This window comes from Homarus americanus, unplaced genomic scaffold (assembly GCF_018991925.1).
Source record: "Homarus americanus isolate GMGI-L3 unplaced genomic scaffold, GMGI_Hamer_2.0 scaffold51826, whole genome shotgun sequence".
Classification (NCBI taxonomy): Eukaryota; Metazoa; Arthropoda; class Malacostraca; order Decapoda; family Nephropidae; genus Homarus; species Homarus americanus.
Genome location: NW_024747794.1, coordinates 607250 through 679338, shown reverse-complemented (window position 1 = coordinate 679338; position 72089 = coordinate 607250).

Below are 72089 nucleotides of genomic sequence, written 5' to 3'. Positions count from 1 at the left end.
TATATATATATATATATTTGAAATGTGTGTGTGTGTGAACTACAGAAAAATCACGCCTTGCTCGCTTGCACCAGCCAGATAGCTGTAAAAGGCACAGCTGATGGTTGGCGGCTCGCTCAAATTCAGCTGATTTACACGCAGTTTCATGGGAGGCAATTTTACCTTTTTTTTCCGTCTCCCTCCCTCGGTCACCTGGCTGCTCATGATCTATAGCTGACCAAACTGGTGATATCAGCAAACCGGGACGTCGTTGTGGCTGGGCAGGGAAAGGTTTAAAAACCCATTCGATATCACCACGATTTTGTGTTATTACTTTCTTGGCACTCATTGTATTAGAGAACACACATTTTCTTAAGATTTATTTCACTATGAAGTCTTTCTGGCGTTCTTAAATTATTGAATAAGGATGGAGAGAGAGAGAGAGATAAAATATGCTGTTCGCCAGTACTTCATCCTCCGCAATATGATTTTAGGTTAAACACCCCCCCCACCCTACCCCCTGTAAACATGACATCGTTGAGGAGATTCCCTTTGATGTTGCTTTGTCTGACAGTCAAACATGAAATGGTTTTGCGGATTCCTGGACGGCAGAAATTTCAACATCGACGGTCGGTCTCCTGTCAATACGACATTTTGGAGTCAAATACCCGGTTCTAACAACTCTATTTTGCTGAATATGTGAGGGGGAAAAATAAGCACACGATTGCAGCCGAAAACTAGTAAAAAAAATTTATGGCCAACAACAAGCTTTTGATGACGAAGATTCGCTCAAATAGGATTCATAAGGTTGTTTTTGGGGTGTGTGTGTGTTTTAAAATACTCCCATGTTAATACATTTACGATACGAGTTAGTACCTCAACACAACACTATTTAATAATAAATACAAAACACGCTCTACCAACTTCCACAAACTATTTTTTAACATAAACCTTCTTGTTTTTCCACGTGGCTGTGAGTATGACTGAGTAATATCTTTCTTTATGACTCACACTTCTAAAAGTATTCTTCTCAACACAGTGCTATTAGTACGGTGCAGTAATAAACATGTATACCCAATCACAGCTATGTTTTGATGTTCTCTCTCTAGTGATTATTACATCTGTCTGACATGAAAGAAATTAATGGAATTAATATTGATTAAGTATAATAGATAAATGGGTAAATAGATGGAGCCTCTTGACTGAAGACAGTACTGGTGCTGCAGTAGAGAAGAGAATGACTAGAGTACAGGTGGTTAGAGAGAGAGAGAGAGAGAGAGAGAGAGAGAGAGAGAGAGAGAGAGACTACCTTCCAAGGAGGGAGGTAATAATGGTAACACTTGTGCTGTGATAAACAGAACCAATTCTCCCACCTGTGAGGTTCTACTCCAGGTAATATACCTATATACGACCCACGGCTACCAACTGCTGCTATCACGCGAGTCAGGGTTGCCAACATTAGACACAAAATTACCAGCTGGTGCTACCGACGAAGTCAGGGTTGCCAACATTATACACAAGGCTGCCAACTAAGCCTAAAACTCGACTCGGGGCTACTACAAACAAACCAACCCAGGGTGCCAACATTGCCCCCAACACTATCAAGCGATTCATACAGTGATTGAGTGAGCCTGCGTGTCTGCGTTCGTGTGGGCAGAATACGCTGCTGAAAGACAATCCGACTTCTACTTCCAAATTCAAGATTTATAAACATTCCTTCATTACTCGTTACCTTTAATTATCAGGGTCCATGTATCACGTACCCGGTTATTGCTGTATCACTAGTGAACGAGAGAACCTCGTTATTATTACACTGTTCGGGGTACTCATCTAGCGCTGACCTGGACAGGCTGGTAGATATGAAACATACACATCATCTATTACTGTTGTGCATAGGTCATAAATAATCAAGATTTAGTGAGTAAATACGTGAATAATCTAATTCACATTTCTACCACATGTATAAAAGTTTTTTTTATGTATATTCATTTATACAAAAGGCATAATACATACGCATTAGTATGTATAAACAATGATTAAATAAATGAATTAACTAATACAAACTGGCGCTTGATTTTATACGAAATTATGATCTAAATCACTCAACATTCTGAGAAAAATAGAGAAATGATAAATAAGACAATAAATGACCTTTGATAATAAATAAATAAATAAATAAATAAATAAATAAATAAATAGATACCTTAGGTTGGGTTAGGTGTTTACATACAGAACCTTTAAAGTAAAATAATACGTCGGGATCAGATAATTACACTCCGTCTGTGAGCAACAAACTCCCACCTATTGTTGCGAGGCTCTACAGTACAGCATTGGGTTGCGCTCATATGCAAAACTTTTACGAGGGATATAATTGAGGCAGGCATGTTGTATACTTTAATACCTGCACTGTCTTATACCCTCGTATTTGAAGGGCCCTGTAGCAAGAAAAGGTTTAATTTGGAAGAGGAACATTAAAACACAAGTCTTTGTCCTGGGGATGGTGTAGATACTGTAAAGGGGGGGTGGGTGTGTGTGTGTGTGTGTTAAGGTTCAGCACATACACACACTATACACACACACACACACACACACTACACAAGACGTAATTTTATATCCGGTTGGTTGCTTGTCTATGCAGTGAGTATTTACATTTTTATTTTACCATTACAGCTTGACTACTTTTTAAACATGCATTAAATTAAAGATACTTTAATGAAAAAGTCATTTAACAGACGGACCAAAGGAGAATTGTAACCTGCTACTCAGACGAATAAAACGTGAGAGAGTAAGATCTCATCCCATAAAGACTTGGACCAAGATACCATAAAGATATATAGCCTATGTAATAAGGAAGCACCCGTACCACTTGCCTATGAAACTATTTTTATTCCAGGTGGCACGTATAAAACCTAAGTAAGGAGTGCAATAAAATGTTGAAGCAAATTGAGTGGTGAAGGTTTTGTTGGTAATTTGGCCGTCATTTTCGTGGAGGAGGTTGAAATTGGAGGCGTTCACGGCTTCAGAGGAGGATAGGGAGGGTTACTCACTCCCCTCCTGACTGGTCCGGCCCTACAGTGCCTGGAAGTTAATAAAGGCTGTTAATTGGTCCCCATTCCTGATAGATCTCCTAGTTTATCCTAACATACTTATTAATATAAAAATCTAAGTCGTGATGGGTTCCAGTCACAATGGAACCTGTGCTAACCATAAAATATTGGAATTCTGCCCCAGTGTGTTTCACTTCCGATAGTTCTCACTCCGATTTGAACGTTAATGTTAAGTTGGGTGCCTGGTACAACCTGACCTGCACCCACCCTAGATACACGTTCCATAAAATTCTCTGACTATTTCCGATAACAGTACATAGGCTGCCTCACCTCACCCACGGCCTAGCGTACCTCACCTCACCCACGGCCTAGCGTACCTCACCTCACCCACGGCCTAGCGTACCTCACCTCACCCACGGCCTAGCGTACCTCACCTCACCCACAGCCTGGCGTACCTCACCTCACCCACGGCCTGGCGTACCTCACCTCACCCACGGCCTGGCGTACCTCACCTCACCTCACCCACGGCCTAGCGTACAGCGGCGCAGAATTTAATTATCTCACAATAAGAGAGTGATGATGGAAGCCTGCCAGAGAGTCGGGTAAATTAGTTCATTAACTGGACGCCAGCAGCTCAAAATCTTGGTTTTGTGGGACCTTCAGTTGCTGGGCGGTCAAGTCAGCCTGGAGAGTTCATCGGTGCTCTCTTAGCCTCTGTTCATAATTGAGATATACTTGGTGTTCTGTTAAGCTCCGTTTGTAAAGGCGTGTTGATGTGAGGTGCTGTAAAGGCGTATTGATTGTGAGGTGCTGTAAAGGCGTGTTGATTGTGAGGTGCTGTAAAGGCGTGTTGATTGTGAGGTGCTGTAAAGGCGTGTTGATTGTGAAGTGCTGTAAAGACGAGTTGATTATGAGGTGCTGTAAAGGCGTGTTTATTGTGAGGTGCCGTAAAGGCGTGTTGATTATGAGGTGCCTTAAATTCGTAGTAAAAACGATGTGAGAATAGGTCCAGTTGGCAGAAAATACTTTACATTGTTAGGCCTCTATGATTCCTGGTACAGTAATGTATCTATAATTTTGGTACTGCAGCGTTGAGTATGTCAATTAGGACAGATGTGAGGGTGTTAAGTTTGACAGGTAATAAGGACAGATAATGTGAGTTAATGACAGCAGACTTAAAAAGGCACACACCTGTCTTATTTACATTCACTATAGGTTTCGATTGGTTCAGGACTTAGTTGTATAGAAATTTATTTACCCATGTGAGGGATAGATAGAGGAGTATAACTATAGAGTAACTGTAAGAAGTAGAGTGCTCTTACTGCCCCTGAACTCTTAAAGAAGCCGAGGAGAGAGAGAGAGAGAGAGAGAGAGAGAGAGAGAGAGAGAGAGAGAGAGAGAGAGAGAGAGAGAGAGAGAGAGAGAGAGAGAGAGAGAGAGAGAGAGAGAGAGAGAGAGAGAGAGAGAGAGAGAGAGAGAGAGAGAGAGAGAGAGACCCCCCTCTTGTAATGAGTAAAACGAGATTAACAATATTTTTCCTACTTTGAAGACGACAAAAGGTTGAAGTACACACACGAGAAAGATTATTCCAGTGAAAATACAATAAAACTTGGTGTGTGTGTGTGTGTGTGTTCTTATCAAACAAAATCAGGGCGTGTTTGCTGTCTTGCATTTGTGTAGTTGTATTTACGTTTGAGAGGGGGGAGGGGAGAGACTTTGATCTTGGTTCGTTAGCCTCCAAAAAAAAGAAGAGTCCTTCTACTATGAGTGAAATAATAGTCTTGTGTATCAAATGAACATCGTACTTCATTCAGCGAGAGAGTGAGAGTTTTACATTCGTATACAGTATGTATGTATGTATGTATGTATGTATGTATTGTATGTTTACGGAAGTATACATCATGCCCTAGAGACAGGTATAAGGATAGATATGTAAACACTATTGAATTAAAGACCTTACTTGTGAGTCCATGTACGAGTGTGTGTTTTTTTCTTGTGCGTTTCTGTCTGTGTACGTCTTCACTGCATGTGTGTGTGTAGGTGTGCAAATGAGTGTTCTCGCGCGTGGACATATAAGCATGCAAAAATACCAACTTTTAATCATCGGAAGACTTTGTGAATGTAAAGAAAATTGAGTTTTCTTTCAATTATAAACATGAAAGTTACGGAGAAAATTACGTCTTGGCTTCTATCACAAAGTCAAGAGTCTCTCGTAAATTAAATTTCCCTTCAAAATAATATTCAGGAATGTGTACAAATTTTATTCCATAATTTGCATCGGCCGAGAGTGCTCTGGAAGCTGTAGGTTTAAGAATTTATTTAGTCATATTAATGTTTTAATTAAGTACTGTACTACGATTAGCACCATTGTGGGCAGCTAAAAGTGACTTTATTATATAGGTATAATAAAGAACCTTTTTTGTGTGTACTATAGCACTTAACTTTACCTGATCTATATAACCTAACAAAATATTTACCGTCAATGCACAAAATATCGAAACTAAATATGATATACAAAAACCATTGATAGATACAGATAAGTTTTTACTTACTCTTTTCTAGTCATGAACATCAGGCTCTCAATATGTATCTTTACGAGAGGGTCCAATGGTTTTCATAATGAACAACGTGACTCCCGTTGTCTCGGTAGGGTTGTCAAAATCCTTCGTTGCGTCTTACATAAAGTAGAGATACTTTTTGGAGCGAGTTACATCAAGTTATTACACGCTTTCTCTAGTTTGTTTACCACTGTTCTTATCATTCTGAGCTCCCCCCCCCCCCAATAAGATTACATTATTTCATACTATTATACACCGACTCTTCTTACTTCTGTAGATACCTCTATCTTCCAGTTGTTCAGATAATTTAATTTGGAACTTTGACTCACCGCCGTCACTAAAGGGAGGGAGGGAGGGAGGGAGGGAGGGAGGGAGGGGGGGAAGTAGATGGGTGAGAAGGTCTACGTGTTGTGAGAGAAAGTAAGTGGTTTGGTCAAAGAGGAGGGTCAAGCCATAAATCTAGCTCCATAGGCTCGTCAATAAGGCCCCCAGACGGTGGCCAAGTGGCACCCTTAGTACAGTGCCCCATTGGAAACCTTTTGGCGCGGCTGCTGAGTTGGCTTACTGTGAAAGATCCTGGGGGAGCGGATTCTCAAAAAAGTTTCCTACAACGAAATTTTCCTAGAAAGTGGAGACGATTGAACACTTCTAATTGGATGAATTAAACTAAGGCTTATATAATTAACTTAATATTCTCACAAAATGGCGTGGATATTACACTGGGACTTCCTCTTAACTCGATAAGTTCCATTAAGATAGAAAACAGACAGAGAATCTTTGAGAATCTTGACCGTAGTTACTAAATATAATACGATTTAATTTTTATACAAACAATATTTTAATTTAATATAATTAACTAAAAGTTATCATTGTCTCCTCTGATTAACTAGTTACTTTTTCTTAATAATTTGTCATATATTTAGATACTGTACATGAGCGTTAAGATCTTGGTCTGGATCAGTCGACATCTGTTCGCCTTTAAGAGATGAACATGGTTGTTGGTGTTGTAATTTTGTTATTGGTGCAGGTGTGTCATAATGCTGTACTATTATTGTGAGAGTGTGGGGTGTGGCGTGTCCGTCTCTCTATCCTTCACTGGATGGTGACGAGCGGGGCTCTATGCATGTGTAAAGCTTCTGTGATACATGAATTCATAGGAAAATTTAGTTCCATGAATATATAAAACTCACGGGGACTACAACCAGTCACACACCCAACGAGAATTAGGAGAATACAATTTCCTTGACGGCAAACTTTTGTGTGTAGGATGCCAACCCCTCACCTGTCGTAACCTTCACTGTGCATAGTGTTACTTGTGGTACAGGTAGTATACCCTCATGATGCCTAAGGCTACACTGCGACAGACACACAGTAGGTGGGTATAGTACTATCTGGGTATGTTGTGTTTCATGAGATATACCCTTCAGTGACGTCAAGTTTGTAGAGATATGGAAAACAGAAAAAAAACACAATTTGTCTTAGTTATTTAGTTCTGTGTGCACATCTCTCCTTACTGACTTGCCTCTCCTGTCTTTATCCGTGTGAGGGAGTTGTTTTCAAGTAATTTCTAAGGTTAATATGAGAACAAATATATACCTACAATACCGTTTAATAGGGACAAATCATGGAGGATAATTCCATCAGACACTAGGAAGACCAGAGTCAGGTAACCTTCTAATAAAACCAACAAGTTATGAGAGTTTGTCTTGGGATAAAAAAAAAATAATTGTTTCAACTTTTCGTCTTTTTAATAATTCCACAAATAACTCAAAGGTCAGCCGTGAACTATTGCTGCATCAGGGGTTGTTACTGGTTCAGAGTGTGTTATTAAATGTAATTGTTATTTCATATGGTTATTGTTGTTATCACTCAGGTTATTATAATAGTGGTTATCATTAGTGTTATCTGACGTTATTATTATATTATTGTCATTATTATTGTTTTTAATGTCATTGTTATTATTTTCATTATAATTATCATTGGTATTAGTATTATTATATCATCATCATCTGTAGGATTATTAAAAGTAGTATATTTTGTTATATTATTAGTATTATCATCATCATTACATCATTATAATTATGCTAAGCCTTACCACGTATATTCTGATATTTTTTTCACTTGAACTAGAGGCGTGTGATTGTCTCTAAATAGCACGACCTACAGTAATTGGGTACCTTGCTATTTCATGACGGTGCTGGCCTGCCATCACACAAGTTTTACCTGACTCACTTGACTGACAGTATTTCTTTAGTGAAGGATTTTGATTTTAATACAAATGGATGTCACGTGATACAGGTTGTCTAATGTAGTGAAAAACGATAAATGAATGAATAGAAGAGGAAATAGGAATGAATGCGTGATGAATGGTGAAATAAACAAAAAAACGAATAAAGGAATGAAAAAAGGTTAAAGAAAAGAATAAATAAATGAAGAAATTTAAATAAAAAACAAAAATAAATTAATAAATAAATGAATGTGGTTGAATGTGGGTGCGCCAAGTCCGTAGACTTGCTAGTGAATGAATAGTTCATCAAATACTAAAAGCAGAAGAAAATTATAATAATAATAATAATTGCATAAATACTCAAAAGATTAAAAATAAAAACAAATATTACTAAGAAAAATGAAAATTGTGGTCAGCTCAGGTGTGTTCAACAGGTACACAGAGTCCAACCAAGAAATCACAAATGCTGAAATTTGCGTCATTATTCGCGGGTTTCTAGTGTGATTATGTGGGCAGTAATATGGGTGTGGAGGAGGGAAAGCGGTGGGGGAGGGTGGAGATGATATGGATGCGGGGGGAAGAAAGTGACGGGGGAGGTAATGGGGTGGGGGGTGTTATTGACTGTCGACAGCTGACTCAATCCTCCTCCCACACACCCTCCTCCGTGTGACTTCCTTGGCCGGGGTGTGTGTCGCTATGGGGCGCTGTTGGACACCTCGTTCCAGGACATATTGAAGGTACGGACGTCTCTGGCTGTGGGCGCTCCTCGTTTCGGGACACATTGAAGGAAGGGACGTCCGTCTTACCGGAGGAGACCGTTGTGGGATACTGTGGGTATGAGGGCGCTTTGCTGTGGGATATTAAAGATATGGGACACCTCACTGTGGGCTCTTATCATTGTGGGACACTACAGGGTGATATTATAAAGGGTAGTGGAAGGGAAATGGATGTAAGGAGGGAGGGGGAGGTGAGAAAGCAACGATAGCAAGAAAAATGGAATAGGAATAGAGGGAAGGAAAACGGGTTAAAGGAGGATAATTAGAGGAATGTAGGAGGAAGAAGGTCTCTCTCTCTCTCTCTCTCTCTCTCTCTCTCTCTCTCTCTCTCTTTTCATATATTATTACTACCAGTAGCTATATAATAAAGTCTAAGTATATATGAGTGGCAGGGTAGTCGGTTCTCCTCACATATCATCATCATACAGTCGCTGCAGTGAATTAACTAAGAGCAAACTGTGATAAAATAAAGACGAAAAAATTGGGAGCGATCTGGCCCGTGTGGATTGCGTAAATTATGATGATGGCAAATACGGGAGGCACTCACGAGTATACTGTGAGGGCGTAACGGGAAAATGAACGCAGTGAGTTCTCCTTGAGAGAGAGAGAGAGAGAGAGAGAGAGAGATTTTTAAAGGATAAATAGGTAGACGAATGAATACATAGACGATTAAGTAAATAGTGGGATAAATAAATAGATGGATAAATAGCTAGCGAGGTAACGTCAGCAGGTACAGTAGATAGATAGATAGATAGATAGACAGATAGATAAAAATATAGCTAAGAAGATAACAATAGATTAAAGTAACTTAATTGCTATCTAAAGGAAAAAAAGATAAAATTTACCCTCAGACGACCCATGAAAATCACAAGTAATGAAAAATATAAATATCTGTCTGTCTGCCTGTATATCTCGGCTGAAGAACTGTAGTGTTACCTGATCACTAATTATCACACAGTACTACATTTACATACTAGCGTTAGCGAATATACGTGATTTTACCCTCTTAATCGATTTCTTGGCGATGCAGTGCAATGTTTACCCCCAGAGAGAAGTTTCATAAGTTTGTGAATTAAACAAAAATGATGTTAAAGGTTAAGTATCGATGGAAATTTGATAGGAAAGGAGGGAAGAGGGAAAACAAGGATAAACAAGATGGGAAACACAGATAATGAAATAGGAGAAGCATGAAAGAAGAGGGAAATATAAGATGGTAAAAGGAATAGGATCATATAGGAGGGAAAGGTGAAAAATAAAAGATAAAAAGGAAAGAAGGAAGAGAGAGAGGGAAAGAAGATAATAATTTAATAGAAAATAAAGAAAAGCAAATGAAAAGACAAAGGAATAAAGCATTGGAGAACAAGGAATTGAAAATAAAATGAAAAGCAACAAAGGCAGATAAAAAGAAGAGGAAAAAATCAAGATTATATAAACTCTTGCAAGAAACATCGGAAGAAAGAAGGAAGAAGAAGAAGAAGAAGAAAGAAGGAAGAAAGGAGGAAGAAGATACATACAGCCAACGGGATAAAGTTATCGCCACCAACAAGACCGCAAACATTACCAAATATCAAAGAGTTTCTGCAGGTAACTTTTCCGGCAGGTAGAAAAATGCGAACACCAAATATTTGTGTGTTTTTTTTTTTAGGGGTGGGGGAGGCGAGTGAGGGAGGGAGGGTGGGGTTGAGGGAGGGTGGGGGGAGAGTGAGGGAGGGGGCGTTGAGGGAGGGTGGGGGTTGAGGAGGAGGATGGGGGAGGAGGAGGGGGGGGGATGAGTGAGGGAAGGAAGGGTGGGAGAGTGAGGGAGGGTAGTGAGGGTTGAGAGTGAGGGAGGGTGGGGGGAGAGTGAGGGAAGGAAGGGTGGGAGAGTGAGGGAGGCAAGGGTAGCGAGGTGGGAGATGGTGGGTGGATGGCCAGCCAACCACGCGCGAAATATGGCGATTTGTACCTTTATTTCGTTGTTGTGGAAAGCTTTTTACCGTGAAGTAAAATGTATATGTTTTCAACCTCGTGTTTTAAGCTAATTTATCCTTCCTATTTTACTTCTTTCTTTTCTTCCTTCCCTCTCGCTTTCCATCTCTGTTATTTTGATAAAGATAACGACAATGATAATATGAGTAATGGCAGTTGTATTAATAATAATAATACTAATAAGTTAGCAATATCTTATTCTTCGTTAAATAATACATACAATTGTTGAAAGGACAATACTTCTCGCTTCTTGGCAACATCTCCAAGAGCCTTTCAACAATATCGGCAAGTGTAGAGAGCACGTGTAAGATTTCAAAGTACAGTTAGACCCACGCTCTGATAGATGGTCTGTCGTAATGAATAGATATGTAACACACACACACACACACACACACACACACAGGAAAATCACCGTTTTTCCATAATCGTGTATTTCTTGTTACTTAAGCCAACCCACAACACTGCACCAACTCTTTCCAGTTTATTTGTCCTGAAAAGTTAGCATAGGAAATACCGCCGCTTCTGTTACTGTGTGTAATGGTAGTGGCCGCCAGCACACTGTATCGCTGCACGTTTGTTTTATTGGTGGCGACGATGGTGGGATTTTGTTATTATATTTTTAGTTTATTCTTTATTTTTGGGGGTTTAATTAGTTATTTTTTATTTTTTATTATTATTATTATTATTATTATTATTATTATTATTATTATTGTTATTGTTATTATTATTGTTATTGTTATTATTATTATTATTATTATCATCATCATCTCCCCTTTATCACCACCTCTTCTATCCCTTCTACCTCTCTCCTTATCCCTCTCATCCAGCCACCTTCCCTCCCCCTCCCCTGCATTCTCCACAATCAGCAAAATATTGCCCAGACCCGAGAGTCAGATTCCCCTCCTCAGCCTTCACGAGTGTCGCGATAAAACCCAAAAGGCCAAGAGGGTCAAAAATCCATTGCCACCTTATGCCTTTCCTATGCAAAGCTCGACTTTTACGGCTTTAAGGAAGAAGAGTCATGCAGTAACTTCCTGTGCAAGTGACGGCACGTGGAGGAGGAGGAGGAGGAGAAAAAGGAGGAGGAGAAAAAGGAGGAGGAGGAGGAGGAGAGGAGGAGGAGGAGAGGAGGAGGAGGAGGGAGGGGAGGAGGGAGGAGGAGGAGGAGGGAGGAGGAGGAGGAGGGAGGAGGGAGGAGGAGGAGGAGGAGGAGGAGGAGGAGGGAGGAGGAGGAGGAGAGGAGGAGGGAGGAGGAGGAGGAGGAGGAGGAGGAGGAGGAGTGGAGGAGGAGGAGGAGGAGGAGGAGGAGGAGGAGGAGGGAGGAGGGAGGAGGAGGAGGAGGAGGAGGAGGAGGAGGAGGAGGAGGAGGAGGAGGAGGAGGAGGAGGAGGAGAGGGGAGAGGTAAGGTAAGTGAGGGGAGGAGTGAAAACAATCAACTGGAAAGGTATTGAAAATGACCTTGTCGATGCATTATGGAAAGTGAACACTTTACTCGGGGCTGTGATGCTTCCTTGTGTTCTGACCGACGTTTACTGAGAAAAAACATCGCAAAGGAGAATATTAGCTTGGACTCTCTCTCTCTCTCATATTCTTTCTTGCTCGCTTCTTAAAACAGCCGTTCATAACCATTTCAACTTAAGAAGTGTAATTCAATCACGGTAATAGACCTCATCTGCCAGGCTAACGAACTAGACATCAAAGTTGCCGAACAAGAGAAGGGGGAAGATAAAGGGGGGGGTGAAGGATGGGAAAGGAGGAGGGAGAAAGGTGAAAGAGGAGGCGAAGGGTAGGAAGAGAAAGGGGAGGGGGAAGAGGAATATCAAATAATAACAAAGAGATGACCACAGGTGTGACCGTTTGGTGATTGATCATACGCCTGGCAAAGTGTTTAATGTGATGTATTTAAAAAACTCTTTCAAACGGAAGTATTATCGTACAGCCCAATAGGCATAGCGGGAACTGAACCGCACTGCACATATATAAAAGACCAAATACATAACACTGCAAACCTAACCTAACCTCACCTAACCTAACCTCACCTTAAACACTCAAGGTGATATAGACTGGGGGTTAATCTTCGGGTGATCGTAATTGTCGAGACATTCAAACAGAGGAAAAGTTCTTATATTTTTCTCCTCATAGTTCGAGTCCATTCCATATTTTGGCGGACATGTTTTATACTTTTCTTAAATTAATCGTGTCTTAGTTTTAGTGTACAACTCGTTTAACAAATAATCTCGCCTAAATAACGTACATACGCCTGAGGCAGAGTTTAAACTTCTCTGTTAAATTATGTAAAAAAAAAAAAAAGTGCCCGGTTCATGTATTTTTTTGTCGTGAAAATGTTTGATAAAATACGTAAAAGTTGGTATTGTTTCTTTGAGAAGTAATTTTTATTTGGATGTGTCCTTTGAAGTAGACCTTGCAAGAGAGAATAATAACGCAGGAAACATATTTGGAGGGTTATATGATTACCTTAGAATAAAGTTTCAAACAGAATCAAAAGTAGATAACTTTATTGTACTCGAGTCCATAAAAGCATAAAAGAAAATGACTGTAGCTTACAAGGGAAGGTCCCGGTTCGATTCCTTACTAGATTGGAGAATTGGGTTTTTGTCCTTGCATACTCTGCTCGCTAACCCTTGAAAATTTACTAAGAATCAGAGGGTCATTTCTTATCTAGCCACGATGTGTGTGTGTGTGAGAGAAACTAAATTTATTACAAAGAGAAAATGAAGATCAGGAGAAAAAAAAGTATATAGTCTTTTAAGAGAGAGGAAAATGTGGTGCCGCTGGCGATTACAGGAGAAACATAGTGGAAGGAAAAACATGAATTAGAGAGAGAGAGAGAGAGAGAGAGAGATCAAACTTGAGTTTATACACACTCAAACAGATCACAACACCGTTTTCAAATTCAGTCGACAATACACACAAAAATATAAATATAAATACACTTGAAATAGTTACAAACGTATTCTAATACATACTGAAGAAAGAAAAATGAAGTACACACACACACACACACACACACACACACACACACACACACACACACACACACACACACACAGGAATACGCAGAAACTCTGAGAAAGTAACAAATAGTAATTCGACCCAGGGAGGAGGTGAGATGGGCCGCGTCCACATTGTGAGTGACAGGACTGACAGTAGCTTCTTGCAACATGAACACAACTCACAGCCCCAGAAGCGGAGATACTGTAGGAGGAGGAGCTATCCGTGACAGTTGGAAAGTGAGGGTGGTCAGTGGATGTTACAGAAGGTGTGTCAGTGGATATACTGTAGCTTGAACCCATTACAGCTACAGTGAAAGTAAAAAGAACATTGTAGTTAGAAGCAGTAGCAATGACAACAAAAACCACCGCAACAATGCTAGCAATAACAACGGTAAAGGCATCAACGGGAGCAAAGATATTGATAATAACAAGAACAGCAATAACGGTAAAAATAACGAGGGAACAACACCAATGATAGTTGCAACCAGAGCAGCAAAAGTATTAGCGATGATGATCACTACAGCAGCAGGCAGCCAACAACATTAACAACAACAGCAATATCAACACAGCCAGTAACATTAACAACAACAGCAATATCAACACAGCCAGTAACATTAACAGCAACAGCAATATCAACATTTAGCAACATTAACAGCAACAGCAATATCAACACAGCCAACAGCAACAGCAGAAGCAGGTAGTCTCTGGGGCGGCTTCTCGTGCAAGTTGTGATTGTTTTCGATGTTGTGGTGTGTACCTTGGCGGACAGTGCGGGAGGAACATTGTCGGAGGCTAAGACAAATGTTAAGTCCAAACATGTACCTCCGAACTTCCCTTCCCTTCAAACTTCCCTTCCCTTCAAACTTGCCCTCCCTCCTTGCCCTCCCTCCTTGCCCACCCTCCTTGCCCACCCTCCTTGCCCTCCTTCCCTTCCACCGTTGACCATCGCGCCACTGAGGCACTTGGGAATGTTGTGGGTGTAATATATCTTTATCTATTTACCTCTGACTAATGGATTGCAACGTTAGATAAGAGTGTATGTTTTACGTTACGACTTCCATGATGTAAGATAAGTCTGGGATTGAGTGGGAGCTGGATTAGTAAGATAAAAAAAGGGAAATTTAACGATAAAAATACATGAAACAACTTTAAACAATTAGAAAGGTAATGCAAAAGTTTGTTACGTTTCTGTAAGTGTAAATTTTTTCGCCGAGCTCTTACAAATTTTATTAGTACATATTTATCAGACATTTGTATAAAAACAGTTTTAACGTTGGTCACTGGTAGTACTGTCATGAGCTAATTCTCTCTTTCTATATGTCCTGTTATTTTTTGTGTGGAATAACAATATTAACAATATACAAGGTATATTGCTGAGAATTGTGTAAATGTGATTTTGTGTGTGTGTGTGTGTGTGTGTGTGTGTGTGTGTGTGTCCTACCCTAGAGTAAACATGATCAACTAACTACTGTACATGTTTTGCTTCAGCCAGTATGGGAAAAACTATCTTAGGAAGAAAGAGAGACAGGAAGACCAAGAGAAGAATCCTTAGTTATATGCGTCATTACGTTAAGACTTGCTCTTGCATTTCGAAGTTTTCCGATTGTGTATTTTGATTATTTTGTTTTGTGGCGTACGTAAGAGTCCTGGGTAATTCTGAAGAACCTCAACACACTACCCGGCTGGTCCACTGCAACATACTACCCGGCTGGTCCACTACAACACACTACCCGGCTGGTCCACCTTGCACACCACTGGCTGGTTCAACATACCCGCTGGTCCATCATAACACACCTCATTATCCAACTGCAACATACCACCCGGCTGGTCCACTCTGCAACACACCACCCGGCTGGTCCACTGCAACACACTACCCGGCTGGTCCACTGCAACACACTACCCGGCTGGTCCACTGCAACATACTACCCGGCTGGTCCACTACAACACACTACCCGGCTGGTCCACTGCAACACACTACCCGGCTGGTCCACTGCAACACACTACCTGTCCTACATAACATGGTCTGGGAGAGATGGAAATGCATGTGGAAAATACTGTCTCTCGAGAAACTTATAACACATTTTTCTGTGTCCGTAACCACTGCTGGGGCTGCCATATAGCTCACACGTCATCTTGTTTGTCCCCTTCTGAGTTGAGAATATCCATTAATATCTGTATTAATATGACGAAGGTATGTTGGTGAGGTTTAACACAAGTGCAGCGTGGGGGTAAAAAAAAAGTAGATAGATGGAGTGAATATACAAGTAATATGTGAATGATTAATGATTCATACAGTTGTTGGAATGGGATTGGTCATGTAGCGTTTTGTGTGAGGTCGTGTATTGGCTTGATGTGGGAGAGATCTCGAACAACAATTGGTGGAGGAGCAATCTCAGGTGGCAGAAGATAGCAGTGGTGTGGATGGTGCAGCAGCTTTGTCCTAAACTTACTGGTGAGAACAAGATGATAATCGATGATGGCTTTGAGGGCCAGTGTACCGAGTGCCTTTTGTTATATGGATTTTAGTGTACGCTGTGACACTGTTGGCCAGGGAGACTAGGAGAGTACTTCACTGGTGTTGTGAGAATGTAAACACTGAGGCCGAGCGTTTCCACAGACCATTGACTGCTGGTAGAGTGCTGTAAACTCTTCAGTATTGTTGTGATTCGTTTTGTAATTCAGTTGTCATTTTTGAATCAGTCTCAGTTTGATCATCTATCTTTTCAGTTTTCTCGAAAGGAATTTGTTTGTTGGTTTATCCCAGTGGGGAGAAGAGTGGAAGGGAAGATGGGGAGGGGCAACAGGATGATCCAGGTAACTACAGAGCGACAAATTAAAACGTTTTCAAGACTTGTGTGTGTGTGTGTGTGTGCCAACAATGTAGTGAACTTGATTGTATGTGTACGAGTATGCATGTGTGTATATCTGTGTATGCGTGTGTCTGTGTATATTTCTGTGTATATATTTTTGTTTGTGTATATCTGTGTGTGTGTGTGTGTGTGTGTATATATATGTATATGTGTGTATCTCTATATGTGTGTAAATGTCCGTTTGTATATCAGTGCGTTTGTCTGTGTGTATATATCTGTGTGTGTGTGTGTGTGTGTATATATATGTGTGTGTACTGTATATATCAGTGTGTATGTCTGTGTGTGTGTGTGTGTGTATGTGTGTGTGTGTACTGTATATATCTCTGTGTGTGTCGTATTTGCGTGAGTTGTTAACGTTTATTATTACGAATGAGAAACTACGTTACGTGCATAAGCATGTTTCAGTGTATATATGTGCTCACGTAAGTGCGTGTGCTCAAGGATGCAAGCTTGCGTGCGTTACGTCGTGATATATAAGAAAGTCAACGAGGTACCGGGCTACGTTAAAGAGATGCAATTGTTCCGGTCAATAACGCAGAAGCATTTGCTCTCGCATGCCGGACCTTTTTTTGTTTCATAAAAGGTAATTTTAGTGTTGTGCTCCTGTGGAAGTTATCACACAACAATTTCAGGAATATTTCCCCGTTGAGCACTAAAATGCAAGTGCCATCTAAAACACATTACAGCCTGAACAATGACTAGCACAGCGTATCTAGTTTCGTGCTTCGGTGTTATACTTTAATGTCGTGTGCCATTTGCTTAGACTCTGATGAAATGTTTTACTGGTTGACAATCTGGGCACACTTCCCTCTCCCCATTTTTTTTTAATCAGGCAGCACCTAGTTGTAAGCCATTCCTCACCTGTTGAAAAAACTCGTTCGTTTGTATATGCGTGTGTGTGTGCGCGTGTGTGTGTGTGTGTGTGTGCGTGTGTGTGCGTGTGTGTGTGTGTGTGTGTGTGTGTGTGTGTGTGTGTGTAGAGGACAGGGTTAGGGGAGGGAGCTGAGCAGGCACCAGGGACCAGACCTTTTGCACATTAAGCTCTGCGCTGCAAGATAATCTCCCCACTACAGCCAGCCTGCCAGGTAAATTATTCATTATCCCAACATTTTCCATCATTGTGTCTTAAAATACTCTATCATGGGGCGTAATCGACGCTCTTTTAACCCCGCCAGTAGACCATATCCACAAGGTCACAACGCTAACTGGCGCCTTGGTCTCTTACGATAAGTTCTGGAATAAGTGAAACATTATGAACTAGAACCGTAGACTTTACCGCCCTTTCTCCTCCTCTTCCTCCACTACTTCTTATCCTTCTTTTTCCCACTAACGCTTAGATTTCACTACAGGATCCGTGTTTCCATTATAGTTTCCGAAGATATCACAAATTTAACGACCCTTCCGTTGAAGCAAGTGGGAACGGACGCTGACTATAAATTGCCTCCCAAAAAGGGGTTGGGGGTTGGAAGGGGTAAAATCCACCCAGAACCCTCCAGGAAGAATGAAAGAATGATATCCAGTATGTGGGAGAGGTTATGGTGCTCCTGGGAACAATAACCTCCCCCACGAGCATGTTGCCGGGCCAAGGTACGCCGACGGTGGTTAAAACACTGCAACAAGCACCCCCGCGTGTTTCTTGGCCCCCCTCTTAACTTCCTGTTTATTCCATGAGTTTTACCTCGGGGTTCTCCTCTCTTCCTCGTTTTCTCTTGCCACTTGTGTGTATTTTTCTAGTAAGAGACTGAAGTGGGTAGGAGGAAAGAGGCGGGGAGGTGGGAGGAACGTGGAAGAGACTGGCTTCGAGGGATGGAGGAGGGGGAAAGGTGTGTGTGTGTGAGGGGAGGTGGGGTAGGAGGGAAGAGGTGAGTTGGGTGTTTGGGAGTAGCGAAGGGGGTAAGGGAGAGATGAAGAGGGGGTGGGGGGGGTGTATGGTTGGTAGAGGTGAGGTAAGCAAGTGGGAAAGGTAGTGATGAGAGGTAAAGATGAGGCAGGTGATGTGGGAAAGGTAAGGAGTGATGGCAGGTAAAGATGAGGTGGGTGTGTGGGAGAAGAGGGAGCTGCAGGTTATGACAACTGTGGAGTGGTTGCAAGGTAAAGGAAAGAGACAAAACTAAAAATAACGAAGAAACTTCTAAAAAACAGCATGCAATACTATAATAATAAAAAGGTAAGGTAAGATGAAATATGCAAATAATAATAATAATGATAATAATAAATTATAATAATGAATAATAATAATAAATAATAATAATAAAGAAGAAGAAAGAAGTTGATGAATGCCACGTAAAATTAGTAACATGTTTTACCAACTAATTAACTAAAGATTTAATGTCAGAACTTAGGCTATAGCTTATTCATGGCGTTTAATTAAACATCAAGTTGAGTATAAAGTTTAATGTGTTAAAGAGTTCTTTAAATGTTTCTCTCACTGTTACCATGGAACTTAACTCTGATAACTGACTCTACAGTAGCCTACCTTGGAAGAAAATTATATTACGGTTTCTTGTGACGGTTGTTTAAGAAAATCCATTCACAGGAGTAGTTGATGGCTGAACACACACATTATTTACTCTCCTCGTCAGCACTCAACCAGGTTCCCACTGTGTGATTGTCATGTCATATTAGTGGCACTGACACATCCCTATATTGCAATACTGCAGGTGTCATGTACATAAATGATACTCGTAAGTAAATCTACTGACGTTCCTATGCTTTGTGCTGATTCGTATGCAAATTGACTGCCAGTAGTCCTGACAAGCGCAATATCACCAGTGAAAATTTACTTTCCCAGGTACTTAGTTGTTGGTAATGTGAGAGCAGCAGTATTTACCCAGAGGTTGATGGGGCTGTCACTGTTTCGATGACTTGGCAAGGAGATAACTGAATACTTATGATGCTCTTATCGTAGACGTAACTTACTAAAGGACCACGAAACATGCATACCCAGGCATCTCGAGAGGACCGAGTGCCTACTGAGAGAGAGAGAGAGAGAGAGAGAGAGAGAGAGAGAGAGCGAGCACCAACCTCATGTAGTGCTGCTGTGGAGTCAGTGGAAGCACCGCAAGATAGGAGCACCCATGTATACGTCTACCACCATCACCCCCGACATCCACTCTACTTAAAAGACTACCATCCGAGTATCTTTCTCGCTGCCTCTTCAGGGTGGGAGGGGAGAGGAGTGGGTAGGGGGAGTGAGCGTCTTCACCCTTACTATCATCTCATACATCTCTACTAATTTGAATAAGGAACAAAATTATGTAAGAGGAACGAATGTTATATTGGCGCTCGTTCTCCCCTCACCACTATTACGGGGGTCAACCATCAAATGTCCACCACGACCTTATATCTGGTCTTATTGCTGTGGGTAGTTGGGGGCCGTCACACACACACACACACACACACACACACACATATATTCGATGTTCTAGGTGTTCACAAAAAGTTTAATTAATTATTATTTTTTTGAGTTATATATATGTGATCACTGATAGAAGTTATGTCCCCTTTCTGGTACATCTGACAATGGTATGTTAAGGTCTCTTCGTGCGGCCTTTATCTTATCCTACATCTAAACACTATTCTTATTACCCCCTGTAACTCTCTGTTCGTGTCGTATCATAATCACTCTTTTTATGAGTTGAAGAGCTCGTGAGAAGTGGCCTATTGTCCGCTATCGTCGTTTTATGCAACATTTAGTGAGTGTTTACCGAGCAGGTCATACCATTAAGATTTCGTGTTGAACTATACTTGAACCATATATCTTTGGAATCGCCTCAGGATTAGCCCTCCTCAGTTTATTTCACCTGATAATAATTAAATACCCAATTGAGCCTGGTGGTTAGGTTATATTAGGTTAAAGGTTAAATGTGGTTAGATTGAGGTGAGGTTAAAGTTATGGTGGTTAATCTTAAGATGAAATAAGTTGGGGGTTAATGTTCAGGTTATCCAATTCTTCCTCTACCGTAAATAACTTGGTTCACTGCGCCTAATGCACCACCTCTCGTCTCGAACCAACTACCACAGACCTCGATTAACTACCGGAAGGCAGCATTACTCAGGAATTCGGACATATTTTACCGAGTCTTTGTGGGTCATTTGCTAATCTAAAACAGGACACAAGTGCCGTACATGACACGATTATGACGCCTGGCCACCACATTCAGGAGAGACGGACAGAGGTTGGCGGGGTGCCATCTTGACGTAATGGGTGGCACACAATCACACGTTATGTTCATGATGTGTTACGGAATTATCACGAGCGTCGCAAAGGTATATTAAACAGCTCTGGAAATTAACAGTGACGCCACCAACTGAACGTTTTGCTGCATTTCTTTGATGGGTTTATATATTTTTGTATTTACAGGATGACCCAGTACACGGCCAAAAAGCTACGTTTCCTCGAGCCCAGGTATAAGAAAGCTAGGAAGTAAAACAGTCATGCAAGGAGATTATCCCTATATTTTATACTTCAACTTGCTAAAAATTGCACTGTTTATCTTGACTGATTACTTTAGTTGGCGGAGTTTAACTGAGCCAACCCTTCGATTGACCTATTAAACGAGTTGCAGCAAGGGGGGGGGGGGGTTTACGTACCTGCACCAGCTGTAACAAAGACATAGGTTTAGGTCGGGTCTTCCGTCCTTGTTCTTTCCTTCGCACGAAACCTGATTTACTTCAAGACGACATCCAATCAAAATAAACCAAAGGTTCTCCAACCCTGAATATTGTCATTAACATACACAACTCACTTTTGAAATGAGAAATGGCACAGCAATGACGGTGGGTTGAGGAGCTAAACCAGATAACTTTATCACCTTTAAGGCCACGAGTTCTTCCAGTGGCTGCGTTTCCTCTTACTTGGTAAAATGTTGTCCCTGAGCCTCTGTTGCCTGTATTAGTAGGGTATTTTTACCTTAACATGGGGAGTGTAATACTACCCCCCTTCCTTACCTATTATTTTTCAGTATCAACATGATGCCGTGGGTGGTGCATTGTGGCCTTAAATGAGGAGCGAAGGGGGGAGAGGAGGAGAGGGAGAAGGAAGGTTGGTCCGCCATTACCTCCAAGTATCAACAAAGAGCGGACAGTGTGTTTACATGTGTGACGTCACAGAGGGTTAGGTCCTCTGGGAACCGTGCGGGGTAAATGTGCGAGCCAACATGGAGGAAGCCAGGGGCGAGGGTGGAGCACTAGAGTTATGTAGCATTATGAAGGGCACGCTGCTATAGTGTACGCTCAGCTGGACCTGTAGAGGGATACGTCCCTTAAGAGGCAATATTCAAAGTTTTATCATGAGTAGAATTATGTAACGTTATGTCTTGTTGTATAACTTAATTTAATATTAGGTAATATATTTTACTCGTGTTGAAGTCTGTAATTTTATGCGGGGAGTGTGGAGTGTTAGGCGGAGGGAGTATAGTGTATTGTGGGGCTCAAGAACAGAGTACACTCGCATCTCTTCATGGCAGGAGGTGGCGGTGGTCCAGGAGGGAGGGACGTAAACTCACAAGCACGATTACACCATGACCCAGTATATATTATTTTAAAAGAAACATTAAGAAATTCGGAACACAAATGTTTAAAAGTAATTACTAAATTGTATTTTAGTTAGTGATCGTCCTGAAGAAATTTAGAAAATATATATTTTTTTTTTCGTTTTCCTTAATGATTGTCAGTAGTAGATTGTAAAGGTAATAGGTATTGTTACAGATCTTTGTTTCATGTAGCTGAAAATAATGAACAAACAAACGTCATTATTCACACGTGGTCGCCGCCAGAGGCCCTCGTGTTGTGTTGTTACAGCTTACACTCGTCAGTATCTCAGCTCTTAAGTTTTTTATGGCTTCTAGCAGCTGCAGCAGCCTGTGTACACCTGCTGTGAACAACAGACCTGGGCAGGGGAGTCGATGCCTTTCTCCCACACCTTATAACCTGTGTTCCGTGCCTGGCTGGCTGTGTGTGTGTGTACTATGAAGAACCTTGATGTAGGGGCCAGCAATTACCTTGTAGCTGAGTGGTCAAGGGTTGTTTCCAGTGCAGTTGGCGAGTTGTCCGACCTCCTTGATAAGTTATGGAGTGGTGGTTGTGTTGGCGACATTTAATGCACCTGGAACAAATTTATTTTTAAGGTGTGTAAATGACTGTCCATCCTCGATCACTGAAGCGACTGTCTGTCTGTCTGTCTGTTTGTCTGTCTGTCTGTTCCTAAGCCTACAGTATACGTATAAACTATTATGTGACAATAGATTATACACAGACCTATCATTTGATGCATTAAATAGGATTATAATCTAATCTTTCATGATTATTTAATGTCTTACAAAATTCAAATACAAACGGAAGAAAAAAAAAACATTCATGATAAAAGGTTTTAAACTCTGTGATGGACGTCTCTCTCCCCACCAACAGGAATCAGAATCCATTTATCCAGCTGAATGGGATCTCGAATGATATGTCAACAAATAAATTAAAATTGGCCCCATTCTGATATGCCTCATCTATTGGAGGGAATTTCAGGCTCGAGGAATCTTAGAGAATAGTTACAAAAAAGAGCAAAAATTTGAAAGTATTTTTATTGAGGAGATGTTTGATGGATTTTTATAACTTAGTTGCAGATAGTTGTAATGAATGTTTGGATGAGGAGTCAAAGGCAATTATTTCAAGGTTCAGAGTTCATATTTTATAGTTTTTAGAAAGCTTGATACTAATTATCTTATTTAGGACGACGAGGAAAAGAAAATAAGCAAAAACTGGATTTGTGAACTTTTAGTAACATTCAGAATAGAGAGAAACGCGAAAATACTCGGTATTTTCTTGCACATATGTCAAGCTCATTTACTGCTTGTGGTTCAGGCGCCCATGTGTCCCAGAGGTTCTGTGTTTACCTCATTATACTACATATCATTTCTTAGATCTGATGAAAACTTGGAATCACATAAAGATCAAGTATATTTGTCATGCAAAATTGTGAAGGTCACAAAAGATATAGTCAGTATAATGACTCTAGTATCGAGCGCCTACCCCCGACACACTGGTAAAATTAATATTGTATTGAAATAAATAACAATAAAGAAAGTAAAGAAACTTCACAGTCCATTGATATTTTGTATTTGTAGTTTGTAGAGTTTTGCTGAACTACTTCATGTCCTTAAAGAAGTGGTTCAGGTCAACTGGTAAAGTCATTTGTCCAGCAGCAACACTCCTCGGGCCTCCCACACGCACAGCTTGTTGCTCCCACAACCCCAATAACTATTTCAGTTTGAATATTGAGCTTGTGACAGCAACGCGGCGTGTGGGAGGCCTGAGGAGTGTTGCTGCTGGACAAATGACTTTACCAGTTGACCTGAACCACTTCTTTAAGGACATGAAGTAGTTCAGTGGCACCACACTCGTGTAACACTAGGGAGACATGGGTTCGATCCCAGACTTAATACTGTGTGTATAAATGTTCATGATTACTCTTCTCAATGTGTGTGTGTGTGTGTGTGTGAATGCGTTCGTGCGTGCGTTTTAAGCTATTCGTCGTCGTTAAGGAGAAGTGGATATAATTCTTATAGCCCTTAATAATTCTCAAAATAACAAAGCAGTAGTTAAAGTGAACTAAGATTATTACACATAAACACAGACAGAACTATGTAGACACACACGGTTACTTAATTAACTCATCCTGCAATTATTAATTACTTTTATCAGTTCATGAAGTAAAAAAACGCTCTGTTATTATCATGACCTTCTGAGACCAACCACCGGCACCAGGAAGAATAACCCATAAATCATTCAACTCCGATCATTAAGGACAAAGGTGTGTGATTTTAGGGCATTATTTAACAAACTCTCTTTGATAATAATGTTCCGCGCAGCAGAACGAGGGAGGAATGACTGCCTCACTCACTGTGTTGCTAGGGGGGCGCTGTACTATACTGAGCTAGACAACTAAACCTTAATCCATTCATGTCTAAATACGTTATTATTTTGTAACTTGTTTGTTGATTATTTTGTTATCTTCATCGTCGTATTCTTCGTTATTATCGTCGTCGTTGTTATGGTTTACGTCGCTGTTATCTTCATTTTGTTCGTCTCGTTAAATTTTTAGTTTTACCATCAGTAGGTTTAAACGGGGGAATTATTTCTCCTCGGATTACTTTTACTCCTTCACAATAAGCCGCCACTGCTGCCTCTCCCTCATCGCGAACTTGGGAGGGAGGGAGAGAGAGAGAGAGAGAGAGAGAGAGAGAGAGAGAGAGAGCCCCATCACTTTTTAATTTTTCCTCAAATTCCGTCAGTGCATTCATAATATCAAACGATGAATATGATCACAGAGAAATATAGCTACGGCTGTCAAATATATACTGGCATTGCAGTTGAAATTAAATTGAAGCCTTTTAATCGGGGAAAAACGATGCAACGGTGCAGTAAAATTCAATTAACAGTATTCCTTATAGCAGGTTATTCCCTATGTGCTAAAACAGGATTAAGATGTTTGAAATAATTGGACTGTATACAAAATGAACAAATACAGTCTTCTGGCGCATATCTCTATACATGATCTTGTTAATGACTAAATTTTCAAGTAGGACGTAGGTTATCAGGTAAAGTCTCTCTTAACCTCGTGACAGTCTTGTGTTTAATGATATTATTTTAGTTATTCATTACAAGAGTGAGGTGGAGAACACAAGTCATGTTTGCTGTATGTGAAACTTCTTAGAAAATGATTAGTAGAAATAAACAGTGTTACTTTGAGAGGTTAATTGATTGTTTTAACATAATTGTTTTTTATTGGTAAGAAAAGACAATATTTAACTATTAGAATATTAGAAAAAATAAACCAATAAATAGTAAAAAGATCAAGAAAAATATAATATAATATAAATATAAATCAGAGTCTACATTAAGGTGTAGATATTATCCGAACTAAAGATGAAACTTAAGAATCTCCATAAGATATTCACGGAAGTTGGCTTGTTGGCTCAGTGTTGTGGAGATCCGGTAGTTCACAGCCTCAAGTTCCTCCCGACTCGGTTTATGATATTTACTGAAAATTTACCCATCTAGATATACAAAGCGCTTCATACTTTTAAAATGTTAGTCCCTTCCCTCAATTGTCTTATCCTAATAACGTACCGTATTTTTATCATTCTTATCTTCCATATTACTTCTTTATGTTAAGTTTGTGCTACGTGTAACCAGTAACCAGCCTCCCGTAGGATATACAGGATGTTGACAAAGTCCCTTGATGTTTGTGCTGACAGCGTCCCTTCAGGAAGTTACACAGCCTGAACACTGGCTGATCTGTACCCCACCATTTTCTGTATATAGTTCTCGTTTTGTCCGCTGTTGTGAAATATTCCATAGATTTACAAGGGGAGGTGTGGATGAACGCATTATGGACGACAGTTTTTATTTCGTTGACATTTACTTAAGGAAGAGATTTACCTTCACCAACGTTATCAGTCAGGCTTCAGAAACTGGTGTTCGTCTGAGCCTATGCTTCCTCTACTGAACACTAACCAAAGACAAAGGAGAGGATGGACATCAAGGGACATAGTAAATGCCCTATAGAGTGTAATAGACTCGCCTCCTCGTTTCCTTAACATAATTAACCACCCCAACAAAGCCCTTTCTCTCGCCGTCAGTTTTCCGTGGAGTGGACAGCCCCTCAGCCCTCGTTAGTGAGAGAGTAATAGAATTAAGACCTTCCTCATTTAAGCTATTTTGATGGTTCATTACCAACTAGATGTGTGAATGATGGTGCAGGTAGGAGTCAAGGTAACACATAAACTGTGGTATTAACCCGCCTTATGGAGTGCTGTGACTAGGGACGAAGCCTTACGTTTCTGGATAACATGTTTGTATATCATGTTTATGCAGGACTATAAAACATTTAACATAGAAGACATATATAACCTGGTGCCAACTGAACTATGCCACACTTATTTACACTAAGCTTTGCCCTCAGTTAGTCACTATTATAAACGCATTTTCTGATCGACCGGCCAATATACTGACTCATCGACCGACCTTCCAACCGACCGACCTTCCAACCGAACCCATGTTTCCTGCCCTCTGTCCGGACGTGTCAGAACCTTCGTTAATAAACCAGTAGATGATCAATATGTTTGTGCCTCTTGACACACTCCCCGGGCTGCTGGCGACTGACTTATCTTCCTCTTTAATGTGTCTTAATAACTCTGTAATTGATGCTAATGAATTTAATGGATATAAGTGATGTTAATATTGTCATTGAAAGAAAAAACAACGGGTCTCATTAAGGTGATTCATTATAATATGACTTAATTGTTTTAATTTGATCCAGTATAATAAGTCTCGATACTTGATCATAATAGTGTTCCTCGACAAACACGTAATCATGGTAATTCTAAGGCTACTAAAACATGTTAATAACTGGACTGGTATTGTAAGGTTGCCACACAGTCTTGTCCTACATCCAACACTTTGGAAATATTTGATGAAACATTTGTGAAAGAAGAGATAATTGTATGCTCGAAAATGTCTTATTATTTATACATTTATAATCGCATTGTTCATCATTTTATATATTTTATATTTTTAAGAGACTCGTTCCACAATGCTAAGCAGTTTAGATTGTGTATTTGGTAATTTTAGTCGTATCAGTTTTGGTTCTCCCTGTTGTTAGAATTTACTATAAATTTATTTTTATATCCATTATTTTTTGAACACAATTCGTACAAGGAATAGAGAGAATACTCAATGAAATTCACAGTAAGAAACAAGACCAACCGATGTATTAAAAAATAATCATCACATTGTTTTCTTGTCAACTGGTAAACTCACGTCACCTTATATTCCCTTAACTAAGATTTTCCCCACGGGAGATAGAGGTATATATTCGTAAATACACTTACCAAATAGGCAAAACTCTCCCAGATATAACACAACACTCCCTAGACATCAGACAATACATTAACACGTTAGGTACTGACTTAAAGGAAGGTATATAACATTAAGCTCCTCTACCAACTCGGGTCATCATCATACAGCAGCACGTTGACTCTGTATATAACTCATTACCTCACTATCATATAAGCTCATAACACACACACACACACACACACACACACACACAAGCTTATCAAACATCACCAGTCTGCTCAAACAGCATATACAATCATAGCGGAATATATTGTTTCACAGATTAGCATGTGGTAATTTCTCTACACACATACACACACCTACAGTAAAAATTGCCACGAGATAAAAGATTCACAATAAAATACAGAAAGGTACAGCGAAGGGAAGGTTGTGCGAGGCAGCAGTGGTTGACGCAGTGGTACCAGCAGTAGCGCCACTCAACAAGTTATCCGTAGTAAAGGAAGTTATCAGAATCACTCACCGGCTGGCATAATGTTATCAAAGTGACACGTTAGCATAAGGGAGTGAGGGGATTAATTTTCTTTCTTATCTACCTTTTTTTTCCTGTTTTGGCTTTTTGACTCTCCTCTTTCTTCTTCTTCTACTCTTCCTTTCCTCCCCGTTATCCTTTATTCCGCTAATTAGTATTTCTTCCATGACCATCTCTCTCTCCTCTCTCTCACACACACACACCCACCTGTACACCTCTTCACCACTGTTCTTCCATACATGCTTTATCACTCAATTTCCTTATCCCCTCCATACCCTCTTTTCCCTCCTACCCGATCCTTACACGTTTAACCTCCCTCTTGCCAGCCTTCCTCTCTTCCTCCTCCTCTTCTTATCCTCCTGCTCCTGGCGTTGTACTGGAGTGTAAGGAGGAAGGAGGAGTGGTCAGGGGTCACACAGGATACCATAAGACGTATAAAGTCCTGCTCTTAATAAAAGTTGAGATCCAGTTTCGATAAATAAGTTTGGTGGTGAGATACGTTTCGCTCCAGCCGCCGGTCATGTCAGCATCGGGGGAATGTATTCATTTTTTTTATTTTTTAACCGTGTGTTAGTATCTAGAAAAATAATAATATTTACATAGTTTGCTGCACCCCTTTGATGATTTACTGTGGTTTTGTCTTTCTATAAAATTGGGAATATTTTTGTTAGGTTTTGGGTATGAAGAAAATAATCCTAAAGACCCGGATGTTCGCCACAGCTTTTGAGAGGATATAGTCTCTAGCAAGTCTACGGACTTGGCGCACCCACATTCAACCACAACACATCTACCTGTTTAATATTTTGTACTCTTAACACAAGCTGGTATATATTTTATAATATTTAATAAATAATGTACACGCCGGGATGTGTTTTGCTTATGCTAGTGAATGATATATACTGTACACCTGACTTGCATCTTGCCAGGTTGGATAATGGATGCGTGCAGTGGTGTACGCTCCCGATACTCTTCATGGAGAATATACTGTATATACGATGGTGCATAATATTTGTTTTTCAGATCACGTGAATATTAGGCACCCTAGTTTATTTTATCCGTTGATTAAACGCACTAACGCTACCTGAGAGGGGGTAGGTAATGTTGCGTTACTTAAGGTGAACTAAACTAGTGCCAATTATTCATGTTATCCAATTTTTATAGTAGCTAAAATGCATAAATATACTGTAATTGGAATACACTTTTTTCAAATTTTAGTGATTTATATAATCTAAACACACTACTACACTGTATTATACTACTTATTAACAAGTAACGACCAGGTGATAGTACACACTTGACCTCTCTTTTTACTTTGACTTCTCTATGCTCCGAGGGTTTGTTCCCTGATTAACCTGGATATTTAATAAACAAATATTTTATTAACCTTAAAGAGAGTGAAGTAAATTTTGAGGTTAATTTAGGTTAGATTAGGGTAGTGGGGCTTGGAAGCTATTAGGTTACATTATGTTAAGTTAGCTAAGTGTGATTTTAAACCGTTGAGGTTAAATTAGCGTAACTTAGGTTAGTGACTTTGAAACATTGAGACTAACACCTTCTTAACTTACTCTCAAAGGCAATACTGTGGGAATAATTAATTTTATAAGTGGACTGTGGGTTAATTTTTTTCTTCTTAGGATGGTGTCCACGGTGCCGTAAGTAATTAGCCTACCTGGAGACCAAACACAATTAGTGGAGTGTACCTGGAATATTAGATGTAAATACCTTTAAGGTGTAGAGACAGACAGACAGACAGAGAGAGAGAATAGTACTTACCCGGGATTACTTTGTGACTGAGAGTAAACTGGGATTAAAGGCTGAGATTTAAACTGAGCTTGAACTGAAGTTAAGAACATCATGGGGATGAAGGTGACATAGGCATGAGCTGAGACTGAGCTGAGAGTGAAGTGCGACTGGGAATAAGACTGAGGGAGTGAATGAAGTTTCTCTGAGGTGTGAAGGAAACTGAGACCCAAGAGGTGGATGAGAGGAAGTTTCTCCACTTCCTCCCTCCTCAGCGGCTCATCTAAAGTGGTTTATTTTGGACGATCTCCCGAGCTCGTGTACACAGACACCTCCACCTCAGTTGTATACAAACTCAAGGTAACAAAAAAATTCTAAGAGGCTTTAAAGTGCGCCTCCTGTCGTCGTCAGTTTTAGGTGTAAAAACCACGAGAAAAAATCTACAGTAAATGGAACACCTTCAATGGAACGCCTTCCAAGTAACGTTTTTCATAATTTTCATGAAATTTTTTGTTATATTTAGTTCAATGTTGGGGTGTTATTAACGTATTAAAATCTATTGTATTTTATATGATAAAGAAAATGTATATGTTAGCATTATATAAACTACTGGTATATATATATATATATATATATATATATATATATATATATATATATATATATATATATATATATATATTGCTTGAGCTTTCGTTTTTTTTTAACTAAAATTTTAAAATAGATTTCATTTTGTTGTGACTTGCATCAAGAGCCCGTGATAGATTTGAGTATGTGAGAACGAGGCTCTCGGCATTTATCCTCAACCACCTCTAATCCGTTTTACCTAATCTCGCCGTAAGTGTGTGTGTGTGTGTGTGTGTGTGCTGCAGTTAGTTGTCTCACTTCACCACTTTTGTCCTGCTAGTGTCTCCTTCCCATTTATCTTTAGTGTGAACTTATAACTTTATTATAAACTCTTGTCTGTATTTGTCTTTATTTTCTTAACTTTATGACTTTATTATAAGTTCTCTTAATTCTCTTTTATTAGCTTTGTCGTCTCTTATCTGTATTCATTCGATTTGTTAAACTTGGTACCACTTCTATCTCTCTCTCCAAAACACACACACACCTGTATACTATCCTCTCTCTCTCTCTCTCTCTCTCTCTCTCCTACCCCTCTTACTCCTTCCTCCTTCCCTCCCACATTCCCTCTAGTGCCAGCTCCTCCTCTCCTTTCCATCTCTCATCTTACCTGCTACCGTCATCACTCACTGTCTACGGTCTTATCAACTTATCGGTCGTTTATTGCCCATCACTTGTCGGTACCGTGTGGCGGCCCTCTACTGTTTGGGGCAGGGAGGGGGGGGTTAAGGGATGAAGGATAGGGATACGTGTTGTGAATAGGAGAGGATTGGTTGACTAATTGCACTGGTGTTAACGACGACATGGCTAGGAGGGTGCGGTGATCTGTAACGACTGATGGATAGAGGGATATGTGTGCACGTATTTTCACACACACACACACACACACACACACACACACACACACACACACACACACATTGATATAGGGTGCGGCATAGTCGTGATAGTTCAAATCGTCACCAAAATTAAAAGTTCTACAATATCGGAGTGTTGGTGTAGTGTTCACATGCTTTTACCTGACACGTACAATAATGTGTAATTATTCTAATGTATGAAAAAAATCAAAACTCTTCTGCCTCACCCTGTAGTGGGGGAAAAAATCGTAGCTATTGTAAAAACGGAAACTGCTGTGAAGATCGTTTCTTTACTGGTAGATAAAGTCGCAATATTGATCACTTTTTTAATACACCTTTCCGGAATATCCACACTGAATTCATGATTATTCCCGAGATCTTAACCTACCATTTGCCAAAGAACCTCTGAGAGCAATAACTTGAAAAATAACGCTGCCACAAAGGACAAGGTGGAAGCTTTTGACGACATCCCTTAATTGCTCTTCTCCAGCAATGTATTAGTTGGGGGACACGATACTGAGCCTTAGAGTGTCTGGGCCTTAAGGGCGAGTGTCTTTTGCCACTCCACTAGCCTCCTGATATACGATGTCCACTCAGGCGAACCGTAGGGGGCATAACCAAGCAATTTGTTACTGTAGTTGTGCTCTACGAATATTTGGACCGTGTTGGCGACGCGAAAATGCCCAGAAAACATCTTTGACACTGTCGGGAGGCGGCTGTAGGCAAGGGAGTTGTCTGGGCAGTGAGCAGACACCCAGGTACAGGTTTATTCTCCTCCCGATGACTTTTATTTCGTTCATAAAGGCGGAAAGCGAAGAATAGACGCCTATGAGAAGCTCGGGTATAGGGGGAAGTAAAGCTGTTTTATAAGCGAGTGAAAACCGGGTTAACAGATGTAGATCCAACGAGCTTTACGAGCACCGACCGCCATTTGGTGTTGGTTCTCCTGGCCGTATTCTCAGATAACCGCTGCTCTTATCTTGCCTTACAAACTTTACACAGTCTTTTGTATAGTTCGTAAAAACACACAACTGCTGATGATGGCTGTTTCCTCGAGAGTTTATTGTGTAAGAACGTTAAACCGAGATAAAGGACTCGTTGGTATAAGAACTTTATTTTTATTATTCAAAGCGAAGAGAAACAGAGAGAGACAAAACGATAAAGTGGTGTAAACTAATTAGCGACCGCAAGCAACTTTATCCAAACTTAAGATGTGGCGTGGAGGCTACAAGGGGGAGGGTGGGATGGATAATGTAACAGCAGCAGGTATAAGGAGGAGTTTGAGGATAAGTCAGAGTTATTACCAACCTTGTATCTCATAACTTACAATTACTGCAGAATGGGAGGAGCGGAGAGGATTGTTTATGTGGGTAATCTAAACACGTATTAAATATCTCGAAGAAGAAAATCCCAATATAGTTTATTATACAAGTCTCTCTCTCTCTCTCTCTCTCTCTCTCTCTCTCTCGGTCATATGAGAAAACAGATGTAAATACGGTGAAGTTGATGCGTTATATGCAGTGAAGACCGAGATATGAAGAGTAGAGGGTGGTGGTGGTGGTTGTTGCTGGCGCATACTGAAGTTTATGGAAAGGAGAGAGAGGGTTTCCACTCATAAGGTGAGGAGAGCTGTATAACAAAGAGGTGGGATTGCTCGGTTATATGGCTTAAGACGTGTTAGTGGTGATTTACATGGGGAGAAGATGAGTGGATGGAGGGGTGTTTTGATGTGTGAGTGGAGGAGGGGTATGGAGGAGTGAGAGGAGGAGTGAGAGAACGAAGGAGGAGGAGGAGGAGGAGGAAGAAGAAGAGTAATGGGAGGAAGAGAGGAAGGAGAATAAAGTAATGGAGGAAGGAAAGGAGAATTGGAAGAGGGGAAGGAGAGGAAGAGTGAGAGGTAGGGAGGAAGGAGAAGAGGAGTCGGAGGGGAGGTAGAAGAAAGAGGAGGAGATAGAACATACGGAGAGGGAGAAAAAAAGTAATAGGAAAGGAAGATCGAGAAAAAAAAATAACGAGGTTGTCTGGAAGAAACCAAAAGTGGAGAGAGAGAGAGAGAGAGAGAGAGAGAGAGAGAGAGAGCTCTATTAACATCATGAGGTACAGTATATACCTATCACTTGGCGCACCCACATTCAACCACAACAACTAAACTGAGGAACATTATTATAGTAGTGATGATGACGCTAAGAAAGAATGGAACTTGTAGTGTGTACTGACGAGAGACTTTAGAGGTATAAAGGCGCGAGTCCATGAGTTGAACAGAGGCGCAAATACTGACCTGAGTTAAGGGATCTAGATGGTGAGTGAATTTAAAACGAATCTCTCTCTCTCTCTCTCTCTTTCTCTCTCTCTCTCTCTCTCTCTCTCTCTCTCTCTCTCACACAGACCGAGACAGGCAGAAAAATCGCTGAGACACAGACAGACAGACATAGAAACATATCACAATGAGTTAGATTGTTAAGGGTCACATCCTACACCTTACTTGAGAGATTTACAGAAAAAGGAGAGAAAAATCACGAAGGATGGTAATTAATACGACTGAAAACTTTGGTGAAATACAACACTGCAATGTTTATATAAGCCAGAGGTGGGCGTTAATTAAAGGGGAGCAATATCTTAGTGTAAGTGTCTACCCAGGGACTTTTTTTTTCTTTTATTTTTGCTTTTTTTTTTTAGTGTTGAGCTTCCATTTGTTAGCTGTCGATTATTTTTTTATTTGGTCTTTTTCTCCTGGTTTCATTGTCTATTCCTCCGTTGTTTACACTATATTTTTCTCTGTTGTCTCTCGTCGTTTACTTGATATTCTTTTCTCTCTTTTTTAGTCTATTATGTCATTTTTTCTTTTTCTCGTTTCTTTTCTTTTCCTGGTCGTTCTATCATCTTCAAGTTCTGATGTTTCTCCTAGATGAGGTTCTCGTTTGTCTTTATTTTCTCTGATAGACAACTGTTTCTACATATTCTCTTTACCACGCAGTTTTTCTTACATGTGGCCGCTGATCAACACACCTGTACCTATGATTGTACCTGTAATATCACTTCTACTGTAACTTTCGTCTCTCACACCAGCTACTGTACAGTACACACCGTGGGTTACAACTGCTGATGTGGGTAAACTGTGTGTGTCACCTCGCTTGGTGTGGTACAGCTGTCACTCAGTGTCATACTCTTCATAAGCCTCGGCTACGGGGATATTGCTTCCCTCTGCCCACCTCCTCCTCCTCTCTCAGGACTGTTCATTATATTTACCAAACGTGAAGCGTGAAATTGAACTCTTGTGCGATAAACGTATTCTGTAAACACAGTGAGAGGGAACCCAGGCTGCGAAATTAGATTCTTTAGAGTATACCATTAAGAAAACAGCAACAAAGAAAGTGGCAATTGAAACTTCTTACTAAGAGGTGTCACCGCTCTCATGGTGAGGTCTGGGTGAAATATTTTATAAAAATAAGTACAGGAAACTTTAGCGCCAACTATTTATTCCAGAAACAACAAGACGACGGGAACTCGATTCACCTTTCTCGCTCAGTTGCTCTTCTGTCGTCCAGAAATGGGACCTGTATTTGGTTTTCTTTTTTATTCTTTTTCCTTTTTTTCGAATATTGGTAAAAAGTATTTTTTTTTGTATGTCGACAAAGATCTCCCTACTTTTGTTTATTATTTTCCGATATTGGTACATAATGGCCATATTCTTGTTTATTATCTTTGTATGGCGGTAAAAAAAAATCAAGATTCGTCTTTAGTTTTTTTTATATCAGTAAAAAAGTCCCTAATATAGTCTGTTGCACACACACACACATACATATATATATATATATATATATATATATATATATATATATATATATATATATATATATATATATATATATATATATATATATATATATATATATATATATCATGTAGATCCACAATGGAAACGTGGACAAGATAAATCTCAATAAAACCACAAAGGATAAGGGGAAAAATAGAGCACCTTGGCTTTCGTCTTTATTCAAGACATCTTCAGAGGCTAAGGTGCTCCATTGTTTCCCTTTTCCCTTAGTTTTATCATTTTATATATATATATATATATATATATATATATATATATATATATATATATATATATATATATATATATATATATATATATATATATATATATATATAAAGTACCTAGCCTTGTATATGTACAAAAAAAATCCCTGTACTTGATTTCTCTTTATATCGAGGAAAAAAAGCCTATTTAAGTTAGCATCTTTTATATACTGGCAAGAAATTCCCTTGTCCTTAGCCGTCATCTTAGTATGAAACAATAATACACACAGCAGACGTAAGCATAGTGACGCTTGTGCCACACTACTCCGGTGGTCGTATGTGTACCTCGTGTTTTGTAGCGGAGGAAAATAATTCATCAGTGTTCAGAAGTGTCTGTATGACGTACACTGGTAGAGGAGGAGACACGCAGGGAGAAGAGACCCACTTGTCTTGAGGCACCAGGAATAAAACATGAGGAATGAGAGAGAAGACAACGAAAAAGATATTGGTGATGAGGAGTTGGCGGTGAAGGAAGAGGAGTTGGCGGTGAAGGAAGAGGAGTTGGCGGTGAAGGAAGAGGAGTTGGCGGTGAAGGAAGAGGAGTTGGCGGTGAAGGAAGAAGCGGGGTTGGTGATGAAGTTGGGAGACAAAAGGGAGGAAGGAGGTTGATGATGGATGAAGGGTAGATATGACACCGAGGAACAAACACGGAAGAAAGGGAGACGGAGTAGACGAATAAAGAGGAGTAAGGAAACACAGGAACTAACATGAGAGAAAGGAGTAAATGTGGAACGGATGTATAACATTGGATGTATGGTGGTGTATAACAGGTGGATGTATGGTGGTGTACAACAGGTGGATGCTCAGTCAGGCAACAGTAAAACACACTCCGAGAATAAAATTGCCTTTAAATTAACAGAAAAAGATTCCCTTCAGCAGTAGACCTGATTCCCTTCAACAGTTGACCAGATTCCCTCCAACAGTTGACCAGATTCCCTCCAACAGTACCGTGTAATAATAAAAGTATTTTCTTGATTGATAATTGAATATAATCTGTCTATAAACGGATTAGCCTTCATAATAAACGGATTAGCCGTTACAATAAGCGGCCCCTCTTTAACTGTGAATGGATTACCATCAACAATAAACGGACTAGCGGTAATAATATACGGATTCACTTTGGCAATAAACGGATTTACTTCAATGATAAACGGACCAACAGTAAAACTAAACGGGACTCTTTGTTTAAACACGAGATTCGTTCTTGTTGTTTATTTGTACAAAAATGTAACGAAAGAATAATTTGTACCTCTTCTATTTACTTTATTTATTATTATTTAATTAATGATTTTTTATCAATTTTTACTTCCGAAAAACTGAGCAAATTTATTGTTCTAATTTTCTTCATTTGAATAAGCGATTTTTTTCCTCTTTTTAAACGTGTACTTATACTGTATTTATACTGTACTTATACTGTATTTATACTGTATTTCTCCGTGTTAGCAACTTTTTTTTCCTTTGTTTACGTTCTGCAAAATTTTCCCAGCGAATTTAAAAAAAAAATTCGATTTTTTTTCCTCGCAAATAAGTAGATTTTATTAACAAATTACCATCTGTGATTGAGTGATTCATTTTACGAATTTATATCGACGAATAATTATATATTTTTCGTTTATTGTTATTTTTTTGTGAATTTCTTCTTGAAAACTAAAACCTTTTACCTTAATTAAGAGAAAAAATTAGCAACAAAAACAGATAGCCGAAGGAACAGCCAGTTTAGCTTAAAATAAACAGACAGATTGATTGACAGATCAGACAATTGACAGAACCAAAAGAGAAAGGAAGCATTTTTTTTACTACAGAGAGAAAGCCAGAAGAAACTCAACCTTTTCACTTCACGTTCCCTGAATCTACTTAACATCTCACACAATTTAGCTGAGCCTATCGACTCAGCCCAAACTGATGGACATTGAGTCTACCATTATTCGTGTGTACGTGCCTCCCCGTGTGTGTGTCCGTCCGTTTTTATACGCTAGTCCTTGTTATCCATCCACCTCCTTACGCATGTTTTACTCATTCCGTTCGTGTTTTCAGTAATCGGTGTTTACAAACTTGTACATTGCCTCTCTTATTTCCATCATCATTTTCTATTCGTCCATTTGCATTTCTCTTCGTCCCTCCACAAACTGATCACCCACAGAGCCTGGTTAGAGGACGAGTCAGGTCAGTGAACGCACTCGATGACCTGTGAACTTAACATACAGGTCACCAGCTTAAAAACAGGTTGCACATCAGGTGTTTACTGGGGATTAAAATCAGCTCTTATTACGTCCACACGCGTTTATTTGCTCTCTCTCTCTCTCTCTCTCTCTCTCTCTCTCTCTCTCTCTCTCTCTCTCTCTCTACTTATCGTTGGTTCCGTTTATTGTTTCTCCTTTATTCCTCTTCGTTATTCAGTTGTTGATGGTGTTAGGGAATAAATATCTTTGTTAGGGATTATTAACGCCATTCTTGGGCTCTTGTAGGTATACCGGTAATGTTTTTTCAGGGAAATTTAATATGTCAGTGAGGAGAAAGTGGGGATATTAATACTTTACTAGGTAAGTTAATATATTGCACTGGTGAATTATTGTTTTACTAGGGAATTCATTATATTTTAGGGGCGATATTATTTCATACTAGGGAATTAAATATATTTCATGGGGAAATTATTGTTTTACTGGGGTATTTATTATATTTTAGGTGGGATATTAGTTACTACTAGGGAGTTTGATATATATTTACGGGGGAATTTTTTCTTACTGGGGAATTTAATATATTTTAAGGGGAATATTAGGTGTTACAGGGAATTTTTGTTTTAAGGGGGGAATTAGGCTTTCAAATATACTTATGGTGTTCTGCAGGGCGAGTAAATGTTGACTCACTTATATGCTGTTGATCTGAAGCCCCGGGAGTGGTTGAGTGTGTGAGAGGGAGAGAAGAGAAGGAAAAAGGAAGATAAAAGGAGGAGATTGGGGAGTGAGAGAATATGAGAAGGAAAGAAGAAAATATTGGAAAAGGGGGAAAAGGGGAGGACGAAGAGAGAGAGAGAGAGAGGGAAGAGATGGATTAGGAAACGGAGAGAAAACAGAAGGGAGGGAACAGAGTTGGTGAGGGGAACGAGAGATGAAGAAGAAAGGGAAATGAGTTGAGAAAGGTAGAAGAACTGGGAGAGAAGAGGAAGACGAAACAGGTGAAAGGAGGAATAAAAGAGGTAGTTTGTAAAATAAGAAGACAAAGGGGATTGGGAAGAAGGAGAGAGAAGGGAGAGAATCAAGTGGTAGGGTGGAGTTGGAGGGAAAGAGTTTGTTGTGTGTGGTACTCATCGGTGTTGGTTATATGTAATGAAGTGTCACTGCTGCCAGTTGGGACATGGCCAGAGGTGTGTGTGTGTTTACATATACTTCAGTAACTACAATTGCATTCCAAAATAAACATGTTGAACGTGTTGGCCGGGCATCATTACCACCAGCGCTTCCTCCTCCGCCGCCACTACCACACCACAGGCACCACCAAACACAACACAACACAACACGCATTTAATCTTCGCTTGTAAATCCCAGCTGGGAATGGAAGTTCAGCCATCCCTTGTTTAGACTCCATTATATTTCAAGGCACAAAATTCTTGCGCGATATTCAAGGTGTCATCATGAATCTGTTATTGCTCCATATTTCTCCAGATAAATATGGAGGCGAACGTGGCCACGGATAATGACATATAATCCTTGCCATAAATTAGGGCAGGGCAAGTATTATCAGCAATGAGGGACTGGCAGCATACCCGGACGGTGTGTGGAGGCGGCTGTGACCCCCTGATACACACTCACCACCCGATTTATGACGTAGAGGTCAAGAAGGTGTGGCCTGCCGCTTTTATGTGGGGGGGGGGGGTGATTTAGTGTGGGAGGCGGTGTCAATATTTACAGAAGAAAAATTAAATACGTACTGTATTTGAATGGTGTACTTACACACACACACACACACACAAAGTAGACATTCACAGTCTTGTACAGTATATGTATGTAAACGGGAGTGCCCAGTATGAGCCAATAGGCCCGCTGCAGTTTCTTCCATTCTTATGTTCTTATGTTAAATTATAATGGAAATTATGCAAGTCAGACTGGGAAAGCATTGCAACTTAGAATAAAACAACACAAGTATAATATCAGCACAGCATCTGAAAGCAGTGCACTTTTCGTTCATATAAGCAACAATAATCATCCCATGTTTTGGGAAAACAGTATAGAAGTGTTTAAATCAACATGTCACAGAACTTCTGGTTAAGCAAGTTTGGTTAGGGAAATTAATTCAATAAACCTTATTGATGGTCAATACAAAACTGACATGTTACACAAATTTATTTGTCAGAGACCCAAGGTTAAAAAAAATTGAAAGCGTTTGAGGTAGATAAGTCGGTCTCATATTTTTGACCTGACTTGACCTGACTTCTTACGTCGCCCATTTCTATAAACTCTTCTTTCGTGTGCGGTAGAGGTGGTGTGTGTGTTAGTAGATCACATATTTTTGATCTGACCTGATGTTATGTGATGTCACCCTTTGAATATAAGCCTCTCCCAGTCCCTGTAAATTCAGTTACCTCTGAAGATGTCTTGAATAAAGACGAAAGCTAAGGTGCTCCACAGATAAACCGGGATCAGTCAGGGTGAGTTTGTCGGGGTGTTGAGCCTAGCCTGAGAGTAACTCGGGGCTGGTCATCTGCCACGCCCACCACTGACCTCTCTGTGTGGGCTGCCTCGTATATATATATATATATATATATATATATATTGGGTATATATTATGCTGAAGTTGTACTTGATGTGAATTTTTATAAAAGCATTTAATTTAATTATTTTCTTATCATAAGTCTCGATGGTCAGTGTGTTATTTGTGTATCCTGTTTATCTCTCAGTTGCAGGACGAGAGAGAGAGAGGGAGGAGGAGGAGGAGGAGGAGGAGGAACTGAGAGAATGGGTAAGCGTTTGGTGAGTGCGACAGGTAAGAGGTTACGCTCCTGGAAGCCGCCTCCCTAGTAAGCATATTAGAGTGAACTTTCCTTTGAATTTCTATTTGAGTGTTTGGCAACAGTGTTCTCTGGCAGCTATCTCCCCCAGCACCGTCCTGTAAGCCCGCCTTGTGAAGGACCTCGGAATGTCTGAATAATAAAGAAAAAGAGCGTTTCAAAACGAATTTTCGGAGCATCGTATATCTCCGGGTCATTAAAAATACATACGACCTTAAGGCGTGTGACTCCAAAATTCGACTTTATATGAACGAGATCTTGAAATATAATGAAAGTCATGTTTTAAAATTTATTTATTTTACTAGTAGGGACGAGAGAAGTCTACGCCACGGCCAAGTGTGAACATCCGGACGCAGGTGACACGTAGGCGCCTGCTAAGAATAAGTAAACAACAGCAACAACTCAGAAACAAGCTTCGTGAATGAAAACATTTACGGTAGACCTGCCAGCACCAGGACGTGTGACGCACGCTACCAACACGAATGCAACAACTGATAAAATAATAAGATAATTGTAAACAGTAAACAAAATAATTTTAAGCAGTAAACAAAGTTATATTTTTGTCTCTCTTCTGCTTAAGTAATGACGTCTCGTTGAAGATTTAAAGAGTTTTACTGTGAGAGAGGATGGACTCGGTTCCCAAAAGTCTCTCCGTGCTTGATCTCACCAGCTAAGTGTTAACTTGATCCGCCTGACTTTAATTTCGAGCCAACTTACTAAGAATATGTAATAAAGATATAAAAGGAATTTAAGTATAAACGTTTAGTATTCCAGGAACAAGTCTTTACCGCCTTAAGTGGCACTGTAGCAGCTCCTGTTATCTTTCTTTTGAGTATTAGGGTCATCATGTTATCTTAAGTCTGGGTGTAGTGTTATATTAGGATTGGGGATATTGTGGGTCATATTGAGGGATGTTATCTTGCCCGTGAGTTGTGATGTTATCTTTCCTGCAAGGTATGGCATTATCTTAAGCGTTATGTTTTGTTTTCGTAAGTGTAGGATGTTATCTTGAACGTCGAGTAGAAAAGACTGATAATTTTGTTCTGATAATTACCCTAATATTCTTATCTTAATTTATCGATATCATGATAACAGTACAGTTCTTGGATCTAGTGAAAGGGGATATCTATTACGCAAGTGACTATAGACATTCCAAGACTGATATAATGTTCTAGATATAATTATTATAATATGGGGAAATAATTGGAATATGAAAATTGGCATAAACGTTAGAATTATATAGAGTACAGTACCCGCTGTCTGTATTATGGAAAACTAAGTCTGGCTATAAAAATAGATATTAATTGGTACATCACGGAGTTGTATTCGATATTTTGTGAGAATATTTTTTCTAATGGTTTGCGATAAATACATAACAGGAATATTGGACGAACACAACGTGATTATTATAGACCGATAAATACACGTGATAAATCTCTGGTCTAAGTCGACGTACTTCACATGCTGATTTAACTTTTAAGTGCGTTATGTCTTGACTTTCACGGTCTTTGGTGTGTGGTGACGGGAGTTAGTGTGGCCTGAGTGTGCATACTAGTGCGAGGATGATCCTGTCTTCACTGTAATTCGGTTCATGATGTATGTGTGGCCATACTGCAAGAATCACCTGAGTTTAGTTAAGGTGAACAGCCAGTACTACTCCTATTGACTCGCTTCTCAGACTCAGGTTGTGAGGACGAACTAGAGCTCAGTGCTGGATTTAGCTGTACACTCACTTGGTCTCCCCCAGAGCACCTCCTGCAGCGTGACAGAGGTCTCCCATCACGCTGGACCGACTGTGGGTGGTCTTGAAAATGGAGAGTTATATCCCACACATAGCCCCGACGACCAAGATAAATTTATTTAATTATATAGTTTGTCTGTTACACCAATTAAGCTGCCGTAATTACGAGTAAATTTCAAACTATTTTGTTTTTCCCCCCAAACTATCTTAGTTTTTAAATATATTAAAAACTTTTAATGTTCAATGTTATTTTTATGTGCGTACCCAGTGTTACCTCGGCTTGTTTTCTTCAGCGTGTGTTATATATTGTGTCTGTTATCGTGTGTAGTTTTATGTTTCACGACGCTAACGTTGTTTACAAAACATTTGCATGTGCATTTTTATATGACTTACCTGAGCGAGGAACGGCGCCTGCATTATACAGAAGCCACCGTACCCCTCCCATGCCCCCACTTCCCACCCACCCGGCCAGCACGGGACCCGCCACCCAGACGCAGTTTAGTTAAATTTTGGAAATTGGCGGAGCTGGTGCTGAGAATTCTCCGTCCCCGGCCATAATGTTGAGATTACTTCTAGGCCAAGTTAGTATAAAACATCTCTCCCTTGATTATCTTCACAGAACTTACGGGGAGACGGTCTGAAGGTTTAGAAGATAATGCTATTAGTTCCGATGAATTCTGGCCTAATACTTTGTTGATTCAATTGTTTTTGTCAGTTGGGTTCAAGAAAAATGGCTCTGTTAATAAGACTCTTGGAAAGTGTTAATTCACTTTCTTGAAGGGAAAGTTGGCAACTACGGTGAATTGAAGCTTGTATGACTTAGAACTGATTTTACTCTCTCTCTCTCTCTCTCTCTCTCTCTCTCTATATATATATATATATATATATATATATATATATATATATATATATATATATATATATATATATATATATCTGAAATATTTGTCAGCCCGTTCCGTCACGTAGCTGTGAATTACTTGACACATTTTTTTTTAAACAATGAAGACAGGCGCTGGAGTGTGGTGGCAACATCAAATACCGGTGTGTTTAGACGTGCAGTAGAGAGGAGACACAGAAGCGTGGACAACTTTACCTCACGTCTCTCAAATTATTTTATACGTCTAAAATTTTTAAATATCTTAAATGAAAAGGTTTTGAAAAAATTGTATACTGTACCATGTTTAGGCTGTACATTCTAAGGCGAGTCTATATATATATATATATATATATATATATATATATATATATATATATATATATATATATATATATATATATATATATATATATATATATATACTGTAAACACGATGTGCATGCCGATCTGTGGTGTTAAGGTCAGTATGCTGCCTCGCAAACAGGTGGACCCGGGTTCGATCCCGGGCAGGGTGAAGTAAGGGCAAGCTTCTTTACGTCATTTGCCTCTTGTCTACCCAGCAGCAGGAAGGTCTGTCTGTCTGGATGAGTGCCCTGATTTCCTCCACTCTGAGGTGTACTGTGTATTTGACTCGGCTGTAATTCTCGGAGCAGTTGTTATAATATATAAATCGCTATCCTTACCTTTTCCCTCAGCTATTGCGAGGTATTGTGAGCACGCACGCACGCACGCACGGGTAGAAACGCGCGCGCAGGGAGAGGTGGATAGAGTGTGTGTGTGTGTGTGTGTGTGTGTGTGTGTGTGTGTGTGTGTGTGCTCGCACGCGCGCATAATTTTTACTTCACTCATCCTCTACTACTAAGCACTGTGTATCCCGTCTGACTTTCGCATGACCTCTAGTTCTACCAGGCCAAGGTCAGTTATGTCAGGAAAGTGAGCGTGAACGATCTTGTCCACACGAGAACATTAAACAGTTACACGAGAGACTGGACACAGACACTCTACCGTCACTATGAGAGGGAGAGCAGTAATTAACCTCTCTCAGAGCTTACTGCACCTCGCTGCCTCTCGATGCTGGGTCGGTGGTGAGAATTTCACATTACTTAAGAAGACAATATGTAGGTGTGTTTATTGGTGGTTGTGACCCAGAATCATAACCAGAAAATAATAATAATAGTGGTAATAATAATAATTCATCTAATATATATAGTAGAGGAAAGAGGAGTGCTAGCGGGGCCAAGTGAACAGTGACCAAACCTGATACCATTCCATTATTAATATATGAGGAGTGAAAGTTGCATCACACACACACACACTCTCTCTCTCTCTCTCTCTCTCAGGGCCATGGTTATAAGAATTAATTCCCTCTGCTTTTGGTCTCCGTTTCTTTACCCGATTCTAACTCTTTTTTAAAGTCCTCTCTCAAGCTAATCAGCGGAGGCAGGAAGATGTTCGCTTGACTAAAAATAGAAATTAGATTAAAATTAATTAAAAGAAGTGTATGAAAGAGGGAGGAGACGAAGACCCAGACAAGTTGCCAAGATATGGAGAGAGAGAGAGAGAGAGAGAGAGAGAGAGAGACTAGGATGAAAATCAGCTATGTGACTGACGTTGTGTTGATTGACTGAGTGGTGAGACTGGTGACTGTAAGTGACGTCTAGACTTAGTTACGTGATGGCTTTCAATGAGTAACTGGGAGACTGTTTATACGTAACGTGGAAACTGTCTGTGAGAAGAGACACCGGGTAGAGAGAGACAACGAGAGACGTGTAGCTGTGATAACATTCGCATGGTATTGTGAATGATTGAGACTAATGGTTCTTAATTAACCTGGAATTCTCACAGTAAGAGCGGGAGTCAGGAGGTCGAATTCCCATGAATTTATATAGTTTGGATATCAATTGAAAGATAAAATCTCTTGCTGTGTCATAATTCCCGGGTTTTTATTAATCTTCAATACCAGTTTATGTGAGAAAATAACTATATATAACGGTCGCTATAATCAATGTCTTAAAAATAGGAAAACGAGTTATCAGATTTTTTCACGGTGACAATAACAAATTTAACACTTAGTTGGCGAAAAATGTGGAAATATTGTACTAGAAAATATACACAATGCTTTTGTTGCTACTGTAAAGAATAGTATTTCTACCTTCTACACCTTAAGTACTTACGTTAATAATGATACTAATACCTCTATTTCTACTACTGATAACAATAACATTATGATAATACTATAACTGTTACTATTACCACCAATATGTAATATTAATAATTATTACATTAACAAACCAATATATTTCTAATGAACACAATAACGGTAATTCTAAAATGAAGAATAGGGTCAATAATAATAATAATGGGAGCATAAATAAGTAGGACTCATGGAGGAACAAACACGATAAATTTGGTTTATGGACTCCCAGACGCCTCGGGTGCTGAAAATGCGACGAATTATTATAATAATCTCAAAAGACTTGACTTCCTTATGTAGATAGATTACAAGATCTTTGGAGATGATATATACAAGCCAGACACGCCCTGACCTACTGCCCCTCAGCTGCCCGGGGTAGAAGGGGGGTAGGGGAGGGCGAAAATATCCATCCAACCTATATTTGAAGCTACCCTGTGTGTTCGAGTTAATGATGATTTTCGGTAACTTGTTCCACTCATCCACTACTCTATTTCCAAACCAGTGTTTACCTATCTCGCGCCTAGATCTAAATTTGTCTAATTTAAAACCATTGTTACGAGTTCGCTACTGGTTGGATAGTTGCGTGTGTCTTACGGGACATAGACCAAGAAGAAGGATATTACATTAAGAACTCCTTATTGTAGGAAGAGTAAGATAATTTTATTATGTATTCTGTATGAAGTGTACAACACTTAGAATTAGTAACAACTATATATTTTTCAACGGATCAAACAGCTGAGTGTACACAACGCTCGCCTTTTGTTGTCAGGTTTGCTGGATCATGCCAGGGGTACCCTCAGGCCGCTTAGTTTTAAATGGGTACTTAACTTTATAACTGTTAAAGTGAAGGCACTTAAAAGAGCTAGTCACAACTACTTAGTCTTCAGTGTGCTGTATCTACACTGCATGTGTGACTCTCACTTCGCAACACATTAAAAAGTCTCATAATTTAGTGTGTTTTCATCGCATTAAGAACATTCTTATATTATTTTGTCTCTGATGTATTAAAATCAAACTTAAGAACAACAAACATTCAGTTGTCAATTTGTAAACGTGATTATTATATATGATAACTTTATAGCAGTCAATAACTTGTCTAGAATCATTGTTGTAGTTTTAATGTGTTTTACCTTGTAATAAAGTTCACGTTAGAAAAATACAAAATTTTAAACATTATGAAGAGTCTCAGTAAACGTTAGTAGGCTGAATGTAACATTAAATACGTATTTTCAGAATATTCAACAAGCACATGGTTCACATATCTGAGTTAGTAATTGTAATAAAGATAAAACGTATTCATAATAGTGAAGCAGCGCATTTAGGTTAGTGCAGTAGAGGAGGAGGGCAGCTCAGACGCATATCTTCCTGCTAGTGTTATTGCTCCTCATTTGTTTAATTGTTACGGGCAAACTTGTGAAACAGTGTCCCTGGCGCAACACCTAATGACAAGCTCCTGTTCCTGTTTCTACTAACTGCATTGTACGGTTCATTGTTATTAATTATCGTTATCCTGTAAATACGTTTCCCCTTATTACGGTCCTTGCAGTTGTATGTCTCGCCAATTAGTCATGTAATCGGTTTGGTGGGAATTTTAAGGCGTATCTTTATTGACGGGAGTAAAGGTGGTGGTGTTGCCAGACGTAGACTGATCAATTTACTCAGTGGGCAGAGGTACAGGACAGGGGGAGAGGGGGCTGTGGGCAGAGGTACAGGACGGGGAGAGGGGGCTGTGGGCAGAGGTACAGGACGGGGGGAGAGGAGGCTGCTAAATATATAATGGTTTGATACAGTGATGCCTTGGGCGTGATGTTATGATAGTGTTGCCAGAAGTATAATGACTTGGTGCTACCTTGCCAGATGTATAATAATTGATACAGAGTTACCAGAACAATTTTAACCTGATAATGTTGGCAGACGTATAATTACTACAGATACCGGTGCCTGAGGTATGATGATCTGATAAAGATTGGTTTGAATTATAGTAATCTGGTATAATAATGATGATGCAGTGTTGCCAGAGGTACAGTGGCCTGTTACACGAGCGTCAGAAGAGAATTGACCTGATAGTATTGCCAGATATATAATGTCACCATAGACAAAATGACCTGATGCAAGGTTGCCGGTGATACAATAACCTGAAAAGTGAATTCTAGAGTTGCAATGACCACACACAATTGTGCCACGGGAATAACGACCCAAATCACGGTTGACAGAGGAACAATAATCAGATATTATTTTGCCATAGGTGTAATTAATGTAATAATTCTGCCAGAGATATAGTTGACCTAATACATTTTTGCCAGTGTATATTGACGTGATGCAGTGATGCCAGATACGTGATAACCTGGCAGTGCTGGTAGAGACGTAGTTACTTGTGTCTGTAACTTTGTTCCTGTTATATTCAAGTAACTTCGGAGTCTGAATGGTGGTACAGAAGCTTTATTATAGTCCCGAATATCCCGCTGCCACCAAACACACCTTGAATAAGCCAGTAGGGAAGAGGCTGGGGTGGACCATAGTTGACAGCTGGGCACTTGTTGCTGAGCATCTAATTCTAAGCCACCAGAGGCCCTCGGATATTACTCTTCTCGCTGCTTTCAACACGTGACTATAGAACATGACTAAAACAACAACATTACCTGACACGACTAGACAACAGGTCTGGGTTCTGTGTGTTGATTACGTGTTAGGAAAGTTATTGCGGGAAATTCCACTTGATTGGGAGGATCCCCAGAGAGGTGCAGTAATAAATAACTTGTGTTCAGACGAGAAGAAACATTTTATACAATTTTTTCATCGTGAAACCTTATGAAGTATAAAGAGCTGTGTACATTGTTGATTATGTTTCAGCATCAAGTTAATTTTGTCTTAGGTTAAACTGTTGTAAAGGCGTTTTAAAGGTGATCGTGTAGTATCGTTTTAACAAATATGCAAAATACGTTGTATGTATAGTAATAAAGTAAAGCCTGAAGTGTCATATGTAAGTAACGAAGGTGTGAGTAATGGGGCGAAGTCTTCATAACATACATGATTATTGTAGAGACGACCCCAGCATAACGTTTACAAAGGGTTAAATTACATGACCATTAGCACAGGTTGAGAGAACTGCCGAGAGGTACTCTTACAGGTGTTGTGATCAGAGCAGCTGTGGTTTAAGCTAGAATGTGCTCATGAACTTGGCCAACGAAACTGATTCAGAATTACAGAACAGTACATATATTATCTTCTACTGTGAACTTGTGTATTGCTTCAGTAGGTTTTACCTTAGGTCTTTTTCTCTTTCTCTCTAGTCAATTTTTTTTCAGGTGTATTAAGGTAGTTGTATCTTAAATGAAACTTTCTTTAACTGATAATCGCGACATATTGGCGGATTGATAATATGATAGAGATCGTGAGAGCTACAAGGAGTATTGCCTGTATCCAAGGTACACATGCTGTTGTCGAGAGTACAGGCTGCTGTTGTCTGAATACAGGCTGGAGTTTTCAGGGCAGACTGGTGGCCTAGTACAGACTTATTATTGTGGCAGTATGGAATAATGATGATGGAAGAGAAACCGTTAACAACACTAGTCCTCTTTCTAGGGATTCTATATCCATTCTGCAGTACGGTGACTAGAACTGAACTGCGTAATCCAAGTGAGGTCTCACAAGCGCACGATATAGTTTTAGGATAACCTCGCTGGTCTTATAACTGAAACTCTTTTGTATGAACCCAAGCACTTTGTTAGCCTTGTTTCGAGCAATACGTATTGTTGGGTTGGTTTAAGATTCCTACTTATCATTACTTCTAAATCTTTCTCACAGTCGGATATCTCTATAACAACGTTATTCATCTGATATCTGGTTTCTCTGTTTACATCTGCTAGGCTAAGTATTTTGCATTTGTCTACATTAAATTTCATCTGAAATTTTCAGACATGCGAAAAATTTGATTAGATCTTCCTGTAGTTTTGTGGAGTTCTGGTCAGATTTAATTACATTCCCTATTTTAGTGTTATCAAATTTACTTTGTTGCTGTTTACGGCGATATCAATGTCGTTTATGTATATAATAAATAGTAATGGTTCAAGCACTGAGCCTTGGGGTACTTCACTAGTGACGTTACCCCAATCGGATTTAGTGCCGTTAATGATTACTCACGGTTTCCTGTCCGTTAACCAGGCCCTAATCCATTTTAGGATATTTCCTCCAATTCCACGAGCCTCCAATTTTCGTATTAGTCTTTCGTGGGGGACTGTCGAAGGCTTTGCTAAAGTCGAGGAATACCACATCATATTCGTGTCCGTCATCCACTGATTCGAAAACAGTTGAAAAGATTTTTAATAGATTTGTCAGACATGAACAGAGGTGATTTCTAATAGAGCTTGAAATTATTGCTTCCAGCAAATAGCCTACAATTGCTGTTAAACTGACTGGACGGTAGTTAGAGGATAGTGATCTATCTCCCTTCTTGAAAATTGGTATCACATTTGCTATCCTCAAGAATTCTGGTATTAGACCCGTTTTTAACGGCATGCTAAACAAATTTTCTAAGGGCATACTAAGCTCTTCCTTACATTCATTTAATACTCTCTCAAATATCTCCTCGGGACCTGGTGACTTATAAACTTTAGTTTGTAAATTCGCTTACTAACATCGTTACTAGTCATTACTATCTCGCTTAATCGATTTTCTTCATTATCTCTGTATATAGTCGGTGGCTCGGGTATCATGTTAAAATTTTCGGTGGTGAAAACTGATGAAAAAACATCTGTTCAGATTATTGCTCACTTCTCCGTCGTTATCAGTTACCTCGCCGTTATCCGATTGTATTGTTCCAATCTTGTCTCGTGTTTTAGTTTGATATATTTGGAAGAATCCATTTGGGTTTGACTTAGCTTCCCTTGTTAGTGTCAATGAATGTGTAAATGCAGGTGTGGGTGTCCAGATACTGATCACCTGTGTGTACATAAAGGTTGGTGATATCCGTACACATGCTAGTGGTGTTAGGAGGACTACTGTATACTATCGAGCAAAACAAACATATGGTACTAAAATACTGAGTGACTGTGAGAAAAAAAACACGAAAAATATTCGTGTCAGGACTCGGACAGTAGTGTCCAAAAATACAGGCAGGGGATCAAAATACTGGAGGTTGACGGCAGGCGGTGGTGGTAGCAGCTATATTAGCGGGTACAGAGTAGAGCTGGAGGGTGCAAGGGGTGTGTGAGAGAACTTTGCCATAATAACATCCGACAGAGTGAGAAAACTTTGCCATAGTAACACCCGACAGAGTGAGAGAACTTTCTCACAGAAACACCCGACAGAGTGAGAGAATTTTGCAATAGTAACACCCGACAGAGTGAGAGAACTTTGCCACAGCACACCCGACAGAGTGAGAACTTTGTCACAGCCCAAAAGGTTCAAAATCCAGCGACTCAGCAGAGTGAAAGAGAAAAGCATGAGGCTGGGTGTTGCCCCCTGAGCAGTGGTGCCGGAGGGGCCGTCACTCGCAGATGCATGTTTGCCAGAGAGAGAGAGAGAGAGAGAGAGAGAGAGAGAGAGAGAGAGAGAGAGAGACCATTTTTTTAGCTTTTTTACATTAGTGTTATTTAATTTTGTCAAGTGTAGGTAGCTTTGACATATAGAAAGACACAAGGCTGTTTCTTTATAGACTTATGTAAAGCCCCACCAGACAGACACACTATATATATATAGATAGATAGATAGATAGATAGATAGATAGATAGATGGGGGTGGGGGATCCATCTCAGGTAACCCGAGGCTGTTTCATTACCTTATGTACGATACTCTAATGAAAACCCCCGCCAGTGAAAGACTTGCCTTCAAAGGCCTCGACGCTCGCTACCACTGGTTTGATCACCCACCTGCCAAATGCGATAAGCGATAAGATATACATGCTAATAAATATTAATAACTTATATATAGATAAAGCTTTTAAGCAAAATGTTAAAAGACTGAACTGTTTACATATACTCACTCCATCATTAGTGTTGTAGATGCAATGTTTTGACGACTAATAGTTAGGGAGGGAAGAGGATAGGACGAAGAGAGAGGAGGTGACAGTAAAATGGGAGGCAGGCATGAGGAATGGGAAGGAAGGAAGGAAGGAAGGAAGTATTAAACGTCGTTCCCTGTTTAGGTAAAAAGAAAGACGTTCATTTAATTCCTTTGTGCGATAATCCAAAAAGATTCTCGTCGTTGTTTGACTTGTGTTCATTTCCTGAGTCGGTAGCAGATGTATCCCCAGCGGACGACTGGTAAAACACACCTCTCTCCGTGCTGGACCAAGCACAAAGTTGAACCCCTGTGTGGGTGGGTCTTTTTTCCGTTAACGTTTTCGTCGGTGTGTTTTCATTTCAGCCGCTGCCTAAAGCTCGCCCAGAGCCCACCCGTAGGAGCTGCTACGTTTTATACTACGTTTTATTTTTACTGTGACGGACTTTCTGTAGCTCCTCTCGTTATATCGGGGGATGTGCTTATATATATATATATATATATATATATATATATATATATATATATATATATATATATATATATATATATATATTGTATATCGTCATAACTTCTCTGAAGCGACAGTCATCGCTCCCACGTGTCTTGAAATGCAAATTGGTATTAACATCTTACACTGTATATATATATATATATATATATATATATATATATATATATATATATATATATATATATATATATATATATATATATATATATATATATATATACACATTATTTTTATGGAAATACATATAATTTGGGGTAATACAAAATGTTCGGAAGTTTCATCACAGTATGGTCTCTCGGGCACCAGGTGAGAGACACTTATTATGTTGTTAGTTATAATGTTAGTTTCAAAACAATGGTTCATAGGAATCTTAAAATGATTCTTATATATTTCTAATTTGATCTTGTCTGTCTTTGTGCTTAAGTCAGTTAGTGACCTGAGTGTTTATATCAGACACGTAAAGTGTATTTGAATTTTTAACACGGAGGCGAAAATTTACCTCCTTTCCGAATTACCCTCAAATGTCGGAGTGTGTGTGCGCGCGCGCGTGCTTGTGCATGTACGTACGTACGTGTGTGTGTGTTTGCATCACTACAAAGCACACAACTAAGTCATACGCGCACACATTTTTATCATGACCTCTGACAGGTGGGATGTATGCGTCGGTTTGTACAAGAAAAAATTACACAGTTTTGTTTGAGTTTGACGGAGGCGGAGAACAGAAGCTCCGGGTCAGAAAAAAAAAACTTTGACCTTTGTCGAGGAAATATTTCAAAAGCGGATGTACAGAGTTTTATGAGTGTTGTCAGGTGGCTGGGGTCAGGAGATTGTTCAGGTGTCAGTCAGGGATGAGGTCATGGTATTTTAGACGGGTAAGTTAAGGGGGTCAAGGTTACAGCTACATTTGGAAGGACTTCAACATATTACTGACAACTGTTTCCATATTTCATAATTTATTTTTTAATATGTACTTTGTTTCGTATTGTTTTTATATTATTTTTTGTTTTCATACTTTTCTAAGTTTCTTAATTATTTGAGTTTTAGTGGTGTCTGTTGTTTGTATTTTGTAATGAATTAATTTTTCATTGTTTACTTTCTGTCTCACTGTTATTACCTTCGAAACTTTTCAATCACCCTCCTAAGTTACAGCTAAGTAATTTATTTGTGATTTTTTTTTGTCAACACCCGGAAAGACAAACAGCATAAATGAATTACAAAACACTTCTCTTCCCTCCGAGGTGGGGGTAATATATTTTGAACATTTTCATTGTAAAAAAAGTACTTTATACGAAAGCACATAGAAAACGTTGCAATGTTGGATATTTCCCCATTAAACATGTCAGATCGTGCCCATAAAAAGAGAAAAACAACAGTAACGCTGCACTCACCCTCGCCGGCCCATCTGAATAAAGAAACACTTTCCTAATCGAAGCGAAACTGATTCAAACTAGTCTCATTTGCATACACTGAGACATTTCCTCCACGCACCACTTAAAACCATGATATTTTTGCTACTCGCGGAGGCAAAGTGGACCGTTCTGCATTTGAATTACGAATTTGCAAGTGCCAAAACTAAGCAGAGAGCAGCGGGGGCCAACGAATGAGGCAGGGGGGCTGGGGAGGGTCAGGGGGGGTTGCAGAGGGTCGAGAAGTACCACTCGGATATGAAACGGCTTCGTGGGGCCATAAATGAGTAACAACACGCGGCCGTAAATCTTCGTCTGAAAGCTGTGAAATTTATGGACCCACCACACCCACAGCAAACACGTTTCTCTTCAAGATACAATAGTCGGCGCGGGTTCACTGTGATGTCTTCATGACGGTAGGGGTGTACTGTGATGACCTCATGACGGTAGGGGTGTACTGTGATGACCTCATGACGGTAGGGGTTCACTGTGATGACCTCATGACGGTAGGGGTTCACTGTGATGACATCATGACGGTAGGGGTTCACTGTGATGACCTCATGACGGTAGGGGTTCACTGTGATGACATCATGACGGTAGGGGTTCACTGTGATGACATCATGACGGTAGGGGTTCACTGTGATGACCTCATGACGGTAGGGGTTCACTGTGATGACCTCATGATGTGGTTTCACTCAGTAATCAGCGACAGAGGAACTTCCTGTATTACCCCTACATAAAGTGGGCCATGGTAACAGGAGACACTTCCACACCCGATGAAAGATTATTTTTTGTATTCACAATATCAGGGATTAACATTATAATCCTGATATGAGGCAAGAGACTTGGGATAATCATGTGAGATTAACTTTATAAGATGTCATTAAGGCTTGCTTGTTTCATTGTGTCATAAGGGATATTTTAACACTATATAAACCTAACAAAGGAATTAGTCTCCTGGGGATATGCCTTTCGTTGGTTAAGTGTACTTGGTAAAGACGAGAGCTTATATCCATCACTCATACTTCTTGACTCGGAATTAAATTTTGACGGTAACTTTAAAATGTTCCAATTCTTTATAGTTTGAGACAAGTTCGTTGATACGGTGAAAGCTAGAACCACAATGAGAATCGTTCAGTTGAGATCAGTTACTAAGACTGCCAGAGAGACCAGAGGCAGTGAATTCTTGTGATTTTTTTTCCCCGCCTGGCAGAGGACCACACACCCAGGAAGCAACCCGGTGGCTCTGTGCAAAAAGTCTGTGATCGGGGGGCCACCAGTCACGACTCTGCATACTGATCAGTGTTTCATCTCCTGTTGCCGTCAGTCATTATTCTCTTCTGGCCACAATAGCGGTAGATTGACCCTTCAGTAACACGTAACTCCACCTATGTTTAACTTCCCTGCTGTGTTGTGTTGTGTATTTCTGTCTGTCTCGCCAACACATTGTCTGCTTCACCAACACTGTCTACCTCACCAACACACTATTATATAAACTATCGTTCGCCATCCAGGCTTCCGTTTACTATTAGAAGTTCCTAATCATTATGTTTACGTCTCACGCATGATCACTTGTGCAAATTTAGTGCCCCCAAAAAGTAATAATTAACTCACCTGTACTTGTCATCCTGCCACCCCTGAAAATATAACACCGAATTCCTCGCTACTATTTAAAAATATTCTGTTTATTCTTATTTGAACTTTATCACAATATTAAGAAAAAACTGGTGTTATTATTTTTATATTATTATTTTTGAGTATATAAAGTAATGTTTAGGTATATTGTTATATGTATGTATGATATTATTTGTTCCATGCTTCTCTTTCATGTATACCCGAGCCAAAGCAACAGTTGTAGCCAGACGGGAGTTTTCTCTTATAGCCAACGCGAACAGTCCCACAGGTGCCATCACTCACACACGGCTCCCACACCCACCACTGCTAACGCCACCACCACTACTCCCACCACCACCACTACTACCACCACCACTACTCCTACCACCACCACCACCACCACTACCACCACCACTACTACCACTACTGCTAACACCATTACCACCATCACACTCACTACCATCACCACCTCTACCATCACTACAAGCACTATCACTACCATCACCACCACACCCACCACTACTCTATGGGTTCAGTACCATACACTGGAAGATGGTAGCAAGAGCCATGAATTAGTAGTAATGGTCATCAGACGGGGGCACTGTATCATGTATTAAGGGGTAGTAGTAAGTACCTTTAACTGGCAGGAAGTACTTAGAATTGGTCGTAAGTACCAAGGTGTTCTGGTATGAAGCATCTTGAGCGGGTACCAACTTTCATAGGGTTATGGTAAGCAAGCATCAAGAGGCCAGGTGAGGTAGAGTGGTGGCAGGTGAGGTAGAGTGGTGGCAGGTGAGGTAGAGTGGTGGCAGGTGAGGTAGAGTGGTGGCAGGTGAGGTAGAGCAGGTGAGGTAGAGCAGCGGTCAGTAACTTAAGCTGGTCGCAGGTGGCATGGGTTGGTCGCAGGTACCTCAGCAGAAACAATACAATAGGTGTGTGTGGGGAAGGGGGCAGCGAGGCGGTAAGTAGGTGCTCGGGGGTTTTCATGCAAGAAACCCATTATAGGTAATTTGAAAATAAGTTCTACATGCGAGGTGTTGCAGCAGAGTTATACCCTCTAAGTATGGCGCTCTGTATGATGGCATTACATATTTTCGTTACATATGTAGACGGAACACACACATACATTATAACACTTATTACAGTATGTACATTGGAACATTTTCACACGAGGAATCGTAATATATCCGATCTAATTTCTCTCATGAAATATATTTATACTGACAGTATTTTTCACAAAACATATTAAGAAGGTTAAAATATTGTGGTTGTATATGATTAACGGGCTGAGAAAGAATGATATATTTTACATTGCCTATTTTTAAAGATATATTTTTACTGTATAAATCACAAACATATTTATTCCTCCGAGGAGTGTTAGACAAGGAGACTAAATTATGGCTTAAAGTATTATTATTATTTTTTTAGGTCTGATTATCTTCAATTTTATCTAGTGTTAAGGTTGTCTAGATAGTCATGAGTTTGTTGAGATTCTGTAAAATTTGTGTTGTAGCTCAAGCTGACTCGTTAGGTGCATTCTTACTGTACAGTATCCAGTTACTTACGAAAAGAATGTCAATCGAGCGATCATTTGAGAATCTAAACCTAGACAGCCCCCCTGTCAACTCTTCTCTTCTCTACCATTATCTGGCAAAATTCACGAGTCTTATAATTAAAGGCTATTGAATTACAGCTCGGATCACTTTCCCCTGTAATGCATCCCTCAGGCCAACCTATCCCCAACTCTCTGAAAACATCTCAAGTTGGCAGCGTCCGACCGGTGTTTAGTGGTGAGAGGGAGGCAAGCATGTATTGTTGTGTAGACTGCTGGGTAATGTTGGTGCTGGGTAGTATTGGGGGCTGAGTAGTGTTGGTGCTGGGTAGTGTTGGGGGCTGAGTAGTGTTGCTGCTGGGTAGTGTTGCTGCTCAGGGTAAGACTAGTGATGATGGGATAAGACTGTTTGTGGAAAGATAAACAGAAGTGTACTCAACGGGATCAATTCATATATGATAAACAGATCAATTGACACAAGTCTCTGTTTTAACTACAACTGTCGCATTTTAATCTCAAGCAAAAGTTGTGGACAGTTGTAATTGATTTTTATTTTTTTAAGATTTTTGTTATATCTCAATTGTTTGTAGTTTATCATCATTAATGGAATAATTTAAAAGGAAATCATTTCGACCTAACCTAATCTAAACAAACATCTCGGGTAGAATTAATGTTTAATCAATAGGCGAAATATGCTGAGGTGTCTTATCTTCAGGTGATCTACAAAATAAAAAAGACTTAAGTTATCCCGAGTGCTTATGGAAAAAAAAGTCATATATTCAGAACTATTTTTTCCTCTTAAAGATAATGTTATGACCTTCCGAAAATAATTGTTTAATTCTCGGAAGTGGAAAACAGAAAAAAGTGGGAGTGTGAGAAAACGGTGTGTGGTAATACGCCCTGAATTATTATCACCATGAACGTTGGTCATTAACATACGTAATGCAAACCTCTTTCCGCAACATTAAAAACAACCCTTGAGGCTAGGTCGGTATAGCCACTTTTATGATAACTGGCTGATGTTATTGTTTCCCGGTGCAGGTAGGCATTACCCAGGTCATTAACACTAACGTCTGCAGCGATATCAGCGGCGTGTACACCTGTCCTCTAGTAAATAGTGTCTTCTTATTACCATTACCGTATTATTGTTCCGGTCTTTCTCTCGCGTCTCTGTTTACGAGTCATTTCTCACATCTTGTTGGCAATATTCAAATTAAACTCTCCAAACAGAATTGTAGATGAGGTGAATTATTATCTAATTTATTATTTATTCCGAAAGGTAAGGGGAAGAAATAGAAGGTGTGCACTTAATATAATGGAATGCCTCGTTGCCATTATAGTATATATAAAAAGTAGTTTCCTGAGCCGTGATGCTGATGCCAAGGGTCGGAGAGAATGTGTGCGTGCGTGCGAGTGCGTTTAAAACTTGACTCGTGTGACCCACAAGTTTTACCTGTATGCATCCATGCGTTAATGCGTGAGGGTGCATACCTGTTGTGTACCTGCTATGCACGGTACAATGTAAAACATGCATTCATATATATATAGTGTTTACTTATCCGTAGGCCATACTTAACAAATATATTCAGTGTTTATTCATGCGTCAGATCATTTACATGTCCGTTCGCCACATCATGTTTGTGTTTGACTCAGTGGGATAGAACCACGAGAGAGAGTTAGCCTGTGTGATCATGTGGCTGGTTATACGTGTGTTCATGCGTTAGGTCCGCCCATGCGTTAGGTCCGCCCATGCGTCGCTCCTGGCCACCTGGGCATGTGTGTACCCATTCGTCACTCCCCAGCCATTCCTGCTGGAACTTCGTCTGGCAGAAAAAATAAGTCATTTTTTTCTCCACCAACATGTATTCTGCTGTTGCTATTACGACTTGTCTGTGTGCGTGCCTGTGTGTGTGCGTGCCTGTGTGTGTGTGTGCGTGCGTGTGCGTGCGTGTGTGCGCGCGCGCGCGCGTGTGTGTGTGTGTGTGTGTGTGTGTGTGTGTGTGAATTAATGATAAAAGCTCTATTTATTAATAAGTTAATGGTGTTAATTGCGTCATGGTAAGAGCTTCAAGGCAGTTATTCAGCCAAAACCTCTTCAGAAAAGCCTTGACTCATGTTCATAGTCAGACCCTTCACTGGTTCTCATTTTTGTTAACCCTGTGCGCTCTCAGATAGATTGCTGCCGCCATCTGTGGGCTGGCTGTGCTGTTGAAACACTTCACCTCCTCGATTTGGTTCAGAAAAAGCCATCAAAACAATCAACAATAATGACATTACCAGAACATTTCCAGCATTTCTTACAGATCTCTCTAGCTGTGATGAACAACACTATAATGCCGCAGCCATGTATCATTCATAAGCCCCCGTGGGCATTTGGGAGAACCCTTGAATTTTTATTTTTCAAAACCTTACCTTTGTCTACTAAGACATTTATAGCCCTGACTAGACTCGCTGTAACTGAGTTTTTCTTATGTCATATCACCTCCATCAGCTTATGTTATTCCCTTTCAAATGTCTTCAGCTGGCAAGGGGAACACCTCGGTGAATCAATTTGACAATGGCATTTGTCTGAAAATTTTCCAGCGTTTTTTTTTATGCGTAAGAAAAAAGCAAATAAATAGTAAGTCTTTTTTTATGAGTCATAAGTTAACCAGAGGTAAAAGTCTTATTAATTAGTAACTTAACAGTAGAGGCCATATTTATGGGTAAATAAATAACAAACTGTACTAAACCTCACGCTTAGTAGGTTAAAGGTCAATTATGTAAACATCCTAAGGGCCGCTTGTTAGACCTGAAGACAACCCTAGTCTATCCTTCTTTGAATAAATACCAAACCATACCTTTGGGTAAGTGCAGTGCTGGCCACAACGCTCCCAAGTGTACCGAACATTTAGTCTTCAATAATATGTTGTATCCACAGTCGACACCTCCCTAATGCTGCGTCAGGCACATGAAACTTACAGTAATTTTTCATATATTTATACATAAATATAAGAAGATAAAACCTTTCCTACCAGGTAGTAGGCAGCTATCCAACAGGGAGGTACTACCTACCACCTGGGAAGATATTGGAAGCATAATGTGTTGTCTAATGGTAGACCCTGCTGCCATATGGCCTCACAGAGATTGTGATCAAGTCCCAGGTTGAAGATCTGACTTTCTGCCTCATTTACACACATTTGCGGAGTCTCAATTGGTTCTTTTACTTCACAACACAACAAACATATATAGTGTCTCACTATTGATCTTCTTCTTTTTTATTTATGGTCCATTTTATTATTATTATTATTATTATTATTATTATTATTATTATTATTATTATTATTATTATTATATTTTCGCCCCCAGGCCCTGATGTGGGTTATAGACCTGCGCCCTGGTTGGCTAATCCCGTAAAAAAAAAATCAATGATCGAAGTTCATGTACAGTAATCCTATTAATTAATGAGAAGGAATCCAATCATAGTCAAATGATCTCGAAACTTTTACACATTTTCCATCTACTCTCGCCGTGAGCTGGGAACTTACCAGCACGAATTCACGTTGGTTGCTATCAGCTTTCCCAGAGAGTATAAATTCTCATTTTGGAAACAATGCCTTTATCTGAAACTTAAATAACTCGCAGCTTTGTGGGCGTAATGAAATTTGACAAGGCCAGAATGGAGGGGTCTTAACCAGAATGAGGGAGAGATATTACTGTTAGGTTGGCTTGGCGCACGTGAGAGAGAGGGAGGGAGAGGGATGAAGGAAGGGTGGCAGGAACAGGGAGGAAGTGAGGGAGGAAGGATAAAGGAAGGAAGAGAGGATGAAGTAAGGAAGGGAGCAGGGTGAGGAATAGAGGGAGAGGGGGATAGGGTGAGATAGATGAAGGATAGGAAGGGAGGGAGGATGAAGGATAGGAAGGGAGGGAGGGAGGGAGGAAGAATGATGGAAAGTGGGGGAGGAAGGAAGGAAGGAAGGGTGAGGGAAAGAGGGAGGGAGGGAGGAAGGGAGTGGTAGACGAGGGGGAAGGATGATGTGGTAGGTGAATGAGTGGTAGGTAAGGTGAGGTAACAGGTGATAAAGAATGTGATGAGAGAGAGAGAGAGAGAGAGAGAGAGAGAGAGCAGTATTATGGTGGCTGTACTGAACAATACTTCATTGTTCATTACTACTGTGGAACCTATTGTCTGTACTGTACGGTATATGTGTAGATTTCATTCGAGATCAAACACTTATACTTAACACAATTACACCTGGAATGTATTAGGGGGAGATAAGGCCAAGAATTGTAGTACATAATTCCCTCGTTACACCTGTTGAGAAGAGTGGATTATACTTAAGCTTTATCTCTGTTGATTAATTCTACCACATTTTACACTAATTATGAAAACAGACATGTAAACAACAATGACTGACTTTTAAAAAAAATTTGATCCTCTGTCAAAAAAAATTATCTTGTGTACTATTGTAAAAATTCCGAAGACATTAGTTTAGAGTAACACACAGCAATAAATATCTACTTACTTACACAAAAATAGTTTCTAATTATATATGAACACATACACACAAAATGGAAGACTGAAAGACCACACTTAATGTACGGTTATGTCTTAACACAGTAAATTTAAACTGAGATTTCATTTCAGGTTGACGGGGAGGGGAACGAGTGTTTGAACTGTCGTGGGTGTACAATTAGGCTGGGGTCTAGGGGCCACATAGGGTTCTATAAACTAAGGGGTACAGTATGATAAGACAACAAGTTTTCCGTTCTGGTAAATTATGACTAGAAATTGGGGGAGGCGAACACCCTTCTCCATGACCTCCTTCCGTGCAGCCTCACCCAAGCAGGACCAAATATATTCCGTATATCCTAATCCTCATAAATCTCCTCACACTTGTTATATTACACCCTCCTCTCCTTCACCCCTCATCACACACTCGCTCCACGTCTTCCTCACTCTTTACCGCTCTCCCTCACCCTTCGCCTCTCTCCCTCACCCTTCGCCTCTCTCCCTCACACTCTCCTTCACTCCGTCTCCAGCACACTCCCTTACTCTGTTTCCTTCACTCTTGCTTCGCCGCCCTCATACATTCGCGACTCCATGCATACTATCACTCTGAAATTATTTATTTAGCCAGAAAACCTACAAATATAAATAGTACAGTGACGTGACATTTGTACATGGCTGAACCTTTTAACAGCTGGGGATTTCTTGAAATGGTACCTGTAAAATACATTAATAGCATGGTAAATATTGTACGAGCTTATGTACAGTCATCAAAAAGCCACGGGGTCGATGTGATTCGAGGCTCTCCGACCAACGTTACTCGACCTGTTTCTGAACGGTTGGTAGTTCTACATCCACGACCTTTGAGCATGAATGAGGATATATATATGCTTTCGAGTGATGTGAATCTTCCGAGGCTTCAGGTTATAAGTTACATAACTCGGAGTGGATGTCGTAAATGAACACCAACGCCACACCAGTCATCAACGGGATCTTGCATCGCAGGATTGAGGTGTTATTATTGCCCTTCACAACAAGAGTATACGTAACGCTGAGATAACATGACGAACTGGGGTGAGCGAACCCGCACAGTATCACGATGGGTTAGGCGCCATGAAACAACTGGTGACACACACACTGATTTGAAGTCGTATGTCGGTGTTAAACCAATGCAATTTACATATCCGTAATATGGCAGATCCCATGCTGACCGATATATTGTATATTGCTGTAGCTGTTCGCTCTAATATTAAGTACTCTTCATAAATGAGACATATCGTGAACAACATGAGAAAGCATATTGTGCATCTCAATATAAATGAAACCCCATTACTACAGCGATGTAATGGGGAAATGTCCGTTGTGAGGTCTGTCTCAGTCTCAATTAAGAAGTTACGAAACACTTTCATTATTGTACAGGGCATTTCGGTGTTATTGAATCATTAGTCAGTGGTTTGTTTACTTATGCCCTGTTTCTACCCAACACGAGACATACGTGTACATATCTCGCTGTTGGTGATATGGCCAGCAGGCGTACCAACTTATGATGGTTCACTGGGGATCATATCAAAGCATTTTGTCTGGAGTTTCAAATTGTAGCGACGGAAAATACAACGATACTTTTTCGGGGGGCTGTTCATGACCCTCAAGTAGCTGCTAGATGTTGCCTAAATTGTCGAGGAAGTTTTGTTTACAGCTGTACACGAGGCATAGTGAGGTAACTCCAAACAATGAGTCTCCGAGTTGTTTTTGTCTTTCTGATAAGATGAACTGTGTTGTATTTGTAATGAGGAAAGATAACTAGTTCAGAGGTAACGTTAAATATAGGGTGCTTGATACAACTTTAAGCCTTAGTAAAGAATAGAACAGGATGAATAGTTTGGACGTGACATTTACTCATTTACACCATTTTAGACCTTATAAATATTTAGATAATAAGTTTGTTTTTAGATATGATTTAAAGGTTTGGTATATACGTTATCCTCTGATGGTTGTTGTAATTCCTCTCCAAGGTATAGTATTGAGGAGTGGCTTCAGAGTTCTTCACTACTGGGACGCCACTTGGAATATTTTATTTGGATAACGCCAGACGATTTTGTTCAGCAGAGAGAGAGCCCGCCCCCACCCCCCATTCCCCCCATTATATGTCGTCTCTTGTTTGCCAGAAATAGAAGGTAATTATTATCAATTAAGGAAGTAAGAGATTTAAAACAAAACAAAAGATTTTCCCCAGAAGTAAAGGACACCATCTGACCTCACTAGCTTTAGTTATGGAAATATGGAGTATGATTTTTCTTCTTCAAATGTGACATAATTTGTAGAGTTCTGTTTGTGAAGTAACTTGTGATTTTGTTTTGTAATGCCCGATGAACTTTATACTGAATGATTATAACTTAAATCGTGGTAAATTAGATTATCTTATACGAGTTTCATTTGTTTCATGTTAAGTAGATGGCGAGTGAGGTGTAGGATGGCATAGTGTTACATACGCACATATTTATTTCCCTTCCGTGCTTGGAATATTTAATTTTAATATCTCTACATCTTGAATTTTGGGACACATTCATTCCCATCGTCTTTACTAAGTCATTCTTTCATACCACTCGTATGTCTCACCCTTATAAGCTGAGTGGTGGTGAAGCATCTCTCTAACACTTGTGGGTCCACACTACATTCTCATCCCTCTCCTCCCACCGCCAGCAATTTGTCTGTCTTTGAGGACTTTCTCCGATATCGCGGCCTGCATTTCTCGGTCTCCACGAAAAGATATCGGAAAATATTCGAAAATTCTGAACTCACTTCGACCTGTCTCCATCAAACCGTATTTCAAAAATTTGACTTGTAATTCTTGAACATGATGATATTGTTCTTGATAACGATGTTTTCTTTCGTCTTTACAAGAATGTTTAAATTAACTTACAGTATGGCAGGCAGTACGCTCTGTTGCTGATCTTGTTGGCCCCACTATTAATTAAAACATCATCATCCCGGACAAAATGGTTCCACCTACAAGTAGAGAAACTTTACCAATGTAACCTCTTCTATGTCTCAACGTGTGAGCAAACTGCCCTATCTGCTGCCAGTGTTTATTTGTTATATGAAAACACACATCAACAAAATCTTATATATATATATATATATATATATATATATATAAAAACTGAGAAAGAAATGTTGTAAAGCCATCAGCGACAAGGAGGGAGGCGAGCAGAGTATCTTCATGGAGGAGGCGGTATTGGCGAGAGTGGATGGTCCCGGCCAGCCTCACTTGCCAGTAGTGCCGGAGTGGAACGCTTCAGAAAAACAGGAAGGTCTGGCAGACATAAAAAACTGCTGCTCGTACACTCACACTTGGTACTGCTCGGCGATTGTGCCAGGGGATATTCTTATCCAAAATTACACACACACACACACACACACACACCACTTTTGTCTTGAACTATTTTATTAAAAAAAATATATTTTGAAATTAACAAATTTGCTCTTACACTTGGCAATACCTGGCATCTACTTGTGGTGTTATACAGTGTATATATTATTGGCTTATGGTTAGTGAATGTTTTTTATTATGAGTCATATCAGATTAATAATATTTAAAAAAATAGAATAATACAATTATAACTGTATGTAGATGCCAAATATTGCCAAATGCTTAGAGGATATTTTGTCTACAACTTTCTCTTCTTTGATTCAGTATATAGATATTGTGAACTATGAATTTTCTTGTTATTAATTTTGAGTTTTAAATCTCATATCTTCTTCAGTGTATATAATTATGTTTGTATTGAAACTATTAAAGCTAATTTTCAGTTTCATTCTTTCATTTGTAAAGAACTATTACGGATTCCCATGTGTCACTAGAGTGTAAAATATTTCTCTCAATGATAACCAGAATTATTCCCAATTATCATCGTTTCTTCCGTGTAGAAAACTATTACCTATTACCATAAAGTTCATAAGGTATGATATCTCCCTAGATAATGACTTTAACTGCCACTAATTCCTATAATTTCTTCAGTGAATAATGTGTGTATAAACAATAACTAGTCTTACTTCTCTCCTTTCCAGGTAAGTGCTAGTTCCATCCAGCTTGTGGGGTCAACACTCCCAGACAGGTGAGCACAAGTGCACCCGAGGTAGGTCACGCTTCTACACAGTATACTAGTCTTAATAACACAAAATTCACAGAAAATCCAATGGCCCTCTAACACGGAGGTCAACGACACACTTACCTAATTTACCAGGTGGACACCCGCTAGAGGTGGTCACGTCGGGGAAAGGCGGCCAGTGACCTGTTAAGGATCCTTCATTGTTCTTGATAATTTTGTCAAGGCCTCTTTTGAAGCCCAATTCTGTTCTTGATTCCACAGCTTGGGCTGGTAGACCGTACCATAGTTTTACAATACTCAGTGGGAAAAAGTTTTTCTTTATATTCGTTCTGCATGATAACTTGGTGGGCTTTTAGTTATGTTCTCTCGTGTTGGTGGTGCGTGACATGACAAACCAATTTACCATTCGGGATTTTGAGTATTTCAACGAGATCTGCCCTATTGTATCTTGTGTGAAGGGTAGTTTACTCAGTCTACTTAGATAATCGAGATGAAATTGTTCCGGAATCATCTTAGTCACTCTGTTGCATCTTTTATAGGGATGTTAAATCTTCCCATGCCCGTATACAGTAATCCAAACTGGGATGTACTTGATAGTTGTACAGTTGAAGGAGCATTTTCGTATCTTTGTATTCAAAGTTACTCCTTATAATTCCCAAATCTCGTTTTGCTTTTCTCAGTTGTTGCGCCGCCTTCAGTGAATGATCTATCACAACGAGATGAACTTTCTCCGCATCGACACTATTCAGGAAAGTGTTGTTAATAGAATAGTTGTGCTTAGGGTAATTGTATCGTACGTGTAAGATTTTATATTCCACAAAGTTAAAGAGCATTGACCAGTTTTGAAACCACTTGAACAGCTCATTCAAGCCTCTGGTGTACTGTGTCGCTCAACTCGTACTAGGGTGTACTATCACAGTGTACTGTTTGGTTGGGTGTACGCCATCAATATACCTCCTAGTTGGGTTTAATACATAGTATCCGTAATAGGAATCCGTCGTTTGTATAACAGTAAACCTCGGTGGAGATAACAGTAAGCCCTGGCATATACTATAACAGTAAACCCGGAAAGACATAACAGAATGCCCCGATATATGCAACAGTAACCCCGGTATATCTAACAGTAAGCACCGAAAGATATAACAGAAAACCCCGGTATTTCCCACAATAAATCCCGGTATATATTTAAGAGGTACTTTACAACTGATGAACACAATACAATTCTCGGCACTGTAAACATCTGAGAGTTTTTAATAACTTCCCCCAAAGGCATCGTTTTCCCTCCATCCGTTCAAGTTACCTTCAGTGATATGAATATACTGTATGTATAGGTCAGAAATTCCAGTTTTGTATAATGTATGAAGTGAATGCTGAAGGATAATTATACATGAAAATACATACCACAGTACTGTCTCATTCAGTGTTTATTTTTTTAAGAATACTGATTGCTTAGTTCTCCTTGTAATTTATTGGGTAAAAGAATTTATGTACAGGTATGGAATTCCAGTATTGCTTAGTCTTGCACGAAATGAATGTTGCAATAGTTTTACATGGACGTACTTGTGTGTGTAGGTGTGTGTGTGTGGTGTTGTTAGAGGTGATTGTGATTTGTCCTAATACATTAGTAATGACTGGGTTAAATGGCTTGTATATCCTTGCATAAGCTGTGTGACCTTCAGCAAAAATTCAGACTATATATATATATATATATATATATATATATATATATATATTAATTATTTCCTCTGTTATTTACCAACGTTTATATTCAGCAAAGAGAGCCTGGAAAGCCTGGTCTCGTGTGTGCCCCTTTAATCACGACCATTAAATGCATTTCGATAAAACAAAATATCCACGAAAACATTTGCTATATAAATAAACTATACATGTATGAAAAAAAATGATCTTATTATATAGTGGAGTATTCGCCTTTTGGAGAGAATTCACACGTAGTCCAATTCACACATATATACAGAGAATTTTGCACATATGAAGGTGGTATATATATATATATATATATATATATATATATATATATATATATATATATATATATATATATATATATATATATATATATATATATATATGGCGTTTATGAAGGCTATTAAGAGTATGTATACGAAGCGGGGTCCGAAAAAGGGTGGTGTTTGGGCGCATTTTTGGAATTTAGATGAATAACTCGGATGAATAGAGGTATACGAGCCTGTGTGAAGGAATGGTCGAGAGCACTTACATGAATGGGTAGTGGGTGTGTTGGTGGGTGGGTGGGGAAGAAGTAGTGGAAAGGGTGTTAGGTTTTTAGCACAATTATACACATCGTGTCTAAGGAATAAACCCGATAGTAATGTTAATATATGTGGTAGGCGTCTACCATTGACGTATAACACGGGTGTAATAATAATAACGACTGCTGTTACCTCTACTGATAATAATAATAAATAAACATCACACTATAAAGGACCTTTTGGTTCATGTGTTCTACCTTGGTTCTAAACAGACGCTGTCAACTTAGTTTTCTTGTTAGACTAAAAATAGAATGATACTGTTAGTAGCTGCCGTAAAATTATAAATAAAAAGAATTGTAAACTAGTTGGCCATGTCTGTTTTTACTGTCGATAATAAAAGACGATTTTTTTTCCCTTAAACACCAAAGTTGAACTGTTGTTGATTCACGTTTTGGGATAATAGAATATTTTTACGAACGTGCGGCTGAATATTATTTAATTGTATTTCAGTTCGTGCGTTTTATATATATAGGTAGATTTGTTGTTTTTCATGGGATTAAGAGTGTAATAAGTAGGTGTGATGATGTACTGATGTAGTCATGTCTCGAGTCCACTCAATATATAACTGAGAAACCAAGTATGTGTGTGTTTGTGTTTCGGTACGTTTGTGGGATGTATGTGTGTGTTTTATTTTGTTAATAATGACATAACGCAGTAGCGAGTTAGGTTCACAGCACGCAGCGTAACGCGTAAACAACAGCAGCAGCAGTAGTAGTGTCACCCGCTGTGGTAAATATAGGTTAAAGCTGCACCACTACCACGCTTTAAGTTCTTGCATGTATCATATTGTGTGTATCTCGTTACGTCGTGTTTTTTTTTTGTTTTTTTTACTTTTTTCAGCACCAACTGAGGATACGTTCTGTTTCATGTTTACAAAAAATGTCAGGGAAAAAACATTAGAGAAAACTGTAATTTTAAACGAAAAGGAAATGTTCAAAATGTTGAAGAAAAAAAAGAATAATCAGCAATAAAGAGGAGAGGAATGTGGTATTGCTCTGCTTCAGGAAAACTGCCAAAAAGATGCACTATATAAACTGATAGTTATCGGTTGGTTTTCATGTATGGAAATGCAAAGATAATTAATTTGCATATAGAAGAAGAGAAATAAAAGTGTTATATAAAATTTCAGGAAGTACTTGAAGCATAATGTTTGAACTTCCAATTAAATTGTTTTGTCATTTTTTCGACTGAAAAAAAATATCGCCACAGTATGAGTTGTACTGTACATTAACGACGGTGGTCTTACTAATACCATCACCACCACCCTTCCTGCACCAACACACCACCCACCACCCTTCCTGCACCAACACCTACACCACCCTTTCTGCACCAACACCACCACCACCCTTCCTGCACCAACACCACCACCACCACCCTTCCTGCACCAACACCTACACCACCCTGCACCAACACCACCACCACCCTTCCTGCACCACCAACACCACCACCACCACCACCCCTTTCTGCACCAACACCTACACCCTTTACACCATCACCCCACACCGCAGCACACCACCACCACCTCACGTCAACACCATCACCCTCCACAAACACCACCCATACCCCTCACCCACTACCACCCTTACACCAACACTCACTACCCCTCTTGCACCACCACCACCACCACCACCCTTCCCGTCAACACCATCACCCTCCACAAACACCACCGTCATGCCCCCTCCACCCTACCCTTACACCAACTACTATCCCTCTTGCACCACCACCACCACCACCACCACCACCACCACCACCACCACCTCCCGTCAACACCATCACCACTCACAAACACCACCGTCATACCCCTCACCCCTACCTTACACACTAACACTACCCTATCCCTCTTGCACCACCACCACCACCACCACCACCACCTCACGTCAACACCATCACCCTCCACAAACACCACCGTCATACCCCTCACCCTACCCTTACCAACACTACTATCCCTCTTGCACCACCACCACCACCACCTCACGTCAACACCATCACCCTCCAAACACCACCGTCATGCCCCTCACCCTACCCTTACACCAACACTACTATCCCTCTTGCCACCACCACCACCACCACCACCACCTGGCCACCGCAAGATCAAAGTAGAACTTATTCCGCAGCATATGTCCTGGGTGAGCCTTTGGGGACCCTCCTAGCACACTAAACCACTGTCTCAAATTAATTAGAAACATTTGATCATCAGAAGGCAGCTGGCCGTGGTGTGTCGGCGTCCTGTCTTGTGTGTGGAAAGATCTCTTGATACTTATAAGGCCGACTGACAAAATGTTAATGACAGAAAAGAAAACATGAGACTGATAGAGCTTTTGTATCCCAACGTCAGAATAGGAGTCACGGAGGTTGAGATAAAGTGACAGGAGCTGCTGGTGAGAGTAAGGCAGTAAAGGATCTGGGGCAGCACCTTGTGATGCTTCCACTATGCAATTGGCCAAAGGTACAGTATTTGCCAGGACCCCGCTGGTTATAGATGCGGTTTGGCTTTTTAGTCTATATCATTTGTGGCGTCGTGAACTACGTACTGTACGTAAGGAAAGATTATGTACAGTACTGAATGTGTACTTAGAAATTATTTAGACACTGGAAGGCGAGTGTATATATTTACACAAAGGAATACTTAGATCAAGCAGAGGTGCACACACACAAATATATACTCGGGCAAACACTCACTGCAGCCGACGCACGAATTCATCGTTGATATACAGTAGATACTCAGGAAAATCATCTGAAAACAAATATGTTAAAAGATATTTTTTGAGGTGTTTTCCCCCTTGAGGCAGAGGCTGTTGTCTGATATACAGTACGAGGCTGGTAAACAGCTGGTAAATAAACTATGAGATTACAGGACATATATCGGCATATCCATGTCTACTTCTCTGTTGATCAAGCCCTTCTATAAATCTCTTTCTCAAAATATATTTATCTATCGTTTCATCTATGTGTTCATTTATTTCTTTATTCAACGGTCTACGCGTCTGTCTATCTGCCAATCACAGTTGTTCCAGTTCCCAGGACGTGGAACGGTCCAGGTGGTCGGCCCTCACGAGAAACTCGCATGTTATTGCCACTCCTTTAAGACGTGATCCAAGTGTCGATCTGCCCGTCGTCTGACATCAACAGTTTCTTTACCCGGAGAAAACAAAACAGATCTCCTAAGACAACTTCACTTCAAATTGCTGAGAGATTATCAAGGAGATGTAGGACAAAAGGGGATCGAAGCGTCTCATGTGAAGGGTTCAGACCGGAGATTAAGGGACTTAGAGGATTCGGATGGCTTTTAACTGAGTAAACAGACGCATCCGAAGACACCGCGCTCGGAGATACCCGCCTCTATCAATTCAGAATTCCTGCAGCTCGCGTTTTCTCCCCTTACTCCAAGTGGTAAGGATAAACAGCTCCTCATATTCCATTGTTATAAAGCCGAGATAACAAAAATAATCTAAGACCTTGATCCTGTTGTGTTTAACTCGTCAGTGATTGTTATTGCGTCTCGCCCAGTATTTATACACCACTGGTTATGCTTATCAATATTCTTGTTTGTTTATCTTAGTCGATGATTTCTGGGATGCTGGATCTTAGTTTCCGTCTGGTGCCTTTGAACATGGTGATTCTGATGTTGTTGTTGTGCTGGCCTGTGTTGTGTGTATGGGGAGGAGAGCTGAGATACTAACGCACCCGTACCTCACAGAACAGCGTCAGTATGGCCACATTTTTCCCGACGTGTCTCTGGCCCGCTTCTTCCCCATATATTATTCGCTCATTCACGCATCTTCTGTACCCTCTCAATTGTGCGAAACATCTTCCGTCATCCACATGTGTTCTGTTAGCATTTTTGGTCACTCGAATTTTGTGTCATCTCGAGATGCTTTTTCACTGTTCATCTTTCTTTCTTCTTTAGGGTTCTGGGATAATACTGTAGATTCCACGCGGAGGATCGTCAGTGGCATGTTGTAAGGTGCTGCACCCTAGCGGCAGACATGAGACTTTTGGGCCGAATTTACCTCAATTTACACATGTTTAAAGTTACCAGTCTGACTTCCAGTAAATTTATGGTGAAAGACTTTCTCAGTTTTCTGTCAGACACGTTATTATTCCCTGCTGTTTTATACCTTATTTACAAGAGAACTATCAAGTGTAAATCTCTTCAACCAGATTAAAAAATTAATAATGTACACATTATTCTTCATTACTCTGCGATAGTATAAACACTGCATTGGAACCAAGTTTAGTTTATTAATTATAGCCTTACTAAACCTTTAAACTGACGATAGTATGCAGTGAAACTTCCAAGCACAGGGCAAGGCTGTCTGCGCTACATTGATGAAAAACATTACATGAAGAAAAAAAAATGTCTATTTTTGCTCGTAGAGTTTGCACTTTCATTTTTGTAGGAAACTAAACTCTAAATCCCGTACAACAGCATTGCCATTTGGTAACTGGAGTTACTTATGACAGCTTCAGTATTTTCTTATTTCTCCGTTCAGTTGTTGACACACACACACTCACACACTCTCTCTCTCTCTCTCTCTCTCTCTCTCTCTCTCCTTTTCTCAATGTCCACATTAAAATGAAAGAACTTTGAAGCCGTATATATTTTTATTGAATAGTGTAAACAGGAATATTCACACGGATCATAGTCAGTATGCTTGAGTTTCATTTGTTGTACGGGTATTTATTCGGGTACTGTACATAAGGGTACGTTAAGGTACATGGGCACCATTCGTAGCACGGACTAAGTCACAACGGTATTCACTTCCCCTACACATATTTTTTTTTTTTACTTTTTGAGGGCTACGGAGCTACAGTTGTGTGTGCACAGGACTTTATGCACAGTTGTATGAGGTACACTTCAGTACTGGCACGGCGGATCGACTTCCTCGGCTTCTGTGAAAGGCATCATGTATGCGTTCAATTTCCTCCTCCGATGTTTTGGGCTTTTCTCCACCATGCTGATTTAGAACACTGCCAGTCTCCTCAAATTGCTTTATCCATGCACACTGGCCTCTTAGGGTCTGTGGTTCCTTTCAAACGTTGCATGGAATTGTCGTTGCACCAAGGCAGGTGACTTCAGTTCGTCCATCCATAATACATATTCCGCCTTTTCTTGTGGGGTCATCGTAATTCAATCTGAAAAAAACCCTAAAAGCACACCCAGTAGATTCAGTACCAGTGTA